This window comes from Scleropages formosus, chromosome 14, assembly GCF_900964775.1.
Source record: "Scleropages formosus chromosome 14, fSclFor1.1, whole genome shotgun sequence".
Taxonomy (NCBI): Eukaryota; Metazoa; Chordata; class Actinopteri; order Osteoglossiformes; family Osteoglossidae; genus Scleropages; species Scleropages formosus.
Window position 1 is genome coordinate 7681273 of NC_041819.1, and position 72089 is coordinate 7753361.

Consider the following 72089-nt stretch of genomic DNA (forward strand, 5'->3'; position numbering starts at 1 on the left):
TGGAGGTGATCAATTGCTGACCAATGAAAGCGTTGCTTGCATCTGTTGAGGATGGAGAATGCCAAGAAGTACTTTCAAATGTTCAAATCTCAAATGAGATTGCAAGTGCTGACTTAACGACAAATAAAACACCAAATATTGCCAATCCACCAATTATCAGAAACTAATTCAGGATTATGGTGGTCCAATTCTTTTCCTGGTTAACATTATACACACACAGACAGATTGAAACTGCTTGTCCCGAGTGGGGTCGCAGCCAGCCGGTGCCTAACCCTGCAACATAGGGCGTAAGGCTGGAAGGGGAGGGGACACACCCAGGATGGGACACCAGTGCATCACAAGGCACCCCAAGCAGGACTCGAACCCCAGACCCACTGGAGAGCAGAACCCAGCCAAGCCCACTGTGTCACTGCACGCCCCACTTAACATTATAATTGATTAATATTTATTTATTTAGTTGACACTTTTCTCCAATGTAAACTACAATGTTAGATTTGTAAAGTCAGCAAATTGTACAGTAATTTAACTGTAACAGAGAGTGTGAGAGAAATCAAATCTTGGGTTGCTCAACTTAATTTTTCCATCACTGGCTTTGTCATTAATTTAAATTTTTTATATGGTTTCTCTCTAAATGGAATAATTCATGTCAGCCTACTACTTTCTCAAGGAAAGGGCTCGAAAAGACCAACTAAAGACTTCTACAGTGAAACTTTACTAACACAATCTCATACATTATTAGGAGTGTAGATCGCATGGTAATTTCAGACATATATGAAAAATGGCAGTTCAGAAGGTGTCCTGCAATATAGCCTTAAATTAGATACTTAATCTGAGCTGCTTCACAAAAATACCAAGTGGATATTTCAAACTGGGAGTGCATAATTGTTGGTAGGAAGTGAAAAGCACAGATTCACGGTCAGAGGCTCTGAATAAAAGTGTACTGAGCAGTAAGTAGTTATTATAATGTGGTAAGAAAAGAAAAGGTGGAAAGTCTTATCTCTACCTTTCTGGATAGACTGATTCTAGGAAGGAAACTGGAAGGAAGCAGCAGTTGTACCAGAATCACTAAACACTGAAAACAGAAAACAAATACAAGGGGTTCCATCACAAAACAAACTGCTGCAAGCACTGATGTTTAGAGATTTATTAATGAACTGGAGCTAAGCCCAGTTCTGTGGGAAACCAAAACCTGAATGAGCAGATATCCAAATTCTTGATTTCTTCCAGCCCCTGGCCCTTCGACTGTGGATAAAGCTTGACCAACCTCCAGCATTTCCACTTGAAGCCGCCACACTATTTCTTTAAATCTCTGATGTGTTTGAATTTCAGAAGTCTTTATCCGGTTAGAAGCCTCTAGAATTCTTTTTCCAAAAACAAAAAAAGGGTCAACTTTATTACAGCCCAAATTTAAAGACATTGTAAAGTTAGTAGGGGGCGTAAAAACAATGCATGCGTATGAAAAAGAACTGTTGCCAAAATCTCTTACAGTTATTTTTTCAGAGAAGATACTGTGATTTTTAGGAAAGGATAACTGGAAAAAAGATGTTTAAGAAGACATGCCTCATTGAAGATGAGAAAAAGAAAGGGATACTTTTATTTTGTTCACAAAACAGTCCTGGTACCATACGCATGCAATATTTTATGTATGACCAGTGAATTGGGTGTTACAAATTAATATAATCTATCCAAACCTGTTCTTAACATCAAGCATTCACTATGACACAAAGGAATATTAAATTATGCTCATATGTAAAATGTAAAATATTACATGAATGAGATACCTTTTCACAGTCATAAAATGAATATATTTTTTGCAGTCTGAATTAAACTTGCCCTGGAAAGTATTCGTACTGAAGCATCTTGTGGATTCAAGCTTTTCTAGAATAAACTGTTTTCATCATTAAGAGGTCACAGTAATGTTTTCCAAACACAGTAATACAAATAAATGTGTTTTTTCATCAGTGATATATCATTTTGGTCTATTTTATCATCTTATTACCAGGGATTGCTTTAAACAACATGGCTGTAGTTGTGGTTGTAGTAGAACTTGGGAGTCAACATGTGAATGGACGTTCAGGACTGTCTGTGGTCCAGCACATGGTGTTTGGAGACAAAACAGGACAGTTCCTGGTGTCCAGCCAGGACGAGGGTCAGACAAAAATAAACCTGGCATTCCAGCAGATCGCCTGCTCCACCCGTTGGCTTGGATTCAGGGCATGGGGTACAGTGGACACAAGCCCGAGACTATGGACGTGGGACCCACTATCCATGTGACCACATTCCTGGTTTGGGATTGGACTGGTCACCTTGCTCATAAACCCTTGTTGTTTCAGGGAGTCTGTTCTAGGTCAGGAACACATTGTGAAAACTACAGACTCAGTTTAAACACCACAAATATTTACACTTGTAAAGAATACATTTGACCATTTTTTGTTTTTTAGCCATAATTCGTAAGCCGTCCTCAAAATATCATCTGATAAAACATTTTAACATGTAAAAGGATAGTTATTCTGACATTTTTTTAAGTCCAAAACTGCCATATTAAATAGCATGTGCATATTGTTTATAATTAAATGGCTGTTTATTGGTGCTTCAATGGAATGAAAGCAGACCTCAGTGTATAAACCCACTATTATTGTGGGTCAGTACAATAGAGTTCTGTATTTTTTTTTGTGGCGTGGCAGTGTGATTTAAAGCTGCTGACAGCGACAGACGCTTACATTGCAATCTGCTCCGGCGGGCTCGCTCCCTCCGGCGTTTGCATGGCTGGACACGACCTGTCTGCCTGCCTGGTCTGGACGTAGAGTGCCGCTCACGCAAGGCACCTGTTTGGTTCAGCCTTGCAGGCACAGGGGTTCAACACCCACTCACTGCAGACTTTAATGCTTCTCTTTTTGTCATCTAATTAGCTGTTAGTAGAGAGGAGGCTGAGGGTATGAAGAAAAAGAGCAAAGCGAAGCAAATTGAGGAGCACTGCATGTTGGCGATGGTTCTGCAGCTTGCGATGATTGACAAGGCTTGACAGCAGTGTGAACGCTGTGTACGAGGTCTCCTTGCTGGCATCCCCCTGGGAGCGAAGCCTTTGTTGGTATGCTGGTGCAAGGACAACATGTGTTCATCTCATCTCGATTCCCATTCGTTAGCACTCTGGGATTGGTCAACTGTTCCAATATCGTTTTCATTAGATTACCTACTGTGGTGTGTTTATGTGCTCAGCTAATTCTCCCATGAAATAATGTTTTCACCTAGTAAATTACTTTGTGAAGTTGTAAGATGCGGTTAAAGCGAGGAGCATGATTAACTCAAGACTGAATTAAATAGTCCACCTTTCCCACATTAATTTCATTGTCACGCTGTACGATCTGACTCAAAGGGGATCGAAGATGTTAAAGAATGTCCGATACGCCACGAGAACGATAAACTACCAGCAACATCCAGTTTTTTGATCATGCTGACCGAGAATCTCAAAGAAAAACCCTCTCGAGACAGAGTACAACGCCATAATAGCGCCATCGCAAAACATAGTGAAGCTGAAAAACAAAATCATTTTTCAAGAAATGTATATAAGCTTGTCCTAGCCAAACCATGGCCTTGTTTCCTGTCTTTTCCCTCCCTAATTGAGAGGCTGGATTAACATCAGCGTTTGTTATTGTACTGCTTCCGTTGCAGTGCAGATGTGGTTGAGGCGGTGGCTGTGGGCGATGAGACACTTGTTTCTCCGTTTTCACAGCTCTTTCACCACAAGATTGCACAAACCGTCTCTCACTGGACCTCGCCTCCGTCATTGTGTATGACCCCAAAAAACAGAACGTCCCGGAACGTGACTAGGCGGAGATGAATGCTGAACAACAAATAGGCGATGACAACAGGAGCTTCCAGACAGGTTTTCCTCTCGGTCCTGGGACATACTGTCCCCTCTTCATGGTAAAGCTGTAAGCGGCAACAGTAAAACCAATTATACACTGAAAGTGTATAAAATCACCAATATTCTGTTATTTAAAGTTTTTTTTTTGCAGTCTTTCCCATGGACTTAAGATTCTGGAATTTGAACCTGGATGTTCAATTGACTCTTTTGTATTAAATAAGCGAGTTTTATTGATAAAAAGATCATGTCCCCATTTCGAATGTAAAAAGCCACTGATCTGTAAAAGTCAATGTGTCAAAATCACCAGTGTTTAAACACAGAAAAGACGCAGCATTCCTATCATGTGTCTGGGTGCTCTGTCTGCAGAAACATCTGGCGGTTCTCCTGCGCTCGCTTTTTGTTGCGGAGAAAACGAACACAACCCCTAGTTAACAACAGACTAGCTGTTCTCCTTTTTCAGACATCTCTGTGTATTTTGCTGTTGACCTTTTCAGCCTATGCTGGTGAAGAAAATATTCTTTGACGCTTTTACTGTAATATTTCAGCATTGCAGTCGTTTGTTATTTGAAAAAGTGAAAAATACAACTTAAATTGATAGAGACGTAAAAAGACATCAGCACCACGAGATAGATACCACACCACGATAATAGGTGTAGGACGAATACGTTTATAATAATCGTATTAGTGCTATATCTGCGTCAGCGATTATTTAAATATGTGCAATATATTCATGTGGTGGGATGTTGTATGTGTTTGTCCACTAACTATGAACAAAAGACACCAGTAACGGGAGAAAGACAGAAATGACAACGCCCATGTCTGAAGTTTGGTTGCTGTGTGGCATTATTTTAGCATGCCTTTCTCGTGTTTTCGCTATAATAGCAGTAATTTTAATAAAATCTGCAGAAGACACTATGCTGTATTTAAATCTTTGACGGGAAAGCGATGGCGCCTTCTTTGCTTATTCGACAAATCATTCAAGTCCATTCATGTAAATGAAGCAGGTTCGTATTATGCGGTTCAGCGGGAGTTCGGAACATTCCGTCTCGCACTCGTTTTCAATCGACTGACGTCACAGACATTCGGCTTTTTCCGGGTCACGCTCCGACGTCCGTTTCTGCGCGCTAGTCGACTCAGTCCCCCGCCTTTCCCAGACTGGCTTTATGTCTCGCAGACGCGCAGCGCCAGTGCGCATGCGCATCCGCCATATTCGCAAACCTCCTCCCTCCCTCACTCATCCTCCACACCCCCCCCGTCTCGTCACGGCCAGAGAAATATCCAGCCACAGTGCAAGAAGGTGGCTGCCTGAGAGAGGGTGAGACAGCAAACACTGGATTATAAACAAAGAGATGGAGTAGAATAAACAGCCACTTTGTTAAACATAAGGAGGATTCTCTACAAAGAAGAACTCAACCTTAGCGACGGATTGCTTTTATTTCGTTTGTTTAACTAATATCCATTGAAATAATGCGACTGAACGCCTTGCACTGATGGTGGTCTCTCTCTGCGTTAATGGTAGCTGTGTTTTACCGGCGAAGTGTGTCTCTGCCACCACTATATCCGTGTAAATACTTTACAACCCACAAGTTCTGAGGTAAAGATATGTTGAACTGTATTTAAACACACAAAAGAAGCGCGACTCCGGACAGCTAGCTAACGTCAGTTAGCTCTGCTAGCGTTAGCTGGTGTTTCGGGCTCTCCGACGACGGCCGAGACAAGAGGGGGGGGGACACGAACCCGTCATTAAAGTTGAATGGCTGCTGCGTGAATTTACATGAAAACCGGCCGTTATTTGTCGATATTTGGTGTTACTTTTCTGATTAAAGTCAGCGACAAGCACTGGCTTTCTCGGAGCGGCTGTCTGTGGCAGTTTCTTGGCGCACCGTGTGAGGAGACACCCCTGGAAGGCTTAAGAATGCACCACCCGGAGTCTGCGGGGGACGCGGCCGCCGTTAGGAAGATGGCGCACCCGGCTGTGTTTCCCAGGAGGGGCAGCGGCACCGGCGGCGGAGGCAGTGCTGCCGCTGTCAGCATGCTCACAGCTACAAGCCTTGGCAACAGTGTCATCGCCAGTGATGAGTATCAGTCTAACCTATTGGTACATCCCCCTCCCCCGGCTGGCTCCTCATCCCCTGTGCCCCAGCATCCTCCCCAAAGCCTTAACCTCTTGTCTCAGCCCCAGATGCAGTCGCAGTCTAGCGCAGCGGTTGGGGCCCAAATAAAGAAAAAGAGCGGGTTCCAGATCACCAGCGTCACGCCAGCTCAGGTGTCCGTAAGCACCAACAACAGCATTGCGGAAGACACGGAGAGCTACGATGACCTGGACGAGTCGCACACCGAGGACTTGTCGTCTTCGGAGATCCTCGACGTTTCCCTTTCCCGGGCCACCGACATGGGAGGCCCAGAGAGGAGCTCCTCTGAAGAGACGCTGAACAACTTTCACGAGGCGGACACTCCAGGCGCAGTGTCTCCTAACCAGCCGCTGCACCACCACCCCCTGCCTCAAGCGGTTCAGCATGGTACAATGGTGAATGGGATCATACATCATCACCAGCATGGCCGCCACCACCAACACCATGTGCACCACCACCATCATCACCAAGCACCTGGCAGCCACTCAGCAGTTGTGCCCTCCGGGGTCCCGGAAGGAGGTGGCATTTCTGCTGCTGGGGGTTCCGCTTCTGGAACATTACCAAGTGTGGCTCAGAAGTTAACTGCAAATGTGGGAGCGGCTCCGGAAAATGCTCCTGTTGGTATAGCCAGCGTCGTGGGTCAGCCTTTGGCTGTTGGTAACGCAGGAACTGTGACCGGATTTCTCTCTCTGACTGCAGGGGCAGCGATTAGTGGGGTCAGTCCTTTGACAACCAGTGTTAATAATGTGAATATGTTGAGTTCTGCCAATGTGCCTAACATGGGGGGCATAACTGCCACTGGAGCCGGTGTTGGCCTTGCTACTGGGGCAGTGAACCTGAGTAATGGCAGCCAAGTAGGATTGATTCAACAGCAGAGCACAACTGCAGCATGCAGCACCGCAGTTACGGTTGCTGGTGCCGGAGCCTCTGGTCTGATAGGAACAGCAGTAGGTGGGCAAGCGGGCATGGTAGTCCCGGTTCAGCCTAGTACTGCAGCTCCAGTCCCCCATGCTCAATTGCAACAGCAAGCTCCACCCTCTGTTCCTCCAGCCGCTGCCAGCTCCCGTTTCCGTGTGGTGAAGCTGGACTCGAGTTCAGAGCCATTCCGGAAAGGGAGGTGGACATGTACAGAGTATTACGACAAAGAGCCAACAGGGGGCGTCGGAGCACCTCCCTCTTATGAGGGTGCACCGGGCCACAGGGGCGTGGAGAGCATACGGCAAGTAGTGCCTGAGAGCATGGCAGGCTCGGAGCGAGAGAGCACCAGTGGGAGCTCGGTCAGCAGCACCATCAGCACCCTGAGCCACTACACTGAAAGTGTGGGCAGTGGTGAGATGGGTGGTCCCTCTGCCACGCAGCCCTTCCCCCCGCAACTGCAGGAGTATGCCTCCCCCCCAACTCTTCAGCCCCCATTGTCTGGTCTTGCCCAGAGTGTACCACAGTCTCACGCATTACCCCAGGATGCAGTGCACCCTCTCCTTAAGACTGGTGTGGCTCCCTCAGTCCCTGTCCAGCCACAGGCTCCTGTTCACCTTGGGGGTCTTCAAACCCCCATGGGCTGTGGTTCTTCAGCCACAACTCAGCAGTCACTCACATATGCCCAGGCCCCACAGTCCGCCCCTGTACAGGCAATGCCGACTGTGGCCCAGCAACCAGTGGGCTTTGCCTCTGCACCCGCACACATTGTGCCTGCTGGCCAGGGGGTTGCTCTGCCGCCGGACTTCTCGCAGCACCAGCAGATCATCCCCACAGGTGTACAGACTGGAACTCCCACACCAGCGCACTCTTTACCCCATTTGTCTGGCAGTGGAGCACCAGCAGCGGTGCCTGGGAACAGTCCCATGATGACAGCAGCACAACAGCAGGTGGGTGGCATTCCTCCTGCTGTCCCTCAGTCCCTTCCCCCTGCGCTTCTTCAGAAGCCACCCCCATGCACACAGGCGGGGATCCTTCCACAGATGCTGCCTCCCCAACAGCATTCTGCCTCTCATGCCATCGAGCACCAGCAACCTGCCAGTACCCAGCTACCCTCTTCTGTCTCCACTGTGCCTCCCTCTCTTCTGGCGGATCCCCAGTGTGCTGTGGCCCAGAGCACCCCTCCAGTCCAAAACAGTGTTGGGGTAGGCCTGGTGCCAGGTCAGGGGGCCCAGCCAGCCATCAGCACACAGTATGTCGGTCCAGCATCTGTTACGGCCACGCAGTTGGAGGATGCTCAGCACATCCTCTTCCAGCACCAGTCCCTGCTCTCCCTCCCCAAAGTGGCGACTGGAGAATGTGCCTCAGAAAGTGGTGCCTCCATGGGGCCGGAGGGGAGCAGCGAAGCCAGTGCCTTAACTGCCTCAGCTGGCCTGTTACCACTGAAGACTTTGCCTGTGGATGGAGAGGAGGACAGGTAAGAGTCCCGTCACACTATCTAGAAGGCTTAACACACATAAACATTGTAGATGTAGAGTTACAGTAATGGGAAATAACACATTTTACACCGTTGTCATTTGTGCTTATTTTATCTGGTCCTTTTTTTAAAAAAAATTTGCAGCATTTACCTTTAGCTGGTCTTTTGTGTACATGACCCTCAAAAGTAACAAGCTTGGGTTGGGGTGAGGTTTCTGGTTCTGTGGATGCCAGTGTGGAGGGGGTGTCTGAACCCATCCTTTTCAGTAGTGGAAACTTTTGTATCATGTTACACAATTTGTTACAGGGCCTGGCTGAATGTGATTTTGCCACTGGGGTTTGGAATTCATGTGCTGTGAAGTAAAAGGAGTTTTTTAGGACAGCATCATGCAACCACAGCTGCTTTAATTGCTAAATGCTATACCGATTCTAAAGAGTGATTTTGGATAACTCTTTCTTTGAGTTATCGTTTTGTTCTTTCTGAATAAATGTATAGAATATAGGACTTTAAGTTATGTTTGTAGTTATTTTAACCATGTGGGGTGGTATGGTTTTTCCATGTCAGAAGAGGGTAGGATGGCATAGCCACCCTGAGGACTAAAAGGGTGGACTTGGTGGCTCAGTGCTATGACCCTCTGTGCAGGATTTTCATTGCTCTGGCAGCCTCTACAGATTAATGGCAGACAGGCTCTGTGATTTGATTTCCTTCGGACTACCCTCACCCTTGACCGGATGTGAAGTTTTCCCAGGTTCTGGTCTGGGGGTGCTGTGTGGTAGCTGTAGGACTGCAATGTATCAAAGCACCAGTCAACAGTGAGGGTCAGCAGCTGTGGTTCGTATTTTATGTTGTAATTCAGAAGTGAAATTCAGTAAGATTATTCAGCTCTATGTAGATAGTAGGTAGCTTACCATTTAGGGAGCCCGACTTGTATCATCAATGCTTACTTTCCTCACCATGCCCTTAGTACACTTTAGTGAGGTGCAAGTCTCTTTGGATAAGTGCAGCAGCTTATAACAAATCATTATATTATCTCTGAACTTCAGATTGTTACCACTTGCATATTTGATATCTTTAGGTATAAGACTTAAACAAAACACAATAAAACTTGTTTATTTTAGGTTATGGGGCAAAAGAAGCTTCCGTGTTTGAATCCCACCTCTACTATAGTACACTTTGATCAAGGTACTTTCCCTAATTTGATAATGATACTCTGCTGTATAAATGAGAGAATCATTGTAAAGTAATGTAGTTACCAATGTAAGTCACCTTGGACAAAAGCATCTAATTAATGTTAATTATATTGTAGAAAAAACAACTATGTGCCTAATTTTCTGTCTTAGCCCGGTATATAGCATGTGTAGCTGATTGCTAAAGCTTCCACACTCCTTGGCTGAGAAGGCTTGGGACTCTGGTCCCCCATTTGCCTGTGTCACTTAACCAATACAGTAAGGTATCCCTGCAGGAGTTTGTCAGTGTCTGTCAAAGAACAAGACTGTCACAGCTGACAGCTGCCGGAGATGTTGTGGTTTCTGGAAGGAAGCAAAATTTTCCCTTTTAATCTGTTTTAATGCCTTGAGGTCACTGAAGAAGGAATTTTAATCGCTGTATGGCACTTATAGACCATGTGTGTTAGTGCTGTACTGTTCTCATATTTTTTGTAAAGCTCATAGTGTCCCTTTAACTGGCTTTCTTGCCTAAATTCACCTAATTGCTTATAAGCATATATATCAAAAATGAGTGTCAGTTCCTGTCCATTTTGTGATGAAATGCTGGAATTATCCAGGTTGGCCATTGGAAAGGTAAGGCACAGTGATGAGCTGTGAGTCATTAATACCACACAGTTATGGTTATGGCCACAGCACCAGTGTAATAAACTAAAAATGGTGCTTGTGTGTATACACTTGTGTTTTGTATTGGCTGTCTTACAAAGGAAATTAAATCCTGGTGGTGTTCATTGTGAACAATATTTCATTATTTGCTTAAGGTGTACTTTACTAAAAATACTAAGTACAAATGTTTTTATTTTAGCTTATTTTTTGTTTGTGGAATAATTTCAAGGTTATTGTTTTTATATTAATGTTCAGTTCAAGCTCTTTACATGTTTTCCCTCAAAAGGCACAGGACACTGTGCCTTACAGATGTTGTAATCCATTTGTCTTCACTTAGATCTCATTTGACTCTTGTGAATGCAGTAAGGTTTACAAGATGTTTGCTATGCCCTGGGCCTTGCAGAGCTTGAAGCTGTGATTTTTTTTTTTTTTTTTTTTTATAACTTGGCTGATACTAGTACACAGCAGCTGAAGTCATATGACATCCAGCTAGGAATGTGTCATCCATAAGGGTCATGCATATTAGTGCTTCTCAAAAACGTGTATGTTAGACTACACGTTACGTAAATAAGAAATATCTCTCTTCATGTTAGCGTTAGCAGTGGTAGGTTCGTACATTTCAGCTTTTTGTGCTTGACCAAGGCTGCTACTAGAAACTTTTCTGTAGCGGTTCATTGAACTGTGACACCATAAACATTGTGATGAGAGGAGCAGTTGTCTGGCTGAGAATCTGCTACAGTTCTCCTTTTGCTCTCCTCTCCTGTATTGAGTTTATGCTGCTGTTGTTGCTATTCAGGGTCACAGCACTACTGTGAAGAATTGATCATACTACACAATTTTTCAGGCTGTTAGGAATCTTTGGAAATGTATGCTGTCTGCAGCGAAAATCATGTGCAAGCTTTTTTTATGACTTTTCACTTTCATAATGTTTGCTATATGTAAATTTGTGTTTGAATCGAGAATGGCATTAAAGACAAATATGCCCTATTATCCGTCTTTGCCATTGACAAGTTAAGATGTGCGGATATATTATTGTGTGAGTCTTGTCATCTGTGACAATGTTTTCAGCCCTCGCAAAGTGTTGCAGTAGAGCTTGTTTGGTGGTTGAATAGTCTTTGTGTAATGCCACAGTAGGTTGTGCCCGAGAAGCCACTGTTTGAGATGAAAATATTACCATGATTGACAGGTGTGAGTGCACTTTTCATCAGATTTAAAAACATTGTACAACTGCTATGAATCTACTGTGGCTCCCAGCCAACAATTACAGAAATCGAATGATTAAAAAAATATTTTTACTTACTAGGGTAACACAAATGAGTTACCACACCTTTAAGAATAATAATTGTAATAATAAAAAAATGTATGCTCAGGGCTTTCCATGGCATGATGTTCTTCTACATTAGTTGTTTTTGGCTTCATATGGTTATATTTTGTAACCTTCTCTTTTTTGTTTCCAGTATGTAACTTTTTTCTTTCTCTTTTAGAGTTGGTAAAATTCTGCGTTGTGACATCTCCATCAGCCATCCTAGCACAAATCTGGCACATTGCTAAAATAATGCAGAGGATGTGCTGTGGATGTGAAGTTATTTTGACAAGTTCTTTTGGAGTTTGAGTCCATCTGTACTGAGCTTCAGGAGGTTTTTTGGACATTTACTGGTGATTTTCAGGTTAACTGGCTGAGCTACCAGCATAGTGGTTAGAGCTACTGCCTTTGGACCCAAAGGTTGCAGGTTTGAATCCTACCTCTAGCTTTAGTACCTTGAGCAAAGTACTTACCCTGAACTACTCTGGTAAAGTTACCCAATTGTTTAAAGGGGTGAATAAAGTAGATTAACATTGTAAGTCGCTTTGGAGAAAAGCATCAACTAAATGAATAAATGCAAGTGCCTTACAACAGGTATTCCACTGCACACAATCTCCTCATATCCTCACGACCTATCTTCTGGTTTGTCACTGTAACCATCCTCCTGTACTCCCTGAGGCAGGTGCCTGTACTGTCTCACCTTTGAATAGAGTGAAGAACAAAGTTTGATCCCTCACCTTTTCACACATAAAACTAGTAACCCACAATATTAGTCATAAATGAGACAGACACACACCCGCTCTTTATCTTGATCTCTGTTACACCTTTTGTCATGGATGTCACTTTAGCTCTGTTCTGTCTGTGTGCAGAAAGGAGAAAGCTTTTGGTGTTTCAGTAACCCATGTTCAGTACATCTTGCAATCAAATCTACTGCATATCGGAATTTGAAATGTAGGAAAAAATGTAATTATAATTTTCTTAAAATTAGAAACACTTAGGTATAAACAACTGTTCCTGTATTCATTTGCTCCCTCCCCCCCCCCCCCATTTTTTTTCTTTTTGTGTGGTCGATGAGGTTCTTGATAAAGATTTTCGTTTAAAAAAGTAACACGAGATAATGTGCTCTTGCCGAGGATTTGAGCTGCATATCATAGTCACGGTGAATTGCTCTTTATGTGAAGATCAAGTAGATTATCTGTGCAATTAATATGCCTTGTTGAAAGGAGAATGGAGGAAATGGCATAGCCTGGAAAGTTTTGGTAGAGAGAAGTTATGAACATGGGTCAGTGCAGCTGTAATAGAATGCAGTTTGTTTTTTTTTTTTAAATAAACATGACTTTTGAACTGTAGTTTCCTCAGCTTCATCTGTAGTCAGCTTTTTTTTTTTTTTTTAAAAAAACTTTAAAAAAAGAAATTGTGACCTTAAGCCTAGGGACTTTAGCACTGTGTCCAAGTGGTTCTGAAGTGCTTCTGGGCCACACAAGCAATGTAGGGTTAAAAACTCCAGTGCTGTGGTGGGTGGTATCAGCATTGCTTTCATGAATGTGAGATAAATGGGTTATAATAAACATCTTTTCTGTACAGTCACTGTAGGCTTTTTTTAACGCATGAATTATCATTCTTCATCAACAATCAGTTTTTCAAATTGAAATAACCATAAGCCTTCTTAGAACCAAATCTACATCAACCTTAATTCTCAGTTCTAAATGTAGAAGCTCTTGGTAGCTGTTGGTAAACACAGAACACAGCCCTCAATAAAATTAAGAATCCTTTTTTCTTTCGAGCACTTTATCTCCAGAACTCTTTAAATATTTTGATTAAAAGTCTGTTTGTTTAAAACCTGTTATTATTTGTAAAACCTCCTTTTCTTAATCAGTAATAAAACATCTGAGATTTTGGAAAGAGTGGAGGAGTGCCTGATTTGAGGAAGTGCCCTGGGTTTTCATGTTTGTGTTTGTCTGCCACCCCACTCATCTAAGCCTTCTGCTTTACTCCCAGAAAAAAGTCCAGAACAGCTGAGAACTGTAGAATGTGAGATGAATTGGATGCATTTCACCCATCTGTGTTTTGCATTTATCTCTCAATAGTATACATTCTTCTTTTGTAAGATACAGGTTATGTTACTAGCATTTGTCAGTTATCATATATTTTCCAGATACCGTTCTGTATGTATGTTTTAGCTTGCAAGTCTTAAGTGTAAATATTTTGGAGCAATTAAGCTATGATTTACACAGCTGGGTCAGTGCTGCTGGCCTGTAATTGTCCATTTCATGTCCTCAAAATGTTTTTCACCTTGATATTTAGGAGTACAGTCATAATATCATGACAATTTATAAGACTGAGCCTCGTGGCAGTAATCTCTTCATGCTGGTTTGAATGTACACAGGCTGTGTTGTGCTGCAGCCTGGCCCAGCATGACCTCATGTGGCTGCAGGCCCACACAAAGCAGACCAGAGGGATCCAGAACACAGTGACACATCACGGGCTATAAACTGTTACTCGTGTATTTTCACCTGCCCTCTTTCATTCTATTGAGGAGCTATGTGAATAGTGAGTGGAGAGCCGAAGGGCAGTTGGGACTCCTGTGTTGTAGCAGAGACTGTTGTAAAGCCAGGTTAATGTAGTCAATTCAGATCAAAACAGTTGATCCTAACCCTGTTCCTTTTTCATTAAATGTTATGCCTCTTTGTAATGAGGCTTAAATGGGAAGGAGTCTTCAATAGTGTTTCCCCAAGACAATGCCAGTGTCATTGAAATGAGATATTTAGTTGCTGCAGCTCTGGATTTATTTATGTTAAGATGGGGACAGGACTCTGGTCTGGGTTCATGTCAGGAGAGCACAAGGTCCTTCCTCTGCTCAGGCACTCCTTGTGTACCCCTAAAAAACCCAGGCTTTACTGTAGAGACAGCAGTGTTAGAAACACCACGCTTCTATTTACAGTGACTCTGCACTATGTTTGCATCTTATCTGATGATTGCTAGCATTGTGCAAGGATAGACCTGTAATTACTTCACAACTTTATCAGCCTTGGAGACAAGGTGATGAATTTACAAGTCCAGCTATCACACTGATTCACTGGTTAATATTGGATGTGCTGTAGAGGAATATGATGTTTAATTTTGAGATGGCTGAGATCATCTCTTAATTATGCATTCCTTACTGAGGTTGGAATTGTGATCATCTGAGTTGAGTGGCATAGTGGATAACACATTTGTACTAATGTCCTGGGTTTTAATCATCATGAGAACTACGCACTACTGGTTCCATAACTGACTTACCCATAGCAAAAGATGTCAGGCACTCTTTGAGAGCCTGACATTATATTACTTCAGAATTATCATTCCTTGGAATTTGTGGCATGGTCAGTGCTTGTTACTGCTGGTGAACTGCAAGTGCTGGTAGCAATCATCCAGTGAAAAATAAAGCTTCCAAGCACCTTCACTCATGAGCTGAGTGTGGCTCATCATCATTTATAGACTGTCTCTGGTAATGCTAATAAGTGTGTAAATAAGAAAAAAGGGCTGTGAAGTGTTAAGGAGCTGTATACTTTTCCAACAAACAATAGTGAACTTTAATGCATTATAAAATTGGCTAAAGTACAAAAAGTGTGTAATACTTTTGAGATTGTTGAGGGGATTCAAGACTTTAGTGATGGCAAAGGGACAAAACTTTTAGGTATATATTTGAAACATTTTTAAAACTTCACATTAACGTAGATTATTTTTTCTGTGAATACTAAGCAGTAAAGGCACTTAGATTGCATTGCGCATGGCAAATTTTTACCTTGAAGTGGGTAAACACACCTGCTGAAAACCTGTCGGGTTGCCTTAAGGTAATTCCACACTGCTTGTGAAAGAGTCTAATTTTAAGCAACATCACTCATTGTGGCTCCACTCTGCAGGGGACCCGGGGGGGGAAGGCCTCCGCTCAGGGATAGGAGCTTTGCTCCCGCTTTGTAAAGCACACACAATAAGACTTCCTTTTTCTGTGTCACCAGCTTGTGCAGTGTGAAATGGAGGCAGAGGAGTACACAATGGACTGTCATGCATAAAAGAATGCCTTTTACTGTTTTTTTTTTTTTTTGGTTGTATATTGGGGAGTTCTTCAGTGGTCACAATGTTTTGAATTCCCATGTTAAAAGATCTATAACAAAATTAAATGTTTATAAATTGTTGCATCAGTTGGTTCATCTCAGTTGTTAAATTTGAGCCCTTTTGGTGGAATGGTATGTCTAAAACAATTCAGTACATTCAATTTTACAAGCTAGTGTTAGTCTTCACTTGGACTGCTTTCCTTTCATTTTTTTTGCCTCCCATGGAGATTTTCCAGCCCTTTTTATTGGGAGGCAAATTAAGTCTAAGTTCATAAATTCAAATCTGACAAGTAGTATTAGCCTTTAGACTGCTGCTTCCACACTGTTGCTGTTTATAGTCACATTTTAGAACCATTGAATTTGCCAGAAATGGTGTGAGAAATTGCATCAGAATTTTTATGCAAACGTTGTGGCTTAACTATCTCAGGAGGGTAGTGTACATTATTTATTTCTGTATTATAGATTGGAAACTTTGAGACCTAGTTGTTTTGAGCATTCTGCTTTTGCATTTTTGAGAAAAGTTATTCCATGCAATCTTAATTGGTTCATTAGGTTGTTTACAAAATAGCTGTCTTTTATACGTGACATTTTGAATTTCTCAACAGGGTTACAGAAGGCGTAGTTGTATGCCAAAGTTTAATTCATAATGTGTTTTATTGTCATATCTGTATAGTGGTTCTTCCTGTTATGAATTTTTGAGCTAAAATTGTTGAAGATAATCTTTTCAAGTTTATTCATGTTTTTTTATTGCATTTTTGCATAAAATTTCTATTGGTAGCAAAGTGGATGTTACCTGTTTCTACATGCCCAACTCATGGGTGGCAGAATCAGAACGAAGGACAGTCTTAATTCAAGCATTTCACAGTATGTACAGCTTGTCTGGTGCTGGTGATCAATTAGATGAATGTTGTTTGTAGTATACATGTTTATAGGAGAAATCGGTCAACAGTTGGCCTTGAATAGCTTTGTGTAGGTAACATTTTTAATTTCATTAATTTAAAAAAAGGAATGCATTATTACAAGTATACCTAACTTGGGCATAAATCGTGAGAAATCTGTTTGGCTTTTATTGATAGTGACTTGGAGGGAATGTGACTTTGGACTTATGAGTTAGTCAGACTTCTGGTCCCAGATCTGTTCATAACCTTAAAAGTGAGTCTTTATTCAATGTTTTATCCTTAAAAAAGGTTCTTTTATTTTATTTCATATATATTGTCTTAACATTCCTCTCACATTAATATTAACACTCAACAAATATAATTGTTGTACCATTTTTATTCCCAGCCATTACTAAAAGGAGATGAACATTGAATTTCATCAGTATCCATGCCTAATTGCAGGCATTGTCTCCAGGCACTCCTGGGTCAGCTGAGGACAGGGCCAGAAAAACAGGAAGCCTTGCACAGATACAAAATGCATGTAACAACAGAAATCCCTTTAGTGTTTCTTTGCCTGCTAATCTAACCTAGAATAATTGAGTTTTTCCCTTTAAAGCTAGACTTGGGGAAGTCAAATTTTCAATGACACAGTTATTCCAAATGAAATGTTAAGTTACTGTAAGGATGCATACATGATTTGCTTGAAATGGTGAGCTGTTGACTTTCCTGATTGATTATACATCAGTTGAGACTTCAGATATCTAAGGCATGGTGCTGTTTTGAGCAATTCTTTGTTAAACTCAATGTGTGATAGCGTGGAGTCCTGCTACTGAATGTCTATATTCATAACACTTGCAGATTGTCCAAATTATTTAGTAGTTTTAGCTGGCACTTTCTACAAAACCTCTTAGAATTATACATTTGTGCTCTAAGCTGATGATAGTGAAATGTACCCATTTGTACAGCTGGGTAACTTACTGTATCGATTTAGGGCGTGTAACTTGCTCAGGGCTTCTACTGTGGATGTGGGATCGGAACTAGGGTCCTTCATTTCCTTGCGCAAATGCCAAGGTGGCAGTCCGTGGTCCACATATCAGCTTAATATGCTTGCCCTGTTTCATGCTCTGCTTTTATCACAGGAATTTTTGTAATTTTTTTTTGTCTATTCCAGATTCATGATTGCTCAGCCTTCTCAGGTTTTACTGGACATGCATGAAACTGGGTTTGCCAGCAGTGAAGCTGGATGTGGTTGTGGTCAGAGTGGTGGTTGTGTGACACAGGCTGGTAGTGAACTCTGAGCACACGTGTCATAAGGTCTGCAGTTCATTCTTCCCCTCTGTGCCATTTGACCCCTTGTATTTTCTTGTGGAGGTTCATGTTGGGAACCTCTGATATACAGTAGTTCACAGGGTGCATCCCTATAAACAAACAAACAATTTCCCCCCCTCCCCCCTTGCTCTTAGTGCTCCCCTTTTTTTGATGTAGTTCATGCATGCATGATGACCTTTAAGACTAATGTTCTGTAATAATAGTGTATTCATCCTGATACAGGAGCATGATACAAGGTTAAACTGTTCTTTTGCCTTTTCTGTTTCAATGGTCCTGATGACAGCAAGGCCATTGAATGTCTGCTATATCATGTCAGTGCAGTCTTTGTATAAGAAGGTGGTCTTGAAATTAACCAGGTAATTCTAAGAAAGAGAATATCTTGAGTTACAGCTGTCACAGCTCACTTTAAATGCTTGTTGGACATAATGCCTATACTACAGAATGTCAAATTAAAAATGTGGTGTAGCGTTTTAGATACCTTGTACAACACATGTTCTTTGTTTACTGTTCATGCCTATGTCAGTATATGCTAATTTTGTGGGAAGGATTACCTGTGATGATCCAATAATTTCCTTAGTGTGACTTTTTACTGCTGTTCCATTTTTCCTTTATGCCCTCATGCATTCTCAGATGAACCATATTTTTGCTTTTGGGCCGAGTCACCTTGCAGCCATGGAGCCTATGGTGGTCTAAAGCAGAGGTCATTGTCAGCATCCTTTATCACTGACTCTCAAAATGGACTTTTCTGTAACCTGTTTTTGCATGAATGCTTTGTTTTCCCCATTGAGCAGTTTCTTGTTTTGTGTAGTTACTTTAATCTAGACCAACAAGAGCCTACCCTTGTTAGAGGTTTTTGATGGTTAGAACTGTTTAGTTCCCCTTGTACCCCTTTAACTGTCTGGTTGAGATATCTGGTTGAGTTAACAGGATTGTCTCACATCCACAACTTTTGCTTGTCTGGTAAATCTAGTTGACCTTTCACAGTGGGTGTGGGGCTTTTGGTGGAAAGGCATGGTGATGTATTGATCTTTTGAAGGGTGCTCTAAGAGGCAATTTTATGCTCAAGAATTGCCTTCATCTCGAAACGTCACTGAGACGACGTTTGCACGGACTTAAGTCCTCTGGAATTTAGCCTGCAGCACTTGTGGCTTGGTGTTGTGTACCTTAAGGATCTCGCTGTGTCACCCTTTCGTGGTGCTATGAACTGGATGACCTTGAGGAAATGAAGGACTGAAAATGCGGCGGGAGTGCTAAGTTTCCAACAGGAAGCAGGAAACTGAGACGATGGGAAGGAAAATGAGGCAGGATGAGTTTTGCAGTAGTCAGTTTCCCTTAGAGGTCTTGGTTTTTGGAATTTTCTTTTGTTACTAAATTAGTTCTTGTGGACTGCTAGTCTGCTGAATGGTGGCCTTTGCTCCTTGTGGTCTTTGTTTTGTTGATGATGTAACCTGGTTATAAATACCACTGCAACAAATTTATAAAATAGGCTCTAAAAGGCCTCTGAATGTTTTTATTCACATTAGTTTACATTTGCCTAGATATTCCAGGTTCCTTGAGCTGTTCTTGTACATAACTCATCCATCACAGATACTGACACAGTAAGTACCATTTCTGGCATCTCCTAGCAAAGTAGCCTGGGTATGTGATGTGCAGTAACAGTAATGAAGTATTGATGAAGGACACAGTCACCTGTTCCAGGAGCAAGCTCATGTATTTTCCTTCTAATGGGAAATACCATAAGTTTACTCAGATGGTCTCCTGTTCATCAGCCTTGCATTCAACATTCGTTCTTCTGCTTGAATTGGCATTAACATATTTTCCGACGCTGGCGAGTCACAGTATATCTGACAGGTGGAAAGGGAACCTCCACTTAAAATGCTTTTGAGGATGTACCTGTAACTGTAGTAGTATGCAGCCGTTTGAAAACAGTATAAAAACATGTTCTGTAATTGTAGTAACCCTTAGGCATTGTAAAAGTTTTAATGGAGAATGGTGAACGTTTTATGCCAACCTAAGGGACAGTCTAGCTCTGTGTGTGCGATGCATCTCAGAGCCCCTGGAGACCAGACTGCTCATTGTCCTTTGATTTGCATGCAATGCTTCTGAGTGTGTCTGGAACAAAGTCCTGCGATGAATGGGCAGCTGTCTGTGGGAGCAAGGCTGGCATCCGGAGGGTACAGTGACCACATGCTGTATGCCGCAATCTCAGCGTGGAGACTTTGAGCGAGCTTAATCACATTATACTGTCATACCCATCAACTGGTCCAATATTCAGTGGGTTTTAAACAGAAATCACCCGCAGACTTTCCCTAATAGGAAGCTAAATGTATACGTATGCAAGCATTTCCAGAGAAATGGTTGTTTTGCCATAAATGTAATGAACCATATCATTATCTTCAGTGAAAGGTGGCAGCCACAGTTGCTCAGGGAAGGGAGACCCACTTGTGGTGGAGAGGCTATTGATCAGTGACTTGTTCTGACTCATCGTCAGCTGCTGCTTCTCTCCCCCACACTCCATCCCTCTCTCCATGCTGATGCAGTAGTTGCAAGAGCTGTGTGGCCATTTTAGACCTAACATCTTTTGCCTGGCAGTCAGCTTTTAGTCCTGGTTGGATGTGTGTTGACAGTAGCAGATTGTTTACTTCAGATTCAAACATTATTCATTCAAGACTGTGCTTACAGGCTTGATCATTTGGAAGGTTCAGTTTGAGTGCCATGGATAGGCCTTTTTTAATAGGCCTCATTACAGTGACTTTGGTAATATACAGTTGTTGGAATCTGGGGGTGTTTCCTCTAGGGCTCTTTGTTCAGTGGCTGATGGCAAGTTGCAGTTTCATTTAAAGAAGCAAATATTCACCTGTTGACGAAATATCAAACAAGCAACTCTTGATATAATAATGTTTTAATGCTATGTAGTTTTCTTGTGTGGCTGCGTTCCTCAGTGTGAGTGTCTCTGCCACACTGTCCACCAAATTGTCAGTTTGCTCTGCATCCCAGTGTTGACCTGCCCATGAGTCAGCAGTGCATTTTCTCACTGTCCATTCACTCATTGCCATTCTGCAGATGATACACTCACACCTCTGCAAAGCAGGAGCCCTGGGTCACCATGGGAAGGTGGCCTACAGTCCAGCCCCCTCTTTGGGATCAAATGCTTTAGAATGAGGGTTGCAGTCAGTTCTCAACCCTTATATCATGTTTCTTTCTTTCACAGGGTTAGAAGAACCATGCATGTAGTTCCTTTCAGTAGGAGGTCAGATAACTTTCTTTGACTATTTCTAGCAGTGTAATTAATGTGGAGTAGATGAGTTCTATTAAATCTTATATTTGCTCTGATTTCTTACTTGGTTGTGGACCTCTTGTTGTGGCGCACATATAGCAGTCTTTAGCCCCCGCTTGACGCGGTGGCGCAGTGGGTTGGACTGGGTCCTGTTCTCTGGTGGGTCTGGGGTTCGAGTCCTGCTTGGGGTGCCTTGCGACGGACTGGCATCCCGTCCTGGGTGTGTCCCCTCCCCCTCCAGCCTTATGCCTTGAGTTGCCGGGTTAGGCTCCGGTTCCCCGCGACCCCGTATGGGACAAGCAGTTCAGGAAGTGTGTGTGTGTGTGTGTGTGTGTGTGTGTGTGTGTGTGTGTGTGTGTGTGTGTGTGTGTGTGTGTGTGTGTGGGGCCCCCGCTTACGAGTTTCAGCCACTTAACTTTTATCCAGCTGAATTTACGGCTTCGTTTTTGACTTTACTGCCCTCTAGTGGAGATGATGGTAAGCGGCGAGAACCTTATCGCCAATGTGCTCTGGTGAAAGGTTAAACAAACATTTTCATAGCTGATTTGCTTTAGCTGAATGTGAAATATTTTAACTCTTGTCGCTTAACTGTGTTGCATCGGTGCTGCCTGATGCAACAGAGCAATATGGTAAGCGTTTTCGTATCACCAATTTAGTTAACACTCAAACCGCAAAACGGATACTAAAAACAGCTTCACAGCGACCCCTAGTGGCAGGAATAAAAACGGGGCAGTATTCAGTTTCAGTACTTTTATAGTCGTGATTAAGTCTTGCTGGACGTACTGTATTATTTTCAAAGGTAGCGGTCTGTTGCATTTCCTGAATGGAGTTCCTTCTGAGCGCATAGGGTTCACAGTACCATTTTCTGTTGTCTTGGAGGTAGTGATGAGCGGTGACAAGCAATACAGAAGTGTATATTCGGTGATATCCTACTATAATAAGCACAGTACAGACCTCATTATTGGTTTTCAAAGATACTAGCATTATCGTAGTTGTTTTTAATTGCGTTTTCTTCACTTGTCTGTTTTCCAAAAATTGTTTCTTGCAAAGGGCACTATGATGGTGGAGTGGGTAACACTCCTGCCTCGCAGCACCTGGACTGTGTAGGCGCAAGTTTAAATTCAGCTCACTGTGTGGGGTTTGCATGTTCCTGCTGTGTTTTTACGGTTTCCTCTGGGTGCACTGGTTTCCTTCCGCAGTTAAAAGATATTCATTTCAGGCTGATCGGGGGCTCTAAAATTCTCTTTAATGTGAGTGGCTGCGCTGTGATGGACTTGTATCCTGTTCAAGGTGTGCCCTTGACAAGCCTTGTGCCTTGTTTTTCTGTACCAGACTCTGGACTACTGTATCCCTGACTTTGACAAGTGATTACCAGTAGTGAGTGTTTCATAAGGAGTGATTGTCACCTGCATTTAGCCATTAGCTGGCAGTAAATAGGGCCCAAGCCGAATTGGAATGTATGACCGGATTACAGATGGTCCTACGCTTACAAAGGGGTTTGGTTCGCATTGTAACATAACTGTGTCTGTACTTGAAAATCTGATGAATTCAAGTAACATGTATTGTAAAAGTATTATTTAAATAATTTAAGAATATTGTAGTTAATACTGTGTACCATTCCTTAATAATGAATACACAATTTTTTTGCTTGCTGGAAATTTTAAATATAAAGTGAGTTGAAGGGAATAACAAGGGTGCTGCTAGACACCCAAATACTGATTGAGACCAAAACAATAACTGTGGGTGCTGATGACATGGTTATTGTTAGATAATGCAATGAAATATCAGGGAGAAGTGAGGTTAATGGCGTTGTTGTTAATGGTGTGGGTGGTCATAAGTTAAGTATGTTTCCAGGATAACCTGTATTTTGTTTCCAGAGTATTTAAAAACTGGTGTATGATGTAGTCAGTGTTAGTAATCAATAAAAAGATGAGGAATGTTCCTATTGTTTATGGCATTAATCAACACTCTCCATGAAATAGTTTTGTAGGCAATGCATTTTTTTATCTTCACTCATTTTAAATTACCTTTAATTTGAATTCAGAATGAAGTTTGTAATAGTAAAGGTGAAGTGTTGTAGTTTTATCCAGTTTTTTTGCTGAACCTACCGAGTGACTAAATTGAGATATGGTGCAATATTACGCTTTTATTAATTTGTATACATAACAAAGCAAACAAACTGACCAGATCCTGGCAAATGTTGCACGTTGTTTCAAATTAGTAAAAGTCCTGTGCCCAGCTAGCAATCCTGTGTTGTGTTCTGTGTTTCCAGAATAGGCTGAGGAATACAGAGACCCTGCGTAGGATGAGTACTTGATGAAAGTGGAATAAATAAGTAAATTCTAACACATTATAGCTTGGTCTGAGGTCTTTAAATGACCTATCTTGTGAATAAATTGCGGGACTATGTATTAAGTTTTTATTTATTTATTATTAATGAGGAAATCCATTTGTGAACAGACTTCTGGCCTCAAATGTTTTTGTAAGTTGAGGTCCTCATTTCCTTGATCCTCCCTTTGCTAATAGTTTGGAGCTGTGTAAGCTGTAGTACCCTTATGCAAGGTGTACTTACCCTAAACTGCCCTAGGAAAATGACCCAGCTATATAAATGGGTAAATAATTGCAAGTAACGGATTAACTGGAATTTTGATCTTGATTCAGAAACAAGGAAGGGCAGTAAATCATCTATCAACAATATTACTTGGCCTGGCTTTCAGCTATACCCAGTAGGTGGCAGTATAGGAGGATATCAACTTTAAGATGATTTTTTTTACAACTTTTTTTGTGCACAGTGGTACAATGTATGCATTCTTTTCTGTTTTATAACAACATAATGTATTGAAAATTGTAATTCGGAGTAATTAATTTGATTTCTTTTTAAAAATTTGTGAATGTAGGAGCACGCACCACTAATATGCAAGGGCTCCTGCGTGTAGAGCTCCTCTCTCACTTCAGCATTGGGTGCATGGGGACAGCTAATAGTGTAATGGTTAGAACTGCTGCCTTTGGACCTAAAGGTTGCAGGTTTGATTCCCACTTGCAGCTGTAGTGCCTTTGTGCTTACTCTAAATTTCTCCAGTAAAATTGCCGAGCTGTATAAATGGGTGAATAATTCTAAATAGCTTAACATTATAAGCTGCTTTGGCAAAAAGCGTCAGCCAAATGAATTAATGCAAATGTAGCACAATCACCCAGCAGATAGTTCTGCCGATTCACAGCACCTGGGCTGTTCAGGCATAGATTTGAAGGCAGCTCTGTCTGTCTTCCGTTTACATGTTCTCCCTGTGTGGGTTTTTTCTGGGTGCTCCAGTTTCCTCCCACAGTCTAAGGAGAGTGCAAAGTTCAGGTGAATCAGGGATGCTAAATTGCCCATATTAATGGAGCGGGTGAGTGAGTGTGTGTGGCTGCCCTGTGACGGACCAGTGTCCCTTCCATAGTGTGCCTGCGCCCCGTGATTGTGGGATAGGCTCTGCATCGTCGTGACCCTGACCGGGACAAGCGGTTAGTGAAAGTGAGTACTATAATGTAATTAGTTAAAAATAGGTATAAGAAATGATTTGTTTAACACTTTCACAAGCTTGTTCAGTCATAATGTACACACACATTGACTGAAACCGCTTGTCCCAAGTGGGGTCGCGGCAAGCCGGAGCCTAACCTGGCAACACGGGGCAAAGCTGGAGAGGGAGGAGACGCACCCAGGACGGGACGCCACTCCGTCGAAAAGCACCCCAAGCAGGGCTTGAACCCCAGACCCACCAGAGAGCAGGCACAGGCCAAACCCGCTGCACCACCGCGCCCCCATAGTCATAATGTAGCATTATTATTTTGCCAGTGACTTGGCAGTTGGTAATAGCACTTCTAGGGGTTTTGCTGGGTGTGGCATCCTCCCTGTGCTCTATGCGGGAGAGGATAAGACCGTGTGTGTGTGTGTGTGTGTGTGTGTGTGTGTGTGTCAGTTTGTCTACAAGCGGGTTTGGAAACAGCTCTGTCACCTGTATTGGCTATAGTATAATAAAATGACAAATGGTAACACTTTCTTACACAAAGTTTTTCCTTTTTGACATCTCTTCTGAATTCTGACATCTCCAAAAGGTAAGAGTTAATTTTTTTCTAAATGCAGTTCAGTGGTATTGTGGAAAAAATGATTTAAGTCTGTAGTCAAGCCCTGGATTTAGGATTGGAAAAGATCCAGTGTTTTAGTACTCTTCTAAATGTTTGTTTACTAGAAGTAAAGCAGTGATTGTTTAGAAAAATGGTAAAACTTAAACAGCAGTTGGAACTGGAACTTTAAAACAAATCCAGAACACCCACTTCTGATTTCGAAAGTGCAGCTAAATGGTAAAATCTCCCTTGCATTTTAGCTATATGAATTCTCACTTGTAAATACATTTTACATTTTAGAAGCACATTGTAGTCTACCAATTTTGTCATGGCCAATTACCAGGTTGGTATGTTTCTGCCTCTGCATGATCATCATGCCAAAGCTGTTGGGGTGAACACAGTCACATACCTTCAATTTACGTACCACAAGCCGAGTTTATTGGATTCCCTCAACAGCAGCCATAGATGTTGCTGTAAGCAGTATCTAGCCAAAGAAACACGCCATCTTGTGTACCATGCCTTCTCAATACGAATGACAGCTGGTGTGACCCATACTGCAGCCCTGGTACCTTCACATTTACCCATTCATCCCTAGGAAGGCCAACTGCAGTGGTTTTAATAAATTTTAATTTCCAATCGCTCTTGGTAACCATTGTGGTAGTTACTCCAATACTGTGGTGAATGTTGCTTTTTTTTCATTCAGCATTGGCGAATAACATATCTTGTTGGACTAGATTCAGTATTCTGAAACGTTTAGAGAATTTGAACAATATATGCACGCACAAATGCAAGTGGGTTTCGAGTGTTTCGGTGATGGGTTAATGGGACCACAGCAAGCTCAAGTCTGTGCATTAAGGCCTGGTTTTCATACATGACATACAGTGTGTACAATACACTGCATTGAAACAGTGAAACTGACCAATTAGTGGTGCAAAGTGGGACATGTGTAAACTTCAAGGCAAGCAGGAAAGGTGAGCCCTCTGTGCAGTGCTTTATGTAGCCATTTATTCCACTTAAGTCAGCTCTCTGTTTAACCCAGCATTTTTCACCAACATCCATGGGCACTGATGGAGTATTCCTCTGCATTAGGATCCATCAGAGGCTGCATTAAGCACATGACAAGTCTGTAGATGCCAGCCAGCTTTTCAGCTGACCGGTGATCCTTTGTGTTTGCCCAGGAACTCTTCCCACTGCAGCTAATGATTCCTCAGAAAGGACTGCCTGATTGCCTCATATTTCCACACATTGTAGAAGAGCGGGTCTCTGGCAAGCAAGTTATGTAACATGTAGCATGAGCCAATCATGGCTTTTCTTCTGGAGATGAACACAAGGGCTATGGAAGCTGATGTGCAGAAGGTGACTGGGGTCAAGACAAAAGAAAGTGCTGGATAGTACTGCAGACTCTACAAATTAGTTCAAAAGGAGGCTAAGAATCTTACTTTAACTTCAGTCCGGTTGAGGAGGTTGCGCCTGAGGACCAGTTGCGGTTTGTTCCACTGGGCCAGTTTCCACGTGCTCTCTACTTATGGTTATTTCTGTTGCACTCTTTCTTCCAGATGCTAGTGGTTCCTGACAGTAGAGGTTTAGAGCAGGTCATGTTCATGCAGCAAGAATATAGAGGTCTCTCCTGAATGGAATATGAAAGTCAATAAGTAGGGAATGCAGTACTTTTTCCCTCTCCTCTCAGCCTCTTCATACTGCAGTTATGACCCCTCCCCATTTTCAGATCTCTGTGGGGCAGAATTTGCTTGCTTTGACTTCAGTTGACCTCATCCCACTGGTCCATTCAGGCTGCAGTGTTCTAGAATGAAGGCAGATTGTCAAAGTGGGAAGGAGGCTGTGAGCATGTCGTAATGACATTGCAAGACGGGTGGGCAGAGGAGGCACTTCGTGTTTATGGTGGAACCATTGTTGGTCTAGGCAGTGCAACAACATTTCCACAACAGTATCTCTTTGCTCAGCACTAGATTTTTTTTTTTCTACATTTCCTTGTTTCTCCTCCCCTCATTCACTGACTCTTAACATGTTATCGGGCGGTTAATGTATGCTGTAAACTTTCCCTTTGTAAACTCTGTTGAGGAATGCTTACAGTGGTTGCTTCATTCAACACTGGACTTTGACTGACTGGCTGCTTATGGTAAGCTGTATGTGCCATAGTGGAGTTTGTGGGATTGCAGTGCCTGAGTGGTAAGGCTGTGCTCTAAAGAGCATGAGAGCACCTTCCACCTGGTATTCAGTTTCTAGGCTGTGTACACTGATCGAGCGATACGCCCTTTGCAGATCTCACCTTCTGGGCTGAATCTGCTTCCGTCAACTACAAACTGGATTCTGCCTGTTCACACAGCACAGATTCTTTTCTAGGAATTAAGGTGGAGTACAAAGGACAAATGTTATGCCTTAAACATGACACAAGCCACAGATGAATGTCTGAGGATAGAAAATGAATGTTAAAAACAGTATTTTTTTGGCTGTGATACACCAGTTATTAAAGCAGGTTCAAAATGAGCTTGTAAGTCACATAGCCCTTTAAATTGTTAATTTCCTGTGTGCAGGAAGAAAGGCTTTTCTCACACCGTGTAAAGGAACTAACTTACTGCCATTTTGTCACCTTGTGCTATCAGGTACAGATGCTGGTCTGTGATCGTTTTTACATTTGTGTTGTTACATTTATTTAGTATGTTCCAATAGTTTAATATGAAAGTCAAAATGTCCCAGCAAGACTAACTGTTAAATAGTTTGCTTAGTGTACAAACCAAAAACCAAACATTATAAGTGACTTTAGAGGAGAGTGTTGACTACAATTACATTACATGAATGAATGATAAACTATTTCAGTAGGGTACAAACCCCGAGGGAGAACCATTCGTGTTGCAAGAATTTGTCTTCATGAGAAGTTTCATTTAATGTCGCTTCTTTGGCTTATGAGACATTTCTTTGTATTTATGAGTACCGCACTTGGATTTCACAAGCCTCCTGACAGCTGAGTGGTGGGAGACATTCATTTGTATATTTAGTAGACACTTTTCCCCAAAAACAACATCCAGTAAATACTACTTAAGCTGACACCTTTGTCCACAGGTGATTTACAGTGGCAGACCCACTGCACTAAACTCCCTTCATTCACCCATCTATAAACTAGAGCACAGTAAAACCCAAATAGTATATACGCACACAACTGCAATACGGACCATTTATAGTCACTACTTCGCCTGAAATGGGGCATCTTGAATAAAGCCACGCGGATGTGAGAACATGCAAAATCCACCCAAACAGCACCTTTGACCTGTTCTGATCTCTGTAATCAGCCCCCTGTTGGAATATCCAAACAGTGTCAGTGTGTTCAGTAACTAAATTCATTTGTGTCGTTTTCCGTTTTTTTTTTTTTTGCATTAAAGGTTGAAATAATACATAATCATTGAGTGTGGTATGTATTTTTGGTTTGTTTATAGAGTAATGAAAGGAACTTGCTTAGTTGTGTTACTATAATTAATGTTAACAGTTGAAGAAATTCTGTTTTAATGGAGTTTTGTGATATTTCAGCTTAAATGATTTAAATTTTTGGGTTCAAGAAAATATACTTTTTACTGTTGAAATGAATGGTACTTACATGTTTGAGTTATGAACTTTACAAATGTCATTTTATAAACTAGTTATTGTAAGGTGGAGGAAGAACAAATGTCTGAAAAGATCGTGTACTTGCCTGAAAAGACAGCTACAGTTTTCAGCTGTGAATGATGATGGACTGCCACCCCCCCTCACTTTCCTGCAGTGGAGAAACAGAAAGTGATTATGGGAAAATGGCTCTTGCCCTGGTTTTCCACACATTGCACACTCTGTTCTGTGCCGTGGCTCCGTGTCACTCCAGAACAGACAAAGCAGAGAGGTTCTTGATGTGTGTTGCTTCGTTTTTTTGTGTTGCAGAGCTCCTTTCTGTCCTCATTTCCATTCTGTTTTTGTTTTATTTATTCATGGTTACTCATTATAGATAAACCTACAGTTCCTGTTTGCCCTCAGGTTTTGTCATGTCACGTCAGGTAGGTGTGCACACTTGCTCTGCGTGTCTTATGTGTCTGGAAGTGAGAGCGCATAAAATTACCCCGCTCCGATAACGTGTGTTCATTGTTGTCCATCTTGTATATTTTCTACACTGTGTTTGATGTGATGGACCCGAGATGAAGTGAAACTCACTTCCTGCGTGCTTCTCTGTGTTGTTCAAAGAAATGCAGCGTCATAGTCATGCCTCAGTCCTGTCTTTTCTCCTACAAAGAAGACTTAAGATCATAGATAGAATTAACACAGGTGAACTTATGTAGAATGTACTTCAATGACCCATTTGTTCGGTATTGACCTAGTCAGTCTGACTGAAGTCATGTGTTAAAGTAAGATTATTCATTCTAGTAATAGAATTCTCGCAAAGCAAGAGGAGATTGACAGACCTGTGAATAAGATCTACTCTGGCTGTCAGGGAAGTGCTGTTAATCTCAGACTGTTAACCTGTGGTAACAATAGCTGCAGTCCTTTACCCTTTCAGGGGAGTTTCTGTTTTGCTTGTGTTTTAGCAATAGATAAAGATATGTGTGATCCTTAAAAGTACAACTGGTGTATTTAATTGGTATGTTTAGTGCCACATTTTTGTACAGAAAGATGCAAGTGTTTTAACCACAGCACAATCACAGTGGGAGTCTTCAGCAACGTAGAGCATTTTATTAGCAGTTGTCTGTTGTACAGTGTAGTGAAAACATTATGCCCAGGTAATCCACACCCATTCTCTGCTTTACATGATTGCACTGCGATGCAGAAAATGGGGTCCAGTCAGGTCATTGATGTTATAGCACTGGCTCACATGTTGCCTCTGAAAAGTTCTTCTGTTATACCTCCAAGTGCTTCCTTGTGAGTAACGTAGTAAAATGCAGTGAAACCATTTTTGCTCCCCATGTATCTATGTGTTCATTATCGTGTTACATCAATGCCAGGTTTGTTTTTCTGTCACATTCCTTCCGTTTGTTCCTGATGTTTTCATCTGGGTTTGGTTGCTGTTGTTAGAGATCCTGTCTTAGAAGATTATGAATCTGGTTGTACTTTCTTCTTTCTCCACCTTCTAGTTGCTCCATGTCTAAATGTAACTAAGCCTGTTACAAGGTTTGAGCTCTAGTTGGTTTCCTTGCAAAGCTGTGGAAATATTTGGGAGAAAACACGTGAAGTATTTTTTTTTTTTTTTTTTTTTTTTTGGATTTTCTGTAGAAGGTGAATCTTTATCATTTTAAACACTGCTAAGGTCTGGTCTGAGTATTTGGCCCAATTTGTACTGTAGGGATGTAGGGGTCAGAGTTGTCAGCATGTATTGGTTTTCAACTGAACTAAACACTTTTGAAATTATGTACTTTGTCTCCACGCTTGACTATGACACAATGCTCTTCCGATTTTTTTTAAAAGCGGCATATCTCGAACCTTGATAATGCATATATCATTGATATCCATTGTATATTACCCCACTGAAGCCTTTACATGCATTTAATATAAAGTGTGTGCATTTTGGACTTTGTGTGAGACTTGAAGATAACTTGAGCTGCCTCATGGTAAATGGGTCACAAGGGATGAGACCAAAGCTCTGAGTGCTGAGACTATCCAGTTTGGTCTGGTTGTGTCTGACACTAGATAGGTTTGCACCACAAGCATGAGATGCTGATCTTCAGGATGAACCTGCTGGCTTGGCCGTTGAGTGAAAGAAGGCTCTGGCTTGGCTGCTTTCATACGTACTGTGTTCTTCACCCACAGTCTCATGCAAACACTGCCCTATTGTGTCTGTGCCCTTATCACCGCTACATTTAAGGTACAAAATGTGCAGCGTGGATAAAATAGAACTGGGGTTATGTAGAATCTCTGCACCAATCATGATGCAGCCTTCAGTAGCTGCCAGTCCAGTTGAAGGCATTCAAACAGCTCTGCCTCCTGATTTTCATTTTATCTGTGTTCATTCAACAGATGCTTTTCTCCAAAATGACCTACAATGAATACTGTAATATTTAGCTGACACCATCTAAAAACAGCGTAACAATTTCCCTTCAGCTCTCTCTCACACACACACACTCTCTCTCACACACACACACACACACACACACACACACACACACAGAGAGAGAGAAAAGTTTTGTCAGCAGGTCACCTGAATCACATGCCTTTGGTCTGTTAGAAGAAGCCAAAACAGAACGTTCAAACTCCATTTAGACTAAGCAGAGATCAAGCCTCTCGCACACTCTGTGCTGTGAGACAGCAGCGTTACATGCTACATCCTCAGTGACAGAGGATATGAAGGTGAGGGATTTGGCAGATGGGTTGAGACATCTTGTTTTAGAAAACCCAGTACTGTAGAAAGAGATGTACCTGTAATTCCTCACCATGTTTGTATACAAACTTGAAACTCCACAAGTTCCATGTTTGTATAGTTCAAGGGGTTCTTATTTTTCCTTAATTTGGCAATTGTTCTAGGAATTGCATGTATTAGTTTGTTTACTGTATTGAACAAATCTTTTCTAATAAGAACATCTAAAACTTTTGCATTAAAATTCATATTTCCATGCATCTAGTGGCATGTCTGGTAGGTCATTGTCATATCACACTTAAGGATCGACTTATCTGCAAAACAAGTTATGGCAGCACATCAAATAGTGGAGACGATCAGCATTTAATGCAACGTACCAGGCTGACTGGGAACTGTGTGGTGTCCCTTGGTTGGTGACTCACAGCTAAACTAAACATGAAAGCAGTCTCTTGTTTTACCTAATAGAGTAGTACTACAGGAACATCGTACAGATCTCATTATATTGTCAACAGAAATATTAATGTTTTCACTTTTTTTAAGTCAATTCTGTTCCTATAGCAGTAATCATAATAGAACTATGTGTTAGTGCCTTTTATTGAAGATATGGAGGGATTTGTGTACCATCATGGCTTCACAGGAGGACTTGTGAAAGTGAGCAGACTTACAGGCTTTGTCTGGCAGCTGGAGTGCTTTGTATGAAGCAGGTGAAATCCCCTCTGTTGTGAAGTTCTGCCAGCACTTCTAATCTCAGGCACCTAACCCCCAGGGTATGGTTGGGGAGCAGGATTAAGACAGCATTTATGGGGATGAGTAGTGTGGCAGTGCATGCTGTGTAGCTCTCAGCTATGTGTTTGTAGGAGTGGTAGTGTTTTGATTGTTGTGGCTGTGTGTCCAGTTTGTGAGCTCTCATAGCCTAAGTCATGGTCCATGCAGTGGTGCTTTCGATCACACCCCAACAGAAACCAGGCAGGGCAATGTGCCCCACCCTGCCCAGACATGATCCAGCAAGGAAAGGGGCGGGGGCTGTGGCAAACATCACCGACATCACCAGGAAGATCTTAATCTGTGTTGATGGCTTATGTAACTGCAGGTCACGTGAATCAAGATCCCGCCTGAGACTCTCCCCACCAATGCCGCGCTCTTGTTTGCATTCAGCCATTTGTGAGTTTGCTTGTGAAAATCACAAGGCATGCGCGGCTGGGGCCGGAGGAGAGGCGCGCTCCTCCAGCCCCACCAGACCACATCGGGGGTCTGCGTGCCGCGGGCTGGCAGGAAAGAGGACCTGCTTACTGTAGTCTGAGGTGAAGGGCTGATTAATACATCAATGAGAGAAACAGAGGTCCAAGGGCAGCACCCAGAGGAGACTGCCATGAAGCTGGTGTTCTGGGAATTGGAGCAGCATTTGAAGAGGTAAATCTCTGCACATGCAGGATGTCAAAGTTTAAAGTAAAAGTAATTTAGGTTCCTCTGTTCTAGGGAGTTTACTGTTGTGGTAGAAATGATAATTGTATGCATAATACCAGCATTCTTTTAAATCACACATGAAAGAGCAGTTTTTAAAAGGCAGTGCTGCTTAAATTTTATCATGGCTTCAGGTGAAAACCCTTGTAAATGGCCTCAAATAGTCACCCGACCGTCCATTGTATTTACATTGTCCAACAGCAGTTTTTAAAACTTCAGATTTTTCCTCCTCATCATTCTCTGATACCCATCTGAGATGCAGGTTTCCTTTTCCCAGGAAAGACAGATGAAAGACAATGCATTACCATCCCGGTGTTGCCTCTGTGATACTTGTGTTTGGTAGTTTCTAAATGGGATGCTTGCAAAACGATGTAATGCTTAGTGATGTTGAAAGTTGAGGTGCTGATTATTTTTGTCCAAAAAGCTGCTTTCCGGTCTCCTAAAATTCAGAATTGCAAAATAAGTCAAATGTAGCTGTTGGGAGACGTTCAGGACTGTAGCAGTGGCAGGTAAGTGACAGGTAAGGGCAGCTTCCTGGGATATATTTAGAGAGCTTGATTTGCCTAAACGTACTTGGGGTCATAGAGCTCCGGAAGAGCAGTGTGTGCCTTGAGCTTGTTACTGTGTTCCTCATCTTCACTGAAGAGCGTCAGTACTGCACATTTAGATAGGATAAGCCATCTTATATTTACTATTTACAGATCATGACTATGTCCTTGGAACTCTGAAACTTATATTGTAACTCTGCAGTATGGTCAGGAAATGTGAACAGCAAACAGAACTTGCAACTGAAAACACATTAGCAGGAATTCAATTTGACTTTGCTGTATGATTGGTAATATCATCATAAAGATAAGTTGTGCATCCAACTCCGAAAGGGATTTTTTCATTGCTTAGCCGATTTAGAATTTTTAGCCACTAATACAGCTGTATATTTCATTGCAGCAAGTCAAGTTAAGCACCTTTCTGAAAGCCACAACATAAGGACTTGTCTTGGAACCTGAACTAGCAACTTCAGGTTAAAAATGTGTCCTCATCCAGTAAGACTGCCTGCTGGACTCACAAAAAACTCTTGTTGCTTTGGAGCCAGACTACTATTCTGTATCATGCCATTGTCTTCCTCATTATATCCTTATCCCATGTATTCCCATTTCATCAGGCATTGCTCGGTCTTGTCATGTCCCTTGTTGTCTGCGATTTCAAATCAGCAAGACATAGACTCATTACGGTTTATAATTTGTATTTTCTGGGCTTTTTATTGGGTATTTTGAAAAAGAAAATGTTTAATGAAGTCTTTTTCATGTGAATTCAGGAAAAGTGCCAAGGTAGCCGTGTTTGCTTATTTCGATCGTTGTGTAATTTATCATGGTTAGTGTTTGTGTAGAGCATGAAATTAACAATTTTCTGCATATTACAGAGTCAATGAGAATGAAAGCCTGGTGGAGATTAAGGAACTTAAGAACACACTGACATTTAGGTCTTGTCTAAAAATTTAAGCTTTTACTTAATTTATGTATAGCATTGTTCATAGTCTGTGGAGTGGTGATTTGGCTATGTGGTGTGTGTGTGTGTGTGTGTGTGTGTGTGTGTGTGTGTGTGTGTGTGTGTGTGTGTGTGTGTAGTAGGACACTAGGTGGCATAGTGATGGGAGCTGTTGCCTTTGGATCCACAGGTTCAAAGCCTGCCTACTGCTGTAGTACCCTTGAGCAAGGTACTTAGCCTAAATTGCTCTGGTAAAAATTACCCAGCTGTATAAATGGTGTACCTGTATAAGTGTGAGAGGACATGAGTTTGATCCCTACTCAGTCTGTGTGGAGTTCACATGTTTGCGTTTGTGCCTGTTTCCTCTTCTGCCACAGCCGAAAGACAGTATTTCAAGTGAATTGGTGACTAAATTGCCTATTTGTGTGTGTGTGTGTCTTGCCCTGGTGCATAGATGAGTGATCGGCTGTATATACTGTACTCAGTGTATCTAGCCATGTAAGTCACCTTGAATGAAAAGGTGTCAGCTAAATACTACAGCAGCAGTCAATTACTTTGGAGAAATGAACAATATGTGTAAATATTGTCACTGTTAAATACAGCCATTAGCTGGTTCTAAATACCCTTTGAAAACATAATTTGATTAAAACAATACAATGCCTCCATAATACACTGGGGTGACATAAGCACTTTCCATTATAAAAATTACCAGTATGTATAGTTTGTACATCACTGCATTTTGTTTGATCAGATGAGTTGTTGCTTGTATAAAGCATGTACAAAAGCACTGTACAAGTTTATGTATTTTGTGTTTCTATTTCAGTGCTTATACATGCATTTTCTACTGTGAAGGATGTTCATTTTAAGTTACAGAAATTGTTTAAAGCCAGCTTTATGGGCAGAATGTGAAGCTGCTGTTAGAATAAGTGCCATGGTTGACATATATTGACTTTAGGTTTTAGCTCTAATAAAGTTAAATAAACTAGAATTTTTCTAGTTTTTTGTTTATAATGTACGTTGCCTTCCTCCATGACAGCGATGTTGTGTGAGAAGTAGACGCCAGGCGGCAGCATTTTCTTGTGTGTGTGTGTGTGTGTGTGTGTGTGTGTGTGTGTGTGTGTGTGTGTGTGTGTGTGAGAGACTGTTGGTGTCCGTCCCAGTACCTGCATCAAAACACTGGTTTTTACCACCGTTTCGAACAATACAAATTCATCACCCGGTAAAAATCCTTTTGTGGGTAATAACTGCGTATAGTGCATTTTCAGTACGTATGTCTTTTAATTGTAGCTATACGTTTGCTTTGCCGTATCCCGTAATTCGATAAAAGAAAACTCTTAATTAATAATAGTGTTAAATTATGTTTCGATCTCTACTTCTTAAATACATTACTTGGACTCGTTTTCTCCGCTACGGCCGGTTTTCCCCAGTTTGTGAAATAAGCACTTGGAATATATTATGCTAAGGATGTGGGCTGAGCTCCAGGTAGGGGCATGTCTGCATGTATTATTCAAATGACACCCCTGTGCGCCAATAGGATACCGGAGCGCTCTGTTTTTCTTGCATATATTATGTAAATTCGCGGAGCCCGCAGACCGAGCGGAGCGGAGAGGAGAGAGCAGCTGACCTTGGGCATTCTTTGTGCCGCGGTGGCGGACGAGCGGCTCGCTGATGCTGCGCTGAGCCCGGCAGGCGGCGAGCGGACAATGTGACCGTGGCAGCCGCGGAGAAGCCACTCGCTTCCTCTCCTTACGGTGTACATGGAAGAGATAGCATGAGCAGCCCGTGCTGCGCCGCCGTGGCGATGGATCTCGGTGTCTGCCAGCTCAGAAATTTCTCCATTTCTTTTCTGTCGTCTCTGCTCGCCACAGAAAGTTCACCAGTCAGACTTGACAATAGGTAAATATGCCCTGTTCAACGAGGAGCTCTTCCACTGCGAGAAAGATGCTGCCGAAAGAGAATGCGTTTACGTTGTCTCTTTAAGAGCACCTTTCCTGCGGCTTCAGTAATGATGGAAATATGATGGACTCTGGTTACAGCGCACACCTGAATACTTGCGTACATTGATGGTAAAGGATACGGTGATTAATGTGTGTATTGGCTTTTTGCTGCTTGTTCCTCTAATGAATCTCCTCCAGTGTGATGCAGAGAGCCGCAGTGAAAGCTGCTGTTTACAGCCCTTTAACACACAGCGCTCATTTCATCTCCCTCTCGTTTTGTATGTGCTTTTTATGCAGTGCGTCTTTTAATTTCTCACGTTTATATTTTTTTCCCTTCCTCCCAGCTCCTCGGGTGCCAGTGTGGTGGCTATAGACAACAAAATTGAACAAGCAATGGTAAGTAAAAATAAATAAATAAATAATAAATAAATAAATTAAACTGAAAATATATAATGCCGCTTGAAATGTTTCTGTGCCATTCAGGCAAAGAGCTCTGCACTGCAAACTGAAATATCCAATGTAGGAAATTACTTTGTAGATCGCGATTAGCAATAATAATTAGGATGCACTGTGAGGGCCGTTGCATCATGGTTGCATAGTTTCAGGCTGAGGGGAGACCTAGTTTGTGTGGCTGTCTGAGAGGAAGTAGAGAAATTCTTATTACAATTAACATCAGAGCAGCTTAGTCTTAGAGCTTTAATAATGAAATTGTTTGGTGCATTTCATTATTTTGATTATTAGCATCAATTCCTCTGAAGCCTAAGAATATTGTAAATCAGATATATTTTTCTTTTCCCTCGCACCCAGCCCTATTAGGAGTAATAATTTTTTATCAGTTTTTCTCATCAGCCAGTAAGTGTGGTTTTAGGATTTGGACCGAACTTAACTCCAGCAGTTCGGAGCTCTCCCTGTTGCTAGGCGAACCTAGAGCTTTTGAATCCTAGTTATAAATAGCTCCAGAAGTGATTGGCCGGTGCTCTAGGGGGCGGGCCATTCTCGTTCTTTTTCCCCGTTTTAATTTATTTATTTATTTTTTGGGTAAACCTTTACATGTGCATATAAAAAGGGGCAGGCTTCCACGGAATAATGCACAGTTATAAGTACTGAAAGGTAACATTCCCACTCCCTGGACTGCCATCTGCACAAAGCATTTCTGCATGTTTGTGACCATCTACTTGTTGAAAAATCACTCAGTGCATGTCAGCTTAACATCATTGTTGTATTTATGGCTGACATGCATTAATCATACTGAGTCAGCCATAGATCATAGCAAATAAATTGTATCGAACACCTATGACAATTACAATATGTGCTTGTTTTTAAAATAGTCTAAACTTTGGAGTATTTATCATGTGCAATATTTGATGTGTTTGCATTTGTAGGATCTAGTAAAAAGTCACTTGATGTATGCCGTGCGAGAGGAAGTGGAGGTCTTAAAGGAGCAGATAAAAGAACTGATAGAAAGGAACTCCCAGCTGGAGCAGGAGAACAACCTACTGAAGAACTTAGCCAGCCCTGAGCAGCTGGCACAGTTTCAGGCCCAAGTCCAGAGCGGCTCGCCTCCAGCTTCAACACAGCCTCCGGGGACAGTGACACAGCAGTCGGCCCCTCCTGCCCAGCCCACTTCACAGACCTCTGGACCCTCTGCATAGTATGAAAGCATCCCCAGGGGAACCTGCTTCACAAACTGTAAATAAGACACTTCCAGGCAGGCAGGAATGCCATGCGATGGTCGGAGGATTCGTGTAATATTTGCACACTTAACTCAAAACTTGACACGTGACAGTATCTTTAATGCTTTACGAACTTTAGACAATCGTCTACGGTAAAAATAAGGCTGTTGGCTGATAATGGATATAAACCAAAATCCATGGACTACAAAGATCACGTAATAATGTTATATGGAAACAGCTTAAAGAATCATCGTGCCTGCATCTTAGGATATTGAGTGATGCCCACTAAGTGGTGACTCTGGAACTGCATCAGTGTTACCATGCATCACTTAATTTTTCTTTTTTTGTGTAAATAGAGCAATCTTTTTCCCCAAACTGTGAGCTAATTAAAGAGTAAGCACTTTCTTGGTGTTGAATGTGAAGATGTTTTGATGACCGCTGACAAAGAATTTCACCATTTGGTACTGACAAGGTGGAGAAAGTTACTTTTTTCTAACTAAATTTCACAATATAGCCAACAATCTTATCCCATAGACATCAATATCTTTGTTTTGACCAAGTGACAAATGTGCATGAGGAAGGCGATTCATCTTCAGTATTTTGTTTGAAGTATTCTCTTACTATCCTTTAGATTTTTGAAATGCTTCACCGCCCTTTACCCCTCACCTTCCACCCGAAGCAGTGACACCTGGTCCAAGAAGTTAAGGAGAGGTTTTTGGCTATTTAAACACATTGGTAGGCTTATGTATATTTGTGTATTTAGTGTAAGCACTTGTTATGACTGTAATGACAAGAAGAAAGGAAAAACCTTGTAACTATTAGGTTGTACAGATTGAAATTCAGTTAACAGGCTGACCTAAACAAGTTTGGACAGTCCTTTTTTTAATGCTGTAAGTCAGGAATGCAGCTTTCCAGCAATTTAGGATATTTAAATGAGAGAAAACTGTGCCGTTTTCTTGGCTGCATTGAATCCTGCTGTAAACAGTTGTTCACTTGAAATTATTTGAAGTATTGCACCCCTGTGAATTTTTTTTTTTTTCTCTCCTTTTCAGCAGTAAAGCACTCCAGTTGTTAAACAGCAAACCTACCCTGACAAAACAGTTCTGCTATGGATTTTGCATAAATGTATAGGATGTATGCTTATGTTTTTGCATGTTCCTCAAACCAGTCAAAGGATAACATAATTCAATTGCACTTGACAGTTGCACTCTCAAATTTCAATAAAAAATAGAAACGCACAAATTTTCTTTTTGTGGTGTTGTCTATTTTACGCCATTTCATAGGTATTACCTTGATCAGAAGTGACTTAAGAAATTGGGGTTGTGTTTCTATATATGGTGTGTAAAAGTTTTTACAAAAGCTCAGCTATCCTACCCTTTATCAAAATCATAAACAGCATTGTGTTGGAGGGTTGTGTTACGTGAACTGCCCATTGGAGGTGTTAATGTACTTTCTAAGTATAATATAATTTGCAAGTTCAACGTCAATGAGAAGAAAAGGTTAAAAATTGATGCTGAGCATTTGTTGGAAAGCAAGTCACTACAACCTCAGCATTTCTTGGCCCACAGAGCAGCAGCTCTTCTCCACAGATAATGGATTGTGGGGTTTCTTGATGGTTCTCGATTGGTGGATACCTATGTATGCTGGTTTTCGTTACAGCTAAGATCTTGAGTTGACATGATTTACCTTTTGAATTGATTAAATGAATAGCACAACTAGAGTCATGTAGAACTGAAGTTTTTCACTTTGGTGATGCCAGTTATCTTGGAAAGCTGATAAGTGTGTGTTAGATTTATTTAGCTGCTGCTTCTCTCAACAATATACAATGTTACAGCGAGCTACCGGTTATGCTGGGTAACTGTGGTAATTGGAAAAAATGTGTATTTTAAGGGAGTAGGTGTTGAATGAAGTTTAAAATATTAAAATTAGTTACTATTCTACTAGGGTTATACAATATGATTTTAATTGTTTCCTGAACTTAGGTCACTGTAGCATAAATTTTAATGGCTCAATTCAGCATAATTAAAAACACATGAAAGAATGCATAATGGAAAAAACACAAAGGCCAGCTTGCCAAGTATCTGTTTTAGCAGAATAAAGTTCACAATTATCTAAATGAAGTTTGTTAATCATACACACTCAGTACCAATCAATATGGTTCAACTATGGAATTATTAACAATGAATCTGAGCAATAATTTATTTTTGTGGTCTTCGATCTTTGCGGTCCTCTTTCATTTTAATGCAGTGCAACTTCTTAGTATGCTACACAGCTGGGTATTTTTAAAGGGACAATTTAGAGTTTAGTGCTTCACTCACAAGTAGTACAGCGAGAGGGGCGAGTGCAACTTGAACCAGCAACCTTCATTCCCCTGCGCTCCAGCTCAAACCCGGGCCGAGGTGTCTGGCGCTGACTGGCTCTCTGTAACAGGTGGTTCTTAGTGTGATGTGGCATTGCAGAGGCCTGTGTCTCTCTGAGCACGGCAAACCCAAATCACCTTCTCTCACCTTTTCTGATGCTCTGAATGATGTAGAAGATTGCTGCGACAGATAAGTAACAGCAAGGTGGCTTTGGTACTTCCTACAGTATGATTTCTGTACTTCCGTAATTTAATGGTTAGAGCTTCTGCCTTCGCACTCAAAGGTTGCATGTTCAAATTCCACCTCCAGCTATAGTACCGTTGAGCAAGGTACTTTCCTTTAATTGCTCCAGTAAAATTACCCAGCTCTGTAAATGGGTAAGGGGGGGCATGGTGGCGCAGCGGGCTGGGCTGGGTCCTGCTCTCTGGTGGGTCTGCGGTTCGAGTCCTGCTTGGGGTTTCTTGTGACGGACCGGCATCCCGTCTTGGGTGCGTCCTCTCCCCCTCCAGCCTCGCACCCTGTGTTGTCAGGTTAGGCTCCGGTTCGCCGTAACCCCGCTTGGGAGAAGCAGTTTAAAACTGTGTGTGTGTAAATGTGTAAGTAGTTCAACATTGTAAGCCACTTTAAAGGGAAGAATCAGCTGAATGAATAAATGAGAAATATAAATGAAGAATACACAATCATAACTGACTCTAAATGTATTGCTATTTCTTAGATGAAGCTTTTATTCAAAAAGACTTCTGATTGATAACAGTGGGATTTTCTAATCAAGCATTTCAGGTGAGTTTGCTCAAGGCTGATCAGTTCATCTCACTTCTCGTTATAAGCTTGGGTCCTTTAGCGCTGCACTGCTTACTGTACATTTATTGACTTGGTTCTGTTACTTCTGCCGTACGGGACACAATATGCTACATTCTAAAAGAAACACGAATCGTCTCATAAGCAGAAGTCATTAGGGTTACGGAGCTCTACAGTACCTTTGCTCTCGACCCCCAGCAGACGGACATGATCTACACCTTTCACAATGGACTGCAGCTATAGATTTTTCCTCTGGACTGGGGCAAATTTTTCCAGTTCACTGGGCTCTGATGACGAACCTACTTTACAGACTATATCTGAGCGACGGAGATGTAGTGCTGACTGATATATTAACCCGCTGACCCACTGAGGAGAACTGCTGACCTGTTAATGAGGTTGGTATCTGGACTGCTGATGGGTAATACAGTGCAGTACCACAGTGCAGTACCGCAGTACAGGAGGTGCGTATGTTTTTGATCACTGCATATGCACTCTAGCCTTTGGAAGGGTAAACATACAGTGAAGTGGAGCACAGCCACTGCACCAGAGAAACCCTGCTTAGGGGGGACGGCTGGTTGTGCAGTGATTCGAGCTGCTACCTTTGGACCCAGAAGTTGTGGGTTTGAACCTCATCTCTGGCTGTAGTACCCTTGAGCAAGGTACTTACCCTAAACTACTGTAGTAAAGTTACCCAACTGTTTAAAGGGGCAAATAATTGTAAGTAGCTTAACATTGTAGGTCACTTTGGAGAAAAGCATCAGCTATATGAATAAATGTACTGGAACATTAACCTCATGGAAACTGTACATTTTATTTAACAGATGTAATGGATCTCTTCTGTATGCTGAGATCAGCACTGACCTGTAAAATAGCAGCTAACTCCAAATGCAGAACAAAGGTGTGGAAGCACTCTCTCAAATATGCAAGAATAAGTATCTGGGGCAGCATTTACTATATAATCCTTATTATTGCCATGTTGAGGGTGGCTCCAGATTTTGTTCTGCGGTGTAATTAGGAGCATAATAAAAGAAGCAGATTAGGTGAAGTTGTACCATCATAGCATTTAAAGCCATCTCAACATCATCAGCTTTTGGAGAAGGAGTTGGCTGTAGGCCAGTGCTAAATGTAGTAAATGTGGTATCCAGCCCTTTAATTTTAATGAACTGAGTTGTTGTATTGTCACCACACTATTTACCATGTTCTTGATGGAATGCATTTCCTAATAGGACTGACTGTTACTGGTGTTCACTTCACATTCCTCATTCACTGCATACGCAGTAACCTGTTTAACATTTCAAGTGCTGGAGACAGTGTGCAGTGATGTGGACTAAGATCCTCACCATTTTGCTGAACTTTCATCTTTCAATAAAGATCCTACAATAGATGGTGGAATTTAGTCGGCTTTAATAACATTTTCTCCTTTCTCTCATTCCGGTTTCCTTTTCCAATGTAGGTAGCACAGCGAGTAGCATTGCTGTCTCACAGCACCTGGGTGGTACGAGAGGATGTGGGTTCGATCCCCGCTCAGTCTGTGTGGAGTTTGCATGTTCTCCCTGTGTCTGCGTGGGTTTCCTCTGGGTGCTCTGGTTTCCTCCCACAGTCCAAAGACATGCTGTTCAGGTTCCCCCATAGTGTGTGTGTGAGAGAGAGCATGTGTTCCACTGATGTGTGGATGAGTGACCCATTGTAAGTAGTGTAACTTGCAGTGTAAGTCACTGCGGTGAATAAGGTGTGTGGGGCTGATAACACTACATAGAGTTCATTGGAAGTTGCATTGGAGAAAAGTGTCTGTTAAATGTTAAAATGTAATGTGACTTTGAAGTTAGGGTTGTGAAAGTTAATGGTAAGTGTTGCATCTTGTTTTAACTCAATAATACGTAGAATTTGTTTTAAATTCCGAAATGCACTACTAGATGTTAAGGCTTAATGTGGGGGGAAAAAAAAAAATAACCTAAATTATGACAAAATGTTTTCCATGTATATTCAACCTATGAATGTGTCAAGAAAAAAAAAAAATCAGTGTTTTGCTATTCTAATTCAGTTTTGTGCCCGCACATACAAAGGAACTTTCCATGATATCGAGAACTGAGTGAAGTAGTACAGTAGAGTACAATACAGTAGTACAATCAATGGCCTCATTCATTTTTTTAATAAATTTCATTTCCTAGGTTTAATTGCTTTCATTTTCTTTCTTTCAACTTATCAGTTGTTGTTGGCGTAACAGTCAGCTTTTCGGTCGACCCACTCGACACAAAGATACATAGAAGAGATAGTAGAACCACACACATAGTGCTGTTAGAGACATGGTGTTGGTGTGAGTGGTGTAGGTTGAGAAGGACTGATAAAAATGGTTGCTTAGCAACTGCATGTAAAGGCTGTGTGTGCAGACCTGCAGCAGAGTGGCAGCAGCACGCAATAATCACTCATGGGTATTGTTATTTTATACCTGCTTCTGCACAAGTGCGTACTTTAAACATTTTTTCACTCCTACGTGGTTCTCACACAAGAAGCCAGACTCTGCAAAATGACAAAGACACATTCTGATGTTCTAACTTCAGGCTACATGATTATTGTTATAATCAACCAGGTGCAAATCACGATACGGGAGGAAGTTATGGGCCCCGGCTTTTAGACAACTCAGAAATCCCGACACATTCAACACACACACACACGCATTTTCTGAACCGCTCGTCCTATATGGGGTCATGGGGAACCGGAGCCCAACCTGGGGCGTAAGGCTGGAGGGGGAGGGGACACACCCAGGACGGGACACCAGTCCATCGCAAGGCACCCCAAGCGGTATTTGAACCCCAGACCCACCGGAGAGCAGGACCCGGTCCAACCCACTGCGCCCCCACATTCAACACACTTTTACGTGAAAGGGACACTGATGACATCACGCTTCTTAAGGACCGACCAGTAAATACAAATTTTTTTTTTTTCTTAAGAAACATTTTGATTATTATTAGCTGGGCTGACGCTCTGAGACAGCAATAGGAGAATCACTTCTCCTTCCTATTTTCAGGACAACTTTGCTCATGGGCTTAGTGATATATTTGAACGCTCCTCCACAGTATTGCCTTTTATAAGCAGCGAATAGCCCAGTGTGTACTGAGAGATTACATCACTGTGGGGCAGAGCATGACGGAGATATTGTGCATTCTGGCTAGAGCTGACAGGTGTGACGTTCGGGACGGTACAGCGAGAGGAGGGCTGACTGGAGCCTCCGACGGTTCTCTGCTCCCACCCCCTCTGCTCTGTGAAGCCACTTCCCCACCCTTTCTGTTTACACGTGCGGGAGGGTAGCGCTAACAAACAGCCATAAACACACAGTGCGACTCTGCTATTTTTACAGCGGGACCACTTGGGCTGTTTTGGTGCTTTCGGTGCCTCAAATGAGTACTTTTCTGCAGCACGGCCCATCTGAGAGAAGCTGCTAACTGAGACGCTGGAGCTGCGTGCGATTTCCACATTCCGGCGAGCGCTCGGGGCACCGAGAGTCCGGCTGTGAAAGGACCCTTCGGACACACGCCACCTCTGCTGCGTGCACCGTATCCGAAGCCTTTTCTTTTAACATCTGTACTGTAAATGAGCTGCTGCACGAGATACGCACTGTGTGCGTTGTACATTTTTCACACACGCTATATATATAAAGTGGAAGGTGAAGTCCACAGCGGTCACAGGAGCACTTGGGGCTGTGACCCCTGAACTGGGAGAGTGGCTCTCGCGGATTCCAGGAGCACACGCACATTGTCTGAAACCGCTTGTCCCAAGCGGGGGGTCGCGGCGAACCGGGGCCTAGCCGCAGCAACACAGGGCGCAAGGCTGGAGGGGGAGGGGGCACACCCGGGACGGGACGCCAGTCCATCACATAGCACCCCGAGCAGGACTCAAACCCCAGACCCCCTCAAGAGCGGGACCTGGGCAAGCCCACTGTGCCACCACATCGCCCAATTCCAGGAACAGTATATTTAAATTGTTAACATGACAGAATGGAACTGGGCCCCATCATCATCATCATCATCATCACCGTCGTCATCATAGAGACAGAATCAGTATCCCAAGAACATGCAGATACATAGAAATACAGCACAAGGCCACAATATTTAGCAGCGGTTGCCATGGAGCCCTATCTAAGAAGTTTCCAAAAGATGATAAGTCTTCCAAAATTCATTAGATTTATTGATTGAGTAATAACTCTTACATTTACATTCATTCTTTTAGCAGACACTTTTGTCCAAAGCGACGTACGTCTCTTAGAAAATACAATGCGTTCGTTATATTAGCAGGAAGAGACACTTAGATGCAGATGTTTGATTAAGTACAGTTAGTTTGTTTCCTTCACCATATGAACCAAAGTTCTTCATACGAGTAGCTGCGTAAAACTTTATCAGAATATCCACGATTCCTGATCACATTTCTAGTAATTTAAATTTTTTTTTTTGTTTTAAAGATACATATAACTGTATAAACTCTTCTTGTGGAAGTACATTAGATGCCAGAATCAGCCACCTATTAGTGCTGGGAGCATCTGGTGTTGTCCACAGCAGTAAAACACCGTTTTTGGGCAAATATGTCAGAATAATCATATGCTCTATGCCCATAAATAAAACAATTTTTTCGTGCCATTATGTTCAGCTCGGCGAAACGACAGCTATATTTGTAACTTACTGTGTCCAGGCAATTAATTTGGAAGAATGGATTTAAAGTGGTCACCAAGGCCCCGATTCTGATTAGTATGAATATAATGGTGAGCATTTAATTAGAAATGTCTGACTTCAGCAGTGAAACCAATTTGAAAAGGAAGTTCAGCTAAAGGGCAGCACCATGCACCATGTGCTACTTCAGATGAAGATTTGTCAAGTCTAAGTCTGTGGAGAAGCTAAAAATAAAGCTGTGCAACATTTTTTCATGGTAACGTACATTTCACGAGCTGCCAGGAGCTGCCCCATACCCAGGCTCACCTTCACAACGGTACAAACATTTGATTTCTCATCTTTGCGGATTATATATTGATGCATATTTTAATGCAATTCAAAAATTCCGACCTCCATACCGGCGAAAACTGAAAAAATTCAGACAAAAAGAGTTTGCGATGACATTTTTTTTTTTCACAGTGTGACTAAACATTCCCACAGCGTCTATTTTTTTTTAGGTTTTTTTTAATCCTTGTGGGCACATTTTTTTTTTTTGCCCTCAGAGCACAGGAATACAAACACAGATGCATAATGCTTGTAATAATGTAGGGCTTGTGTACAGACCCTAGCACGAGTAATACCGTGTAATAAAACAACTGACATGGTGGGATTTGCAAAATGATAACCGTGTTGCGGGGTGTCTGTTTGTTCGCTGTGAAATCTCGAAATTCCTGTGTGATGTTCCTTCAGTTATGTCAGTGGAGCTCTTGCTTTGACCGGGAGAAGAAGAAAGTTACTGTGGTAAGAAGACTCCGATGAAGACGTGTGAAATGCAACAGAAGAAGTGCACAGTGACTGGAATACTTTAACGCAACATGTATTACAATCAGCTGTTGGGTAAAGAAGAATATTGCAGAAGTGTTGTCTCCCCTTAGAGGAGATCAAAATCCCTTGGAAGTTGTCGGCCGAGTTATTGTTCCAGCATTAACGTTAGTGTTTCGTGTTTAACTAAAGGTGAAAGATTCCTGTTACTGATTACACTCTTACCAGGTAAAATCGAAATAGGTACCTGAATGTGAAGCCTGACATTGATACCGAGAAGCAATCCATGACAAGTAAACTTGCTGGATAAACTACAGCGCTCTTCCACCATCAGAGGCGGGTGTGGTGGTGCAGCAGGTTTGACCGGGTCCTGCTTTCTGGTGGGTCTGGGGTTCGAGTCCCGCTTGGGATGTCTTGTGATGGACTGGCATCCTGTCCTGGGTGTGTCCCCTCCAGCCTTGCGCCTCGTGTTGCCGGGTTAGGCTCTGGTTTGCCAAGACAAGCGGCTTCGTTCTGTGTGTCTTCCACCATCGGTGCGGGGAGTTTCGTTTCAGCCCAGCTGGCTGACCTCTCAGCATCCCAGTGTAGTGCGAATTGGGGCCACGGTCAAAATCCACATCCAGCAAGTTCATTAAATCATAAAGACAGAGGAAGGTTAATCAGTCTCAAAGTCCTTTATTTTTGACCCGAGCTGCTTCGGCTGAAAAAGAGGTCTAGGGAAATGGTGACAGTGGAGTAAAAAGTGGGGTTTGTCAACCGGTGGCCACCAGGGAGCCACAGAGACGTACCCAAGGACTTTGCCAGGGTAAACTGGAAACGCAGAGTGAGTCGTTGACTGAGTCTGCTTCCTTCTCTAGGATGTGAGTATGTCGTATACTCTGTCGACTAACAGAAGTCTGTTGAAAGCAAAATTTTGGCTCAGTGGCCTGGCCTCCTACCCCCATACCCTTGGACCTGGGGCCAGGAAGTAGGAGGACACTGGGCCTCAGTTACAGCACTGCAGTACCCTGATGTGCTCCTGCTAGTATGACCCTGTCCAGAAACGGGACTCCCTTTACACAACCTTTGCTCACCTGACTTCATAAAGTCAAAGAATGGTGTGAGGAAACCGAACAATATGAATAGGAGCCGTATGAAGGTGAGGGAACAAATTGTTCTACACCAGGCGGTACTAGAAAACTCTATCAGTGCAGTTTCGATCAGATGGGGCCTGATAGAATAACAATAAGAGACGGTGGAGAAATACAGCAAACAAACAGAGCTGGAATAAATATCATTAGCCGTTACGTCAGGAAAGCACAGACATTACTACATTTAATGCATTAATAATTTGTCAGTTTCATACTATTCCTCGCTGTGGACTGGCACATGAGTTCTGCTATGATATGAACGGAACATGAGAGCAGGCAGTATGAGCAAATCCTCTTTAGCATTACAGAAAATGTGCTTGACCCTAATACCAATCTGTTAACCAATTAATTTTACTCCTACCCCATAGCGAAACAGTGAAAAGATTTATTTCTGCATCATACCTTAGAAATGCATATATAAATAAATTACTAATTGTTTGCTTTTATGATGTTTTTATCCAAAGCATCTTATAGTGTTTGACACAATTATATGTCTGGGTAAATTTTACTGCAGCAACTGATCATAAGTACCTTGCTGAAGGTTACTACAGTAGCACAGAGTGAGGCTTGAACCAGCAGCTTTTGCATTATAAATCCATGCCCTTCAAACATTACCCTGCCTACAGCCCCTGTGTGTAAATATGTATGTATATAATAAAGACTGAAAGAGATGGAAGATGCTGGTGGTAGGATGTCAGTTAGAAAGAAAAACAGCTGTTTCAAATTACTGAAAATCCTTCCAAAACAGACGGAATTCTGGCAGTTTAATTATATCGGAGGAACAAAATAAACTTATAAATGCATGCATGAATCTGCTGTCAAATCAGGGCTCTCACTCTCTCTCTCTCTCTCACACACACATGCATGTTTTGCTGCTGCTCTGGGACATAGGAGAAGGAGTGTATCTGGGCACTTTCGATGCTGGCTGACTGCTCGATGTCTTGGAAGACAGCCAGTGCAACGTGACACTGGACTGGCAGCGGATGCTCGCCTGCACAGGGACATATTCATTTGAGCTGGGACCGTTTACCAGCCATAATTCACGTACCTGTTTCACTATAATCAGCTGCGGCCAGGAATGTATGCCTACTGATTATGGCTGGAACAAATAGGACCGATCGGATCCCGAAGCCAGAGGTCTCGACGCTTGCCTTTCTCGCCGGAGTACGTAAACATTCCTCTGTACAGCGTATCCATCTCTGGTCGATAACATGGCAATTTATGCTTGCATGGGCACATCAAACCTCCCTTGAATGTGCCTTTATCACAATGAGCAGCCTGTTTCGATCATCAGAGAAATGATGATGAGCTTGCAGACTTGTGCCCTACCCAGCAGTGGCCTGACATGCCAGTTCTGATTGCTGCCCCCCCCAAAGTAAAATGAACTGCTCTACAGCCACAGCAAGAGAGCAAAATCTGTGCCTCTACCAAGTGTCCCATGAGTCTGAGCTGCGGGATGTTGACCCAGAAGCCCTGCCCCTTCTGTACACACAGCTGCGGGACCGCGAGGCTGCACAAAAAAACAGACGGGTCGCCTCCTCCCGAGTCCTGGCTGTCGCAGATGTCCTTCCTGTTTATATTGATCCAGGGGGCAGGAAACAACAATTGCTTGTGTTTTGCTTTCACCGGAGCCAGAGGTGTTCTGCTCACAGACACAGATTATGACAGTTTGGTGATTATGATTTTGCAGCTGTTTTTCTTTTTTTTTTCCCTGTGAGCAGTTTTTGGTTCAACAGAAAATTGTGCCATTAATTCCTCTGCCCGAATATACCGTATAATGACCGACCAGGAAGATAGGAGCCAGCTGCAAAGTTTTTAAGTGGAACAAAATGCGAATAAGTACAGGATGCTGAAGGGGACAACATGAAAAGATAGTATCGCACGTCTACAATTTCAGCAGAGAGAGCTCTGGCAGATATCGAGGCCACTCTGAAAAGTGGGACAATCGCATTGCCCTGTCGCCGGCACACCCGCCCGTCTTCCACCTCACGTGTCTCCATGGAGAACCACGCGTGGTCAAGCACGCGCATGCCGTCTCCGAGCACACATCGCCATGGACCCATATGCCAAAGTCGCTCCCTGAGCTCCCTTCAGATCTGGCACCAGGGAGGCATCTCAGACGTTGCGCTCTTTTCTGGCCAATTTTCACAACCCAGGCCTGTGCGAGGTGGTCATGCTGGGACAGGCTGGGCGTGAGGTAAGTAGTCTGGCACTAACCAACTGATTGCTGATAGTTCAGGTCCAGCATGAAGGAAAGTACAGCATAACTCCTGTCCAGGAGCATGAGTGCCGGGGAGAATGCACAGGCTACACGGAACGACGTCGAGGGTGTATTAAACCCGAAGACTTGCCAAAAACTCTAATGCACATCATCACACTGTGCAGATTCCTAGTCTCCAGTTCTGGACAGAGACACACCGGCAAAAACGAGCTGTAAGAAACGTTTCCCTTCGGCGGTGAGTCACGCGGCCGACGCTCTTACTGCGTTTGGCCACCTGCGTAGCCGTGTGTCTGGCGGTGGGATGGCAGTTGGCTCCCAGGGTTGCGTTCTCAACACATCTGACCGTGTACTCTAGTTTTCAGCAGCCGCTGCGGCAGTCCTACTCACGGCCATCAATTCGTCACACATGGGCATTTAATGAACTCATTAACTGCGCTGAGTCACATGGCAAAAAATACTGCTTTATACAATGAAAAGGACAAGGCGATCATCGCAAAAGTTCACGTTTTCTAACCGGAGTGTGTCACGCAGTACAGCAGAACCTCTTCGGGAAATCATTTCACATGACCTTTTTCTGTATTACGCAGGTTTGATGTGCCCTAGGATACTAAGAACAAGTGCTGTTAAATTGCATATGTTATACCGTCAGACTGTCATTGACTGCTTCGACGAGTCAGGGTCATGGTGAACTGGAACCTGTTTAAAGACAAAGCAGGGTATAACCTGGATGGGGATGCCAGTCAATTGCGGGGTATCTCCATGTTAGTAGATCTTTAAACTAAAATCCTTCGGTTTTGCATTGTTCTCTATCTGTTTATTTCAGCTAGATGATGCATTACATTTCTGTGTGTGGGAGAGGAATGGCAGGACAGATTGTTTGTGTAAAGTGTCTCGCTCTGAAACACACTGTCGTGCCACTAGAAACCGGGTATGTGGATTCGGTGTTCAGTTACTGGTTTTTAAAATGATTATATTTTCCGGGTAAATAGCAGGTAGGAAAATGTGTTCGTCTACTTGAGGTTTCTCTTGATTTTAGGCGTCTGTCACTAAGAATGCCAGCCGTCATGTCGTTCAGTTTCGGGGCCCTGACACAACTCTTGACACCGTGACTCAGGATAAGTCAAAGACGGGTCAGACATGAGTGCATGTCATGTGTGGGAGAGCAAAATGAGATCGGAGACAGGAGCATAAAACCAAAAGAGGGCTAACAGTGGCACAGCAAGTAGTGCTGGTGTCTCACAGGGCCTGGGTGGTGCGAGAGGATGTGGGTTTGATCCCTGCTCAGTCTGTGTGGGTTTCCAGTGGGTGCTCTGGTTTCCTCCCACAGTCCAAACACATGCTGTTCAGGTTCATCCAGTGTGTAAGTGACAGAGAGAGTGTCAGTGTGTTCCACTGATGTATGGATGAGTGACCCATTGCAAGTAGTGTATATAGCAGTGTAAGTCACCGCGGTGAATAAGGTGTGTGGGCTCATGATGCTACATAGAGTTAATTGGAAATCGCTTTGCTGAAAGTGTCTGCTAGATCAATAAATGTAATGGGTGCAGTGAAATAATTTTGAAATACGGAGGAAGGAAGTATGGTGCTTGTGGTTGAGATATAGTGTCATGGTGCTGATGCACAGGATTACACACTGACGGGCAGGGCTGTGGGACACCTTCCTACACCGAGTGACTACAGACACAGAGGCGTAAAACTCAAATGGTCTGTTTGTGGGTTCAGTAACTGAAGCAGGTCTCAGTGTGGTCACACCCCTGACCCACCTAGACTGACACCCGCACCGGGCCGTGACTCATTAGAAAACCAGAACCAGATGTGCTCATTGGGAACAATGAGACTGCATAAAGAGGGAACTGCATAGAGGTGCAGAGTTGTTGATCTGAATTGCAAGAGGTGGTTTGGTGATTGAAGTGATATATTTTGTTAGTGAAAGGCATCAGATTTAAGATTGTGTATATGGAGGTTGTGAGTAAAGGTAACTGGTTGTTCGTCCATGAATGCCCCATGTCTGGTCATTCCTTGAACCTGACGCATCCTGATGTGCCACAGTTACTTAATAAATAGTCAATTATTACTTAAACATAATAGAATAAAGTAGAAAATAAAGAGAATAAATAGAATAGAATTAGTAGAAGCTTAAATAAACCAGTTGAAAAATGTATTTAATTAGTCTGTTCTCATAGTGCAGTGAGACATGTAGTGGGAAGACTGGATGATTGGTTCTGGTCCACAAGTGTGTTGTGTGGCAGGATCAATGGTTTATTTGATGCCACCTACCACTTTGTGGATACCAGGTTAAAAATCTGTTTTAAAAACAGTCAAATCAGCTGATGAGTTTCATTATGAAAGTGACACATATGTAGACATAAACGGGCTATATTTGCAGCATCGTATGTACACAGATATTTATATGTCTTCCTGGAGTTCAGGAGAGAGGCTGATGTTTCTCTCCAGGGAGGATGCAGCACAACTCTTCTGACCTCCAAAATGTTTGCCTGTGAAAATTGCTCACATGGATAAATCTCTCTCTCTCACACACACAGTCTGAACCGCTTGTCCCATACGGGGTCGCGGGGAGCCAGAGCCTAACCCGGCAACACAGGGCGTAAGGCTGGAGGGGGAGGGGACACACCCAGGATGGGACGCCAGTCTGTCGCAAGGCACCCCAAGCAGGACTCGAACCCCAGACCCACCGGAAAGCAGGACCCAGTCCAACCCACTGTGCCACTACGCCCCCCTGCCATGGATAAATCACTCTAAGCAAATCAGCACAGTATACCTTTTATTGTAATTGGCCTTGGATAAAGTTGTCAGCTTAATAATAATCACACACACCATCTGAAACCTCTTGTCTCCAGCAGGATCGAGGCAAACCGGAGCCCAATCCGGTAACACAGGGTGCAAGGCTGAAAGGGGGGGACGACACCCAGGATGGGATGCCAGTCCACCGCAAGGCACCGCAAGCAGGACTCGAACCCCAGACTTGCCAGAGAGCAGGGCCTGGCCAAACCCGCTCTGCCACCGTGCCCCCCATAATTTTAATTGTAATTGTAATTATTGTTATAGTTATAATATGGCTCTGTGCAAAAGATTCAAGATTAGGTAATTCCCATTTGAATAGAATGTACAAAATGTCAACATGGTTCAGGATCTGTACTGGCCCTGTTAGTTAGACTGCAGTTTTGATCAGCTGACTGGCTCAGCCATAAAACATGCCCAGAGTTTGATGGATAAATCTGTAGATGTAGGAGACAATGCATTAAGCTACTCAACAGCACAGCTTCCTGAGGTTTAGTGCTGTCCACTGATATCTGAGGGAGACTGACTCCATCTGAAATTTGTCATTAGGTTAAAGCTGTGTGTTATACACCTTTGGGCTGTAAGCCATTGTGAGGATATATTGGTCGTGGGAGTACATGTGCATGTATGCGACCGTGTGCTTGAACGTTTTCGTGGTGGGTTTCATTCAGTGAGTACTTTGATCAGATGCATTGGTCAGTGGTCTTTCATAATTAATATGCTGTGTTGCTGCGTCTCAGTGTCTAGGACGATGATGAATGTGAGATGAGGGAGCACCTCGAAGATCATCACAACCATGGTAGTACAGGCGATGTTCATGAACACCTCCTAGTTGACAAAATTAGACATGCATTTGCCTGCATAACCTGAAAGAACAAAAGCATCTTCAAAGAGTTTTACGCGTTATTTACTAAAATTTCGGAAAAGTGAACATAAAAATTACTAGTAAGTATTCCCAAAACTTTTTTTGGACTGGGCATATTTTTTGAAGATGTTCTTTGGCAGCATCATTTCTCGTTGTGTAGAGAAGCGGCTTGAAACCCCAGGTTTTCTAAACTGATTGTGGACTCAGCTCTTTGTCTTTGCAATCCTTGCACGATCCCTATGTTTGCATCCTCAAGGATGTGTCCTGCCTTCCACCCTATGCTTCCCCGTTCTTCCTGGGATTGGCTCCACATCGCTGCGGCCCTAACTGCAGAAGTTTATGCCAAAAATGGATTCCTTAACCTTCGTTTTCTTGACTAAAACTGGTGCGACTGGTATTTGCATGTCTTCTGAACTCCTGCACAACCATCAAGTCTGCAACATGGCCAAAGTGCAGAGCGCAGCAGGCCGGAGAATTGGTGCTATCAATATTTTATGTCAGAAAGGAAAGCAGCAGCATTCAGCAGCTATTTCTGTCTTCTGTTGGAGACGGTGGTCTTTTAAGCTGATACTTCAACCACGATGCATTAGGGTGTGTACTGATGCACATACACACCTTGCAGCCAAGCTTATGAAGAAATGGTTATATAAATAGTTGTTTAAAATCCTACACAAACACAGTTACATTGTTCTCCTTGGAGATTTGTATCGTAAAAACAATCAGCAAATAGAAGATCCAGCGGGGAAAGGTGGGATGAAAGATCTTTCATCTAACCTGTGTGGGCAGAGCTGGTGCCCATGTGACTGAGGGTTGATGGAAAGCAAAAAAAGGATGCCAGTCTGGCCAATTTGGACTTGCACTATGGCCCATTTGTTTCACGAGAGTGTGTGACTAGTAATGCCTTGTCCCCCTTTGTCAAACACGTCTGACTGTTTGTGAGTTCGGCACTGGCCATATTGTTTGCACCACTGCATTGCACAAAACCATTGGAGTGCAGTAGGACTCTTTGAGCGCATGGAGCCATAGGGAAACAAAGCCAGCAAGGATAAAAGCCTCACAAAGGCGGGGGAGATGACTCGTGAAAAGACCCGAGAGGGCAAGAATGGGAGCGTGCTGGGAGCTCACGGCCATGGTCCATGTGGTGCGGAGCAATCTGAAGCCTGTGAGCTGAGGCTGTGACAGTGACAAGGGCCAGGGGGCTCTCAGTGGTACCAACGTGTATCGCTATGCAGGTGTGCATAGAGCGTGTGTATCTGTGTCTGTGCGTGTATGTGTGCAGCAGCTGCTCCTAAGTGAATTGGTCTATTTGGGATAATCATTTCCAGGAGAGGAAAGCAGAGCTGTGGATGTGGTTAGGAGCTCATTGCCAGTCTAACATGCCACCCACTTTCCTGCCTTCTGAGACCTCAAACATGGACCGCTTATGCCTTGGTAACCATATTTTTCCGAGTCGGTTGCAACAAGATGTATAGAGTGTATTGAGTGTGCCTTAGCAACAAGACGTAGCTCACGCAGAAACGGTTATAAACACTCTATAACCCCATAGATCAATGCTTTTACATTCACTGTATTCAGGTGAACGTAAGCAGACCACGTCAAATGTCTTGGACTTCCATACAGTGCCCACTGTAAATGTCCAGTGAGCAGGGTAATAATCTACAGACTTTGCTTTTCAGGCAACCTAATGATTTTGGTTGGTGTCCCCGGGTTCTGTGACTAATTTAATTTGCCCTTGAATATTTAATACCACAGCAAGCAGTCACTTTCCGCTGTTTCATAACAGCTTAATTATTCCTCGCACCGCAACGGCCGATTTTGAAATTGAATTTTTTTCCCCCAAGACTGTTCAGTTACATCCCATGAGGCATATATAGCAGTACAGAGGTAAACAAACCAACACCTTTACCAAACAAGCTAATATGCTGTCGTTAGTGTGTGTCAAGAACCGCTAATAAGTTGGATTTTATAGACAGGTGTGTGAATATATTCACACATCATGACACTCTGCAATCCTTCCTCCTATATATTTATATGTTTCACCCCATCAAAAGATGCTTGTTCTGTTTTGGATGAATGTGGAAAACTCATTTCCTCTCAGCTATGCAATAGTCATAAAAATCACTGGGCTTTTGCTAAGTCTTTAGCGGAAGGCCAAGGTCAACAGTGAAATGCAAGTCAGGTTTCTCTCGGGTTTGCTGGGGTCTTCAGACGTGAGAGTCTCCGCCACTCGAAACCCCTGATGTGTGCGAGGGGGCGGAAGAGAGCGCCAGGCCTACGTGAATGACCCACTGTCCTACTGTTGGCACGCCACCCAAATGCCAACCTTCAGCGAAAAGCAGGCGGCAGAAACTAGGTCGATGCGTTACGAGCGGACAATTCCTCCCCCCCGGGTTCCCAGCCGTATTTAAGAAACTGTGCCGACCCATCTGCGAGAAAGGTGCTTGGTTTCCCCTTTGTCCCGTTCGTGGTGTCTGTGCCTATCTGTGCGAACCCTCCCTGAGGGATTCCTAAGTCTTTTCTTTCCTTTCCTTTGTTTCTTCAAGTTGTGGCTGTGCAGGAGCAATGGCATCTTTGAAATCCTTCCCTGCCTTCTGCACAGTGTGTGACCTACAAAGAGCACATTCACCCATTGCTCAGTCTCTTCCTCCGGTGTCCCCCTGCCCTGGCTGCAGCTGTAAACACACACGCACGCACGCACGCACACACACACACACAGAGGCAAGCTAAAGATGGTGGAAAACTCACATTCACACATAAACGCCCACAGAGGCAGCTGAAGATGGTACAAAGCACACACACACACACACACACACACACACACAACCCACAGGGGTCACCCTCTTGATGGAATGCTGTTTAGAATAACCCTTCACGGCTCTGTCAAATTCTGCTTGCTGGAAAGAAATGTTCAAGACGTACCTGAAGAGATCTCGAGACGAGCCATAAGAAAGCAGTCTCTCGTATGATCTGCTTTCCAACACAGCTATCTTAACGCTGATGAATACAAAACACACAACGCAATGCAGAATATGCAGTTTAAATGTACGCAGTCATAAAATTAATGCAGTTAAATGGTTTTTTGGTATTTCAACACTTTTGAAACTGGAAGGTGTGAAATACATGGATAGAACCCATGGGCATCGTCCACAGATTCTGAGGTGTTTTGCTCCTACTGAGCTGCACCACCAAGTAAATACATAAATGGCCTCAAGGGTAAATGAGCAGAGAACACAGTCAGGTGGAAAAAGAGCTACATCATCTAGCCCCTGTCAGTTCGGTGACATTTACTCATGTGATCTCTGTAGTCAGACAGGAAAAAAATCATCACTGATCTGGAAAACACTTCTCACATCACACCCTTAGGTCAACATAACGGCCATGGACATAACAAAAGTCACTCTGCTCCAATGACGGAAGCACAGTTCATCTGTTTGTTTGTTTTCTGTAGGGGGTTTTGACAGCTTTAATTGTTCTTGCTGCTACTGTACATCCTTGAGAGCACAATGCCCCTGGTGACTCGCTGTTCCCTAGTGCCACTGTCCCCAGGCATCCTGTCGCAGTGACATCATCGGTCTTCAAGGAATCCATTTACTGTCCAGAGGGTGTTGCCTAGACACAACACCCCCAGATTCTGTTCCACCCAACCTGTTTCCCTCCTGTCTCCCATGGGTGCTTCTGATGTAATGTTTGGGCTGACCATTCTCCATGAGTCTGCACGGCAGAAAAGGAGCTCGCGCTGGTTAGCTACGAAGGCATGCATCTCTCCTATTGTCCTTTCCATGGGCCAATAGTGTCACTATATACCTCATTTTTACTTTGCATTCAAGGTCCTTTTCACAAGAAGGACACCTCTAGTCACCATGGATCTTCCTTTTGTCTTCCATTAGTCTTCTCCTATGAAAATTGTAGTGTTCATTTAAGTCTTCGCAAATAAAATCAACAAATTTAAAAATATACTGTACATACGCCTGGTTAAATAACCTGCTTAGGATATCTTCCCAGATACCACTCTGTCACTGCAAAGATAAATTTAAGTTGCCTACTTCTGCAGACAACTGGCAAAGCATCTCCAGACATTTATGATGACAGCGGAACAGTGGAATAAATGTCCCCAGTGATGCCGGTGACATTATCGCTGTTCTTTCTCAACACATTTGGTGAAGTCTGAGTCAGCACTGGTCTCTCTGATTTCGCCGGATTTGGACTGAGCAAACTGCGTGGCAAGATTGCATTATTAATGTCATTTCTATCCTTAGCAAAAGGGAACAGAATGTCAGTATGCTGTGCCTAAACGCTGCATGGGTGTTTGGATGTATGAACTGCTTATTGTTCTTCTCTGTGGACTGGAAGTAAAGACATTGTCATTTGTTTTTTTTCTGTTCTAGCAGTGAATGATTTAATTGCAGTCATTGCAGCTAAAGGTGCCACCACCAACAAATGACCTTTTCCCACCTACGATTGAATTTGATTTCATTATCTTCCACAATAAGGAAATTTCATAAAAAACAGTACTTGCGCCCTTTTTTCTTTCTCAAGGGCTGTTTGTATAATATTAGACCTAAGAAAACAATCAAATTTAAAGTCAAAAAGCTGCACAAACAGAAAAACTGCAAATAGTTTACTTTTTCATAGTACTGTACATAGCAAACTTACTAATTATAAATAATAATGTCTACATGTTACTGCTATGCATCCTTTTCCAGCAAAGACGCAAGATGTTAAACTGGTACTCGTTTAAATAATTAAATAATTTATGACCCATTTTGAATGCAAAAATAGTTTTGGTCCTGTTCATTCCAACTTGACTCTGTACTGAGAGAGGGTCAGAGATGGTAGGAGGTCCAGCTGCAGACCAACTGGTCAAGGTCGGGGTCCCACGCCCTCCCTTTCATCCTGCGTCATTACATTCTCTGATCCAAAAGGGTGGAATACATTTGCAGAGACACACCGACACAAACACTCATATGTGTGGAGGCCGTTTGCAGACGTCATACCAGCTGCCAGTGGTGAATGAGTTCAGCCAGCTTCTCCAACAGTGGATCTCTGTGTTTCACCCATGACAAGTCCAGGCCCTGAGATCACCTGCAAAACCCTCTGGTTCCCCTCCAGAACAAACAAAGCCCAGAAGAGCTGCTCCCCAACAGCACAGTAGTCTGGCTGAGCCCAACTCAGACAACGGATGGTGTAGATCCAGCAACTCAGTGAAACTGGACTACAGGAGCTCTTCTTTCACCACAGCTGCCTACGGAGGAAGTCTCTGAGGTCTCCCTGTTAGACCGTTTGAAAACCAATACGTAAGATTCGTACCCTTGCTTTCTGAAGTATTGTTTTACTCTTGTTAGGTAACTTTAACGGTTTAGAACTAATTGGTCTCCAGTATGAGATCATCATCGTTTAATGTTCTTCCCAAGGTCCTCAATGCCAGACTCAATGAGCTTAACACAGGACATAAATAGGAATCAGAGCTGTTCCTGTATTTTGAGTAGAAATGGTAGAGCAACATTTCATTCAAAAGTTGGAGGTGACCTATAGACATTAACCTGCATTAAGAGCTGTTTAGCAGCCAACGTGAAGCAGGTAGAGCTCGGAACAGCTGTTATCCTGCCTAAAAGGGAGCTGGATGATGGCTCCACCATCCGAAGGATTAGTTCATCTTAGCCCAACAGGTGGCTTTGAGTACTCCTGTCATTAATAACAGGAAACAACCCATCAGCAGGGACCAGCTGCAATGCCCTGTCCTCAAATTACTGCAGTAATATAATCAGCTGCATAAACTGAGAACGCTGCAAGTTGTTTTGGATAAACCCATCAGCTAAGCCATAAAAATTATGACAACAGTAGCTATACTACCCACCCTTACTTTAGTACCTGTGAACCTGCTTGCTAATACCTAATCAGTTACTGTATTTTGATTTATTGCACTTATACATTTGCTGTACACCTGTTCTCAGCTTAATTTGTATTTACCTTCGATGCTTTGCCACAGAAAAGAAGAACCAGAGGTGCTGGTGGTTATACCGGTGTAATATAATGGCATTTGATCAGTAAGACCCACAAGTAAAACATTAACAATTCAGCCACAACACTGACTAATTCAAAATTGAAAGGTTTTTCGATTAACAATTTATTTTATGTGACAGACATTAAAAAAAAAAAAAACATGTTGAGATGTACAGATGTCTATATTCTTCACTTAAGAAAGAACACTTACATCATGTGCATATGTGATTATACAAGGGACTAACTAAGGTTCTGAAATAGCCTCGCTGTCAGAGTCTGTTTGTGGCGGAGTCTCTTATACTCTTAGACAAACAGTATTCGGGTGCACTGCCGCTTCAAACAATACATTGTAAAAGTTAAAACTGGACCATTCTTTATGGAAACTACTTTAGTCAAAGGCTAAATCATATACTTTCATTTAAAAATATCTAAGCGAACCACAGGCACAGCAGAAATACTGTAAACACAGTACAAATATGGTGGTGTGTGTCATTTTCCAAGAATATAACGAAGACCTAAAGCTTCCTGACAAATTGCAGGGTAGTTCCCTGTACAGTGAACCAAATAATGAGGTGCACTCCCATCCGTGTTCGGCACATTTCCTCCTCCCTCCCAGAGGGGGATGGGGTGGGATGTTTGAAGTGCTACCCCCCTGTTGAGGCTTGTCAGCCGAGTGCGGTCCTGCTGCTTTCGGCTCCCTGGTGCTGGGCCTACTGATGAGGACACCTTGGTGGGAAACCTCCCCACCAGTGGGATGTGGCGTCTCGCACCAGAGATGGGTCTCGAGAGTGATGCACCACCTGGACGCTCGCAGCGGTGGCACTCACCGTGTAACTCCCCCCATAAATAGGCTTTTCTCCTCAGGTGGGCTGAGCAGCTGCATGAACCACACAGAAGCTCCCTCCTGCAGGCCCACTGGGCTCGCAGTCCTCTTCCGATGCTCTCACCTCCAGTTGGGATGGATCTGAACATCCTGGCGCCCAGCTATGGCTCCCTGAGGGAAAGCTGCCGCCAGAAAGCGCGCAGAAAGACACGCGCTTTGAAAAGAGAGCTTGAGCCGGCCTGCCTGCGAGTGCTTGTTCCTCCTGTTCCGCCGGGTGTTTCTTTCGCACCGTCTCCATTTCTCTTGTCCCCAGATGCAAGGAATCGCACAAAAAGCCTGGTAGAGTTACTGCTCTTCGTGTACCATACGTGAGGTATGACAGTGTCAGTTTTTATCAGCTTCATTTCACTTTGGTATGTTTTGAAAAGGACTCATTTTGGGGATGCGGGACAAGGGCAGAAGGATTCGTGGAGAGGGTCGGGTTGGGCCGGGCAGGGCTTGGGAACACTGACTCAGTGCTTAGAGATAGGTCGCACGCAGATCTCTTCCAAATCCCCCACAACACGCCCCACTGAAGAATTGGGCCACGGCACAGAGTGCTGACGGATCACTGCTGCACGCGGATGCGGAGCAGCTCACGTCAGCCGGAGCGAGATAAAAAAAAATTCCCCCTACGTACTGTCCTAGGAGGAACAGTGCACACAGTCTGTAAATGAAACGTGAGCGGTGAGCGGGCTTGATGGAACACAGCCCCAGCCGTCGCTCCAAAACAAACCCCCGCTGGTTGTTCTGCGGCTTTTCGCAGCTGAAGATGATGCCGGGCTCCATTGGCAGGTGAAGAACAAAGGAGAAGGAAAAGGCACAAATGAAAGCCTGGCACACAGGTAGCTGTGGGTGGCTTAACACTTCTGCCTGCAGTTTCTTGATGTGTCTTTGTCAAGGTCCTTTGAGAAATAACTGACCAGACAAAGTGTTCCTGTCTAAGACTATAAATAAGACATGATGATGAGGCTGAGTCTTGGTTCAGTTCCCAGTTTATAAAAAAAAATATATATAATCCATACTGTATGTACTGTATGTTTACAGACAGACAGTGCAGAGGCGGATGAAGGGGATGTGAGAGGCCTGTTACATAACTTGGAGCATAGAATCCATCAGGCATAACAAAGGAACTTTTGGAAATATTAATTAAAGACCTAAAATTTATTTCATTTATTTTTAATGCGTCTTACCTTGCCCTGCTTAATACAGCATGGCACATTAAACATGTTGTGTGCCGATATACTAACTGCACTGAGTAACTATAAATGTTCATAAATAATTATGTATGTTGCTGTACCGCCAAATGTTGTGCAAAATAAACTAATACATGTGTTTACCCTAAACCCTGTAAAACGTGCAACAAATGTCTATTATTTGCCACTGTTAGATGGTCTGATGTAAGCTTTCTATCACTTATTTCTTTGTCTTGGTCCAAACAATCAATGTTCATCCCTTAGCCTTGTCTTTATGAGTGTTGTCTTATTTCAGAACGCTTGTTCATCAACCTCACTGCACTGACCAGGCTATAACACCTGACCCAACTTTCAAAACAGAATATTTCTACTGGATATCCTTCCTCCTATTGTTATTGGAAATAAACTTTCTATTGTTCGTATTGCTGCTGTTTTTATGGAGAGCTTTCTGTAAAACTTCTTTCTTCTCATAAACCTGGGCTATTCAAGTGTGATCTGGAAGGACTGAGTCCAGGAAGATGTGTTCTGGTTGGTCAGTGCCCAACTGAACCACCCAACTGAACTTACTGTTCTTCTTGAACCCATTTAATTTCCTTTCTGAACTCATACTGGTTCTAAGCAGAGACTTGACCATCGAGGAATGCAATTGAGTGGCTCCTTCTCAAACTGTGAAAGGTAATCAGGAATGCAAGAGCGTATGAATCTTGGTCAGACATTTTGGATGCGTGTTTGTGTTTGAAAACTTGCGACCGTTTTGGCGTTTCGTAAATGCTAATGGACTGGAAGGAACATTTTAATGAAGCAAGCAACACTGGGTATTGAACAGGAGCAGCTGTCTTCACAGGGATGTTAAATCGTGCTACACCCTCCCCGAAACCAAAGGAGCTGTCATCTGGAATGAAGCATTTGAGGAGAATCCAGAGCGATGGGAGTGCCTTTGCCCTTCAACACGGCCACACCTCGACCTGTCACCTGTGCGCTCTCATTGCACCGTGTTCTCACACATCCTCTGCTTCTCACATACGCCCACAGCGAGCGCGCTCCGAACACGGGAACCAACACCACAACAAACCATGCCATACTTCTAAAAACCTTTGCTCACTCATCTTGGAAATGCTTCTTTTCGGGCAGTTCAGGGTTCTCTGGAGTCTCAAACATGAGGCAGAAATGAGCATGAAAATGACTTATTACAGCTCTGCAGAGCGTCTCCAGATGTCACCCCTTCTCAGATGGCTGTGTTGGCCCCAGCCTCTCCTCCTTGCTTATGTTCCCCCACTCCCCATTATCCATTTGAGGGCATAGAACAGACAATCCAAGTGCCCCTAAAGAAAGGAGCTTATAGTATTCCAGAAATTTCAAGGGCAGATAAAGTAAAATGAAAGCTCAAAGACATAAAGAAGTAAAAGTAAGACAAAAATGAATTCCATATAGTAGTTAATAATATACTATAGATTAAAGCGTAATTAAATGTAAATGATAATGATGTAAAGAAGAGTAAAGAATAATGAAATTGTGAAAAAGTAAGCTCATTCCAACACTCATGACTGCAACTGTCAACAGGCCAATAGGCTCATGACTTTAGATGGACTTCAGACTGACCCCTCAGGGAACCAGTGGTTTGGTGGAGGCCTCGTGATGTGTCTCCCAGTAAGGTTCTGCTCAGCTGAAACGGAGCAGTATGGTTAAAACATTTTGAATGGGTGACAAAATCCTTCTTTCTTCTTCTCACCACTGTGCCAACCACTGCTTGACAGTGATGGCCAATGCGGTCAGCACATCCAGAGCCCACTGCAGCATGTGTCCTGAATGTTTCACTGCCAGGCTGCCTTTTCTGAGGAAGCCCCAAAGAGGTCCTTTAGTGGTGGCCCCTGAAAATGCATCCCTCTGCTTCGCCCATAAGTGTGTCCATACACTTGGAAGGATGAGTACACCTATTTGGATTCAGTTTTCCTTTTTTAGTAATGCAGCACTTCTGATTTCTTTAGCCATCTTGTCAAAAAGTCCTCTGGAGTCACATGCGTCCTGGAAGTATAACTACCTTACTTCACACATTGTGGGAAACAGTGAATTTTGCCCTCCTGTTTCCTGCACTTTGTGTCTTCATTTGGACTGCTCTCCGTCCCACTCACTAGCGGGACTGAGGAGAGACACACCACATTCCTCAGCGTGTGCCTGCTGACACTGCTGCCATGCCCGTGGGCCAGGCCGACACAGGGACATCCCAGCAGGCAGTGGAAGCAGTGTGACACAATCACACACATGTAGACACATGACCTCGCTGTCTTTGTGTCAGACCACCAAGACTGAGTCAGTGGCAAGTGGTGTCCATTGGAGGAGTGGTGACCCCTGAAGCCGAGCTCCAGCAGTGACAAACAGCTCATTTGTACATGTGACTTGAAGGAAACTTTTTGTACTGGTAAAAATCAGATCAAAGTCCATCTTCATTTCACTTCCCTCTCAAAAGTGTCTTTTAATAAAATTACTGCTTTTAGGAAGACAGCCAAGAGTCCATACAGTGAAGTACATTAAGGTCGGAGAGAATGCTGTATCCTGTGTATAAATTATTACATCCAATAAGTAAAACACAACCCAAATTTTGTTTTTGATAAAGATATGGAAAATAAATTATTCCATATTTATTTACCTGATGCTTTTCTCCAAAGCAACTTACCATGTTAAGGTTACAGTTATTTACCCATTTATACAGCTGGGTAATTTTTACTGGAGCAATTCAGCATAAATACCATGCTTAAGAGTACTACAGCTAGAAGTGAGGCGCAAACCTGCAACCTTAGGGTCCAAAGGCAGTCACACAAACCACTACACTACCAGCTCTCCCTGTAGTCCTGGCTGAAAGACATGCTCATCTTTGGGCTAAACACATGATAATAACAATGAGAGTTAACTTTCTCTTGCTATATCTTGATTGTTGTTCAAACCACTGGGAGAAATTCTTCCAGAGTTGAGTCCATCATCATACTCTTGAAAAAGCTGCTTGTCCATCTCCAGAGAATGTTCTGCTTGGCTGAACCATGTGGTACAATACATATTTAGCAAGAGAGGTTGGCATGGTGGTGCAGTGGTGCAGCAGGTTTCACCCAGTTCTGCTCTTTAGTGGGTCTGGGGTTTGAGTCCTGCTTGAGGTGCCCTTTGATGGGCTGCTGTCCCCTGTGTTGCTGGGTTAGGCTCTGGTTTGCTGCAACCCCACTTGGGACAAGGGCTTTCAGTCAATGTGGGTGTGTGTGTATTTGGCAGGAAAATGTGTTTCTTTACCATGAAAATGGCTGCTGCCTTTGGGCTGTGAAGAGGCAGGTTTGGATCCTACCTCCTGGTGTAGTGCCCTTGAGTAAGGTACTTACTTCAAATAGTTCCAGTCAAAAGTGCATAACTGTTGCAATGGGTAAATCATTGTAATCTGCTTTGGGGAGTGACTAAATTAATGCAACTCTTATGGATTCTGGAAAATTTGGTCACATTATTGAAACTTTGGGGTTTTGGTACCTATAGTAAACCCTATAAAGTTTTGCACATATTCTTGATCTGGTTCTGTTCTACTGTTCTTACAGAAGTATGTGAAAAACCTCTGTCCCTTTATTATGTTTTTTTTCCTGAATTAAAGTAACCCTGTAAAAATTAGGTGCGTATTTACTCCACACCTTCATTATTGATCTCTTTTCAGAGAAGCAGATGATTTCAGAAAAGTTCAGGCAGAGGTGTTAAAACAAGGATGTGAAATTATCACTTCCTAATCAGAGCCCACAAGCCAAAGTCCAGCTGCCATCTAGCTCTCCCACGGAAATTTCAGAGTTACAAATCATTTCTGTGCTTCCACGAGGCAGCATAATTGCATGTTCATATTGAGTTAATCGCAAATACTTTTGAGTTTCCATCAGCCGTTTGCTTCAGCTTGATCGATGTGCCAGAGACACTAATTACATGAAAGAACTAAAGACGAAATGTACCGGCAGATTAGTCGGGGTACCATGAGCGCTAACATCTGATGCGATCACACACTTGCGTGTGATGGAGGGAGCAATTCCACAGTTAAGCGTAGCGCTAGTCTCACAAAAAGAAAAAAAAAAATAGAACATCAAGAGCTGGTAGCCATTATCAGCTCCCACCATCAGCACTCTGCAACGTACTGTGTATTGCACCCAGAGCCAACGGTGTACAGCTGATGGCTCACGGTGATAATCACGAAGAGGGCAACTCACCGAGTTAACGGTGGCTAACGGCACGGGCCTTTCAACACCTGTTACCAGTGCCATACCATCTGCCCTCGAGCTTGTACCACATGGTTCAGCCAAGCAGAACATTCTCTGGAGACGGACAAGCAGCTTTTTCAAGAGTATGATGCTGGACTCAGCTCTGGAAGACTTTCTCCCAGTGGTTTGAACAGCAATCAAGATATAGCAAGAGCAAGATAACTCTCATTGTTATTATCATGTGTTTAGCCCAAAGATGAACATGTATTTCAGCAGGGAAGTTCCACAAGCCTGAGTGAATGAAACTCGTGAGCCTTTGAGATTTCTTGTTACCTGGCTAATCCTACAGCTCGCAGTACAACCTCTCAAAGACTAATCCCATGGATCGCTGTACAGTTTCTCACAATCTAATCCCACGGATCACTGTACCTTTTCTCAAAGACTAATCCCACACATCACTGTAACTATCCTCAGGGAGTCCTCCTGTCTCCCTGTAACTCCTCTAAGTGCCACGTCCTCCATTTCACTACGAGTGAACTGAAAGCTCACGGTAAACAGCCGCACTGCCTGATCCCACTGCTCGCAGGAACCTGTTTTAGCGCCTGCAGCCCCAGTTCAGCGCCTGCTGCCAGCTCATGGACGGGCTGCAATGACAGCGACTATAAGGAAGGATGGCCTTCTAACCAGACGGGTCTACGCTGCACAAGCAGACAGGCGAACCCTAGTTTGTGCTGTGAATCAGTCCTACACACACTTCCACACACTTGATTCCGCATGGCCTTGCTGCCCCTTATCTAGTTTTACTGTACTTTTAGTCTTATATCTCGCGTCTTTTTTCAGACACAATAAAGCTGCTCATAAGCCCTTCTGAGATGGATGTAAACTGCTTTTGGTCGCGGAGCTGAACCTCCTCAGTGTTTTACGTAAACAAGTCCCGCCGCACGTACGTGTGCGAACAGTGCCCCCTGCTGACGAGCCGCGCGAGCTCGTCAGTCAGCCTTTGTTTTGGCGGGAACGCCGCGAAGTCGTTACGCACCGGTCGGTAGCTGCAAACCCATACAAAACCGGCCCCGTTTAACCTCTGCTAGTGAGCACTCGAAAAATATTAAAATTCGCAGGATTAATGGATAAACCTTTGTGCAGCTACCTGTGTGATGTACAGTGGTTCATACGATGGAATGTGACAAACAGCTTTAGAATCGCGTTTGCGTCCAAACTTCTCTTTCTGTTCATGAACTCGCATTTTTATGTGATGTACGTCGCCCTGCACAAAAGCGTCTGCTAAGTGAATAACTACATGTCTACATATTCTTACGTTCACTCTATTCTCATTGCTTGAAAGGTGTAAACTGTTAAATTAACGTAGACACCGGCTCCCTCTGCTGTCCGCCCACAGGCAGTGCAAAGAAATTTGCAGAAGACGCACAACGTGTGTAAAGGCCACGCTACACTTATACCGTATTTTACTACACCACTTCATCTAGCACTTTTCTCCGAATCGACTTCTAATGAACACTGTGTAGTGTTATCGGCCCACACCTTATTCACCCGAGGTCATTTACAATGGTAGATACACTACATACAATGAGTCACTCATCCATACACACGTGACACACACTTCCTCTCTGTCACTGACACATACACACACACTATGGGTGACTGCAGAGCCACTGATCCACCTGAACAGCATGTCTTTGAACTGTGGGAGAAAACTCACACAGACCGAGCAGGGATCAAACCCACATCCTCTTGCACTAGCACTTACTCACCGTGTCACATTAAAGCTCACCTGAAAACCACTTACGTAATACAATAACACACACACACATTTTCTGAACCGCTCGTCCCATACGGGGTCGCGGTGAACCAGAGCCTAACCCGGCAACACAGGTCGTAAGGCCGGAGGAGGAGGGGACACACCCAGCACGGGACGCCAGTCTGTTGCAAGGCACCCCAAGCGGGACTCGAACCCCAGACTGGAGAGCAGGACCCGGTCCAACCCACTGCGCCACCGCACCCCCCCTCATACAATAACATTAAGTTATATAATAATACTACAGAAAATCACAGTATTTATTTGGACTCATACCTGTACTATTCTGTACCACCACAGATAATGGCAGATGGAGTCCAATACCAACCCATTATGGATTTTCCAGCACTATAAATAAAGACAGGTACAAGCACAGTCACTCTCCGCCAGCAAAAGTCCACACTCCACAGCCTTGGTTTCCGTACTGTTGATCTGCGTCACGTAGCTACACAATCGACTCGGCGCGACCGCCACTCCCCCGCTGGGGCCTTTCTCAAAGGAACCCACTGTTCCGTACGGTATGTCTCTCCGACAAAATAACTAAAGGAGTTTTGATGGTACCAATAAAGATGTCATCGCTTATTGAGCTCAACAAATAAATCGTGACACAGCACACCCTCCATCGAAATTATAAAACAAAAACGTCCTTTTTCCAGCTGTCTTCCTCGAGACCCTATACAAATGCTTTTCACCTCAGTCTCACGACTTGATTTGATGAGGACTTTATCGTTCAGTTTCTGTATTCTTCCTAAGCCAGAATAAATGTTTCTGAGCCCTATTTTTTTGCCTTGTTTTCAGTGTTGTTTGTTGTTCCAAATGCGGCTGATATAAACACAATGTATCAGTGCACCCTCTGAAAATGTAAACTTTGGTATAAATGAATTAGTGATGTGACAGCAGTAAAATCCCACCCCTCCAGACGAACAACGAGCAGTACGATAACTACTGACAACACAGGCGGTCCTCCACAAGTCTTTGAGGAAGTGTTAATAAAAAGGCTTTATTAGTCTTTTTAAGGCTTCGATTTCAAGGACAAAACACGTGAGCATTAGGCAGAGCCGTTAGAGGCCAGTCTGTATTCTCTAGTGGTTTTACTGTAAAGGCATACTGAGGTTTATGCGGTCTTAGATTCTGAGTCAGTCGGTCCGTGTCAGTCTGCGCGTCAGTCTGCGCGTCACAAACACCCCGTCTGAAGTTCACGTCATCATTAATCACATCACGCTATGAGTTTTCATCAGCCCTTTATCCACAGGAAGCCGATCTGCGTGCCAAAGTTGAGGCCGTCACGCACGTGGGAGAAGAAGGCGTCAGGGTGGCAGGCAGTACAGAGGGTCACGTTAGGCCTGTCGGTAACAGTGTTGTCCTGGATGTGGTGAGGAAGGATTCCGCCCTGCTGCAGGAGAATTCTGGGAAGGAAACATCAACAGTGGAAAACTGAACTGAAAGCCCTTATGTTGCGCTTTTGAACTTTTCTTACGTGGATCACGCTGACATATATCATTGTGGAACATCCTTAGAACATTTACACATTGTTTGGCTGAAACTTTTCTCCAAAGTGACTTACAATAATTACTTTCTTATTTATACAGAAACTGGTCTTCTCTCTGACAATCTGCTATGGTTCCGTAGCATTCAAATATAAAGACTGATTTAAAAAAAAAGAAAAAACTACCATCCATATCTGACACTGAGAACTTATTTAGGACAGAGCAGTGTTCTTCACCTTGTGGCCAACCGGATGTCGATGTAGGGCTTCACCGTGCCCCTGGCCCTGACGCAGTCGGGGTGTATGGCGTGGAACTCTTCGGCCGACTCTCGATCCAGAGAGAAGCAGCAGGGTCCCACGGAGGGACCGATTACCACCACGATGTCGCTCAGTTTGCTGCCAAACTCCGACACCATGGCATTCACTGTTGCCATAGCAACCCCCTTCAAGGTACCTTTCCAGCCTGAGCAAAAGAGATTTGAGAGATGAAGCACAAGGAGAGAAAGCGACAACGCCTGTGAGTCGAGAGCACCGCGTAAAAGTGTGCGAGCTCTGACATTTTGAACAGATCGCCCCGCTGGTGGTGTGTTTGCGGCCATCGGAAGCTGCCAGCCCTTGTGGACAATGAGCTATGCACGACAGCGGCTCTACTACGTAGAAAGGGTGCAGCGAAAGCGCATGCATATCAGACAGATTTACCTGCATGAGCCACACCAATAACCTTGGCCACAGAGTCGGCGAAGAGCAGCGGCATGCAGTCGGCTCCGGGGGCTGCGATGACCACACCCACTTGGTTGGTTACGATTCCATCGTAGCTCTCGGGCTCCGGCTTCCCCATCACCCACACATCGCTGGCGTGATCAGTCTGGGACCAGTGTTGACAGAGAGTCAGATCTACAGCATGTGTCCGCTTGAGCTTTGGAAACGTACAGTGACGGCTGAGCTCGCATCTTTATTCGTTACAGTGCTCCGAAGGCACGGTCACCTTTACGAGGTGGAAAGTCGCGGGGTCGAAGCCGGCCTGGAGACCGAGGCGCCGCAGGTTTTCCGCGACGACCGTCTTGGGGTCCCGTCGCCTGGAGCTGCTGAAGAGGTTCAGGGAGCGGAGAGTGCTGATGTAGGAAATGCCTCCAGTCCTGGTGGTGAAGCCATGCGAGAAGTTGTCTGCAGAAATGCGTGTGAGAAATGCACATTTAGCAACGCGCTGAGGAACTACGTTGTTTTCAGACGGACACCTGTTTGCATTTCTCATAAACGCTCCACATTCATAACCCGTGGCCTCAGCCATGAACTTTGTACCCATTTTGAAAGAGTCTGATAGCGAGGAACGGTGGTTCCTCTTCACCTGTACGGTAACAATTTTATTATTTCCCATTTTGATGCTTTATTGAAAGAACCGACTTTCAGTTTCACTCATTTATGCAGTTTGACATTTACCACAGCGGTGTCGATCCAGCGAACCAACAGCTGTCAGGTTACAACCTTGAGTCCTTAAGTTCAAACCTATCAATAGTTTGTGAGATCTGTGGAGCGAGTGCAGAAGTTCATGGTACGAACCTGGGATTAAAGGGGACCTCAGGATGGAAATGACCCCACCGATGGCAGGCAACTGGCTCAGGAAGCCGGCGACCTCTTCCTTGATGTGTGTTTGGAGACCGCAGGCGAGGACGCCTCTGCATGCTGCACAGAGACAGTCGTCGAAGGCCTCAGCGTAGCTGAAACGGTAGACGGCGGTGAAGAGCAGCTCCTGGTAGGCCTGCAGGACGGCCTTCCTCTGGGTGGACGCGATGACCAGCACAGCGCTCAGGTCCAGCTCGTCCAGAGTCTGTTTAAAGCGATACCAGGAAGACACCACGCAGCCTTGCTCCAGGATGAGAACGCCGCCATTCTGAGCGACGAAGCTCTCGCGGAGGCATGAAGCGGGACTCAAGCGCCTGTCAGTGGAATCATTCTCATATCTGTCAGTCATGACCCAGGCCACCGTGTACCTGTTACCATCCACCACCATGGCCCTGACTTTGTCCACGCATTTGTGCACGCAGTCCTGGTCCTGGGGACAGACGCTGTGCGCAAGATCCACAACCACGGCTTCGGCCATGGCGTCCCTCTCTGCGAGCACAGCACGCACACACACAGCACAGCGAAAACACACACCGTCAGAACACGGAGGGCGCGCGCCGCCGCGTCAACTTCAGCGCCCCATGCGCGAGCGCTTCGCAGTGCAGAGCGTGCACGAATCGCATCGCCTTTGACTGACTGCGGTGGGATTGTGGGTAATTCACCGTGAACTGTCAAACGGGACACTTTGAGTGGGTGCCATCCGCGCTATATTCCACTTACCAGGAGAGCGGAGCGAAGGAGCTGCGAACGAAAGCGCGCAGGACAGTCAGTCAGTGTTCAGTGTGTTCACTTCGCCGTGTGGAGGAGGAGGAGCCGCTGGCAGCGCGGGCCGGTGAAAGATCACTGAAATCAAGGTCTCCGCTACCTGACCAGCTCAGCTGCGACCCGTCACTGCAGCCGCTCCCACGTCCTCTACAGGGGACGTACCGCGCGCGCTTCCTGCTCTACTAGTCTCTGCTGACGCTCGTGCGGGGGAAACCCACATTGTCATTGTGACGCTGCCTGTGTGTGGTCCAGAAACCAGCCACGCGGAACTAGACTAGTCTCGCGGCGTGGAATGTTTCTGGACGTTTTACAAACCTCCATTATTTCCTGCTATTATAATTATTCCTTCGTTGTTCTCGAAAACAATTTCAGTGCACTCTTTGGAGTCGTTGCGGTTCTCTGATAATAGTTCTAAGCATGTATTAATGGTAACTGTAG

The 72089-nt window shown here is 43.6% G+C and overlaps 2 protein-coding genes across 4 annotated transcripts in view; one reads left to right on the forward strand and one right to left on the reverse strand.

Annotated features, from left to right (window-relative positions):
• The first annotated feature begins 5140 nt into the window (after nucleotides 1-5140).
• LOC108920539 (TSC22 domain family protein 1) lies at nucleotides 5141-39310 on the forward strand. 3 transcript variants are annotated; one of them, XM_029257774.1, is made up of 3 exons: nucleotides 5141-8389; nucleotides 36744-36795; nucleotides 37782-39310. In XM_029257774.1, exons 1-3 carry the CDS (start codon nucleotides 5640-5642, stop codon nucleotides 38049-38051), a joined length of 3072 nt encoding a protein of 1023 aa, XP_029113607.1. In that variant the 5' UTR covers nucleotides 5141-5639; the 3' UTR covers nucleotides 38052-39310. The 3 variants fall into 3 exon arrangements, with proteins under 3 accessions (XP_029113607.1, XP_029113609.1, XP_029113608.1); XM_029257776.1 differs by lacking the exon at nucleotides 5141-8389 and adding an exon at nucleotides 32034-32929; XM_029257775.1 differs by lacking the exon at nucleotides 5141-8389 and adding an exon at nucleotides 35284-36358.
• Nucleotides 39311-68802: 29492 nt separating this feature from the next.
• The window catches only part of lacc1 (laccase (multicopper oxidoreductase) domain containing 1), a 3309-nt gene continuing 22 nt past the window's right edge, over nucleotides 68803-72089 (reverse strand). The window contains exons 1-6 of the mRNA XM_018729280.2: nucleotides 71607-72089; nucleotides 70824-71375; nucleotides 70252-70430; nucleotides 69966-70131; nucleotides 69504-69729; nucleotides 68803-69186 (exon numbers count right to left, since the gene is read on the reverse strand). The exon at nucleotides 71607-72089 is cut by the window's right edge and continues 22 nt beyond it. Coding sequence (XP_018584796.1) covers nucleotides 69015-69186; nucleotides 69504-69729; nucleotides 69966-70131; nucleotides 70252-70430; nucleotides 70824-71364 — 1284 coding nt within the window. The 5' untranslated portion in view covers nucleotides 71365-71375; nucleotides 71607-72089 and the 3' untranslated portion in view covers nucleotides 68803-69014. The remainder of the gene's footprint in view (nucleotides 69187-69503; nucleotides 69730-69965; nucleotides 70132-70251; nucleotides 70431-70823; nucleotides 71376-71606) is intronic.

What these genes read in the sequence shown, in the direction of transcription:
- LOC108920539 (XM_029257774.1), top strand. Translation starts at nt 5,640, where the DNA reads ATGAAAACCGGCCGTTATTTGTCGATATTTGGTGTTACTTTTCTGATT. An exon ending in GTGGATGGAGAGGAGGACAG is followed by an intron (nt 8,390 to 36,743) that starts GTAAGAGTCCCG and finishes CCTTCCTCCCAG; the next exon opens with CTCCTCGGGTGCCAGTGTGG. An exon ending in ACAAAATTGAACAAGCAATG is followed by an intron (nt 36,796 to 37,781) that starts GTAAGTAAAAAT and finishes TTGCATTTGTAG; the next exon opens with GATCTAGTAAAAAGTCACTT.